The sequence below is a fragment of the Bidens hawaiensis genome, unplaced genomic scaffold (genome assembly GCF_021521415.1).
Source record: "Bidens hawaiensis isolate Kalapana, Puna unplaced genomic scaffold, B.hawaiensis_p1.1 tig00053238_1, whole genome shotgun sequence".
Lineage (NCBI taxonomy): Eukaryota > Viridiplantae > Streptophyta > Magnoliopsida > Asterales > Asteraceae > Bidens > Bidens hawaiensis.
In genome coordinates, this window is record NW_027499591.1 from 629 (window position 1) to 72,717 (window position 72,089).

The 72,089-nt window shown below is 38.1% G+C and overlaps 3 protein-coding genes and 2 pseudogenes across 4 annotated transcripts; 2 read left to right on the forward strand and 3 right to left on the reverse strand.

Annotated features, from left to right (window-relative positions):
* Positions 1 to 844: 844 nt before the first annotated feature.
* On the reverse strand, positions 845 to 2,422 carry LOC143600037 (subtilisin-like protease SBT5.3 pseudogene; annotated as a pseudogene). Its single transcript, XR_013147406.1, has 3 exons — positions 2,060 to 2,422; positions 1,892 to 1,989; positions 845 to 1,376 (listed from the first exon to the last, which is right to left on the reverse strand). The product of XR_013147406.1 is annotated as a subtilisin-like protease SBT5.3 pseudogene (transcript).
* A 3,540-nt stretch (positions 2,423 to 5,962) lies between these two features.
* On the forward strand, positions 5,963 to 6,549 carry LOC143600035 (putative amino acid permease 7 pseudogene; annotated as a pseudogene).
* Positions 6,550 to 7,886: 1,337 nt separating this feature from the next.
* LOC143600036 (NEDD8-activating enzyme E1 catalytic subunit-like) lies at positions 7,887 to 11,189 on the forward strand. The gene is made up of 9 exons (XM_077077839.1): positions 7,887 to 7,952; positions 8,064 to 8,165; positions 8,270 to 8,636; positions 8,712 to 8,944; positions 9,017 to 9,079; positions 9,152 to 9,208; positions 10,298 to 10,419; positions 10,500 to 10,617; positions 10,711 to 11,189. The coding sequence occupies exons 2-9, from the start codon at positions 8,067 to 8,069 to the stop codon at positions 10,777 to 10,779; spliced, it is 1,128 nt and encodes a 375-aa protein (XP_076933954.1). The 5' UTR covers positions 7,887 to 7,952; positions 8,064 to 8,066; the 3' UTR covers positions 10,780 to 11,189.
* A 3,830-nt stretch (positions 11,190 to 15,019) lies between these two features.
* On the reverse strand, positions 15,020 to 19,869 carry LOC143600033 (THO complex subunit 3). Its single transcript, XM_077077837.1, has 11 exons — positions 19,795 to 19,869; positions 19,609 to 19,704; positions 17,797 to 17,926; positions 17,618 to 17,709; positions 17,456 to 17,524; positions 16,161 to 16,218; positions 15,959 to 16,058; positions 15,778 to 15,864; positions 15,600 to 15,678; positions 15,366 to 15,498; positions 15,020 to 15,253 (listed from the first exon to the last, which is right to left on the reverse strand). The coding sequence occupies exons 1-11, from the start codon at positions 19,855 to 19,857 to the stop codon at positions 15,219 to 15,221; spliced, it is 942 nt and encodes a 313-aa protein (XP_076933952.1). The 5' UTR covers positions 19,858 to 19,869; the 3' UTR covers positions 15,020 to 15,218.
* Positions 19,870 to 21,291: 1,422 nt separating this feature from the next.
* Positions 21,292 to 25,993, reverse strand: LOC143600034 (actin-related protein 8-like). Its single transcript, XM_077077838.1, has 12 exons — positions 25,619 to 25,993; positions 24,414 to 24,490; positions 24,133 to 24,203; positions 23,978 to 24,057; positions 23,783 to 23,844; positions 23,597 to 23,694; positions 23,411 to 23,489; positions 23,183 to 23,325; positions 22,682 to 22,830; positions 22,469 to 22,602; positions 21,479 to 21,597; positions 21,292 to 21,403 (listed from the first exon to the last, which is right to left on the reverse strand). The coding sequence occupies exons 1-12, from the start codon at positions 25,966 to 25,968 to the stop codon at positions 21,320 to 21,322; spliced, it is 1,446 nt and encodes a 481-aa protein (XP_076933953.1). The 5' UTR covers positions 25,969 to 25,993; the 3' UTR covers positions 21,292 to 21,319.
* Between the last annotated feature and the right edge of the window lie 46,096 nt (positions 25,994 to 72,089).

A 72,089-nucleotide genomic window follows, 5' to 3' on the forward strand; every position in this document is an offset into this window, starting at 1 on the left:
TAAAATAAAGAGAATGATAAAGCTACAAATTCCAAAATAGATGACAAATTACAAAGTCTAAGTTTGCATGATTAAAATAATACAAACAATAAAGCTACAAATTAAAACATACAATAATTTACAAAGTCTAAGTTTGCATGAATAAAAAAAATACTTGTATCACTTTGTTAGAAAAAATAAAGAATTTTAACCGGAAAGAATAATGAACTACAACTAATCAAGTTATGAATGAGATCGGTACTGGTATCGAAAATCCCGATCCAAAAAAAGCAACTTTTTGATACCGGTACCGAATATTCGGTTCGGTATTGAAGGTAAAATTCAAAAAATACCGGTACCTTACCGAAACTCAAAACATTGGTCCCGATTCGGTACCGACAGTATCAAATCGGTACCAGGTTCGGTTAACGTAGCAATCGGTACCAATACTGAATTTGCTCATTCCTAAATCAAGTTATTAATAAGAATGCGATACATAAATTTCCACATCATGTACAAACAAAAGGCAAAATGGGTCGTGTACTAAGCTTTTGCTCTTATTAATTTAATGAATGTTGACTTGAATGACCAACTGAAAGCTTTGAGTTTGGTTTTTATTTTCTAATAATCTGATTTTCTTATATGTAATTGCACCATCTGCTCATTACAGATTAATGTTAGTGATATTTATTTGTTCGGTTTTGACTCATGTTTGGTAACAATTAAATCAATTATTGATCAAAAATTAAGTCAACCGCTGTGACCCAATAATATTTTGTATTTAAAAAGTTAGTTTTAATCACTAAGTTTACAGGATACACATAGCAAACGATTTTCAAATTAGTTGGACGGATTTCACCAAAACCAAACGGCTTTCAATAATTTAAAAAAAAAAAACTATTTTCGGTTTTTGGTTCAATTTGAGCCATAAACCGACCCGAACTGACTCATACACACCTTAAGAATCTCGGGGGTGATGATGGTAGGTCCCTTGGATGAGAAAGCAGCCATGAATGGAGCTGGTTTTATGTCCAACTGAGTTGAAGGTTGTGTGATGTAAGCCATTGGATTCATGTTAAACTCATAAAATGTATTTGTATTTTTGTAACATAACAAAAATAATACATGAACAATGTGTGATGGAAAGGTTACGTGGTCAAATTGAGATAATGATCAACAGCAAGACCATCAGTGTAAGTGATGCGTGTTGCAGGAATGACATGAGGATCTGCAATTATCTCATTCCCCGAAGCATCATCGTTGGCGAGAACCATTCCAACTGCACTGGCTAATGCAGCTTGTTGACCTTTGTCCACTCTGGCAATATCGCCCCAAAGCCATACCAATATTTTGCCTTTCGCCTTTGCAGGTCCAGTGATCCCGCTTTACGAAGCTGCCTGCATTACAAATTATAAAACTAACCTTTAGCTGATGAGCATAACATGACTACATGAGTCTAGGGGTGTTAAATAGGTCATGCTCACAGGTAGGCGGAGTGACATGAACTTGAACACGGCACGAGTTTTTGTGGTTGACACAAACATCGCCCGTATAACCTGAAATGTTATTTTATTACACACTAATACTCTGGGATAAAAAATTTACAGCCAAATAAACATATAAGAGTGTTAAAAGGGTTGTGTTTGCGGGCTTGGGGATCCATCTTGACATAAACCAAAAAATTTAAAACGAACCTGAAGAGGACCCAAACCTGTATATCGTGCCAGACATAAAAATTAACATGTTAAACAGGTCAGCCCGAGAACCCACCAGGCTGATCCAAAAACGACTCATTTAGCTAAACCTGTTAGCGAATTTTTACTGAAACTGACCCAAACCCCCGAATCACGTGTCGTGTTATAAAGACATAAACTCAAACCCTAACCATGACTCGCTAACTTGAAATCCTTACGCGTCTTTAGCATCTACATTGGCTGCTTTGGCTTCAACAGAGCTTATAACCAGAAATAATTTGTTTTTCGGCAATGCTGTAGTAGAAAGACTTTCACCCTGAAAGTAAAGTTTGTTTGTTACAAATAATAAGTTATAAGTTTTAAAAGTTTTTAGTTGTAGCACTGACCTTTAACCTTATATTATTGGCCAAAACCACATAGCTAGTAAATTGTCGGTCCTTCGTGCTCGCTCCATTCATGATCTGCCAAGTGGCAACATTGGAAACTGTAGCATCACCGGGCCCCGAGTTTCCAACAGAGCAAACCACATCAATCCCATGTTTAACCGCGTGAAACGAGCCAATGGCAACACTATTATTAAAAAATGGGACCGCATCACCACCAAGAGACACGGACAACACATCTACACCATCATGAATCGCCATATCAAATGCAGCTAAAATATCAACATCAAAACACTCGCTTCCTAATAAGCTACCACGAGTAGACGCATTTCCATGTTCTACAGCTTGAACAAAACAAAAGATCATGGTTCCTATTCAATCATGTTTCCTCCTAAACTGGTTTATAACCCGAACTGGCTTGGGCCAAGTTGGTCTTCACCCGTTGCTAACTAAAATGCTGCGTGTATAAGCTGAACTGGTTTCAGCTCATTAACTAATGTGTACACCTCTATGCGAAACACTAACCAACCTTTTTAAAGAACTATATATAACATTTTGGTGCTACTTGTTATACGATTCGACGAATAATTCTTAAAGAGAGTTAGCATCTTAATCAATAAATACTTCACTTCTTGGTATATCTAAAAATGGGTTTATAATTGGATATGTGGTATATACAAACATGAATAATAAAAGGTTTGGTTTCAGTTTGTCGTGGAAATATGTTATAAATAACAAACATTCATACAAAAAAAGGCTCTACAAGATATAACATGAATTATATGTCATCCTTATCATAGTAATTGATCTAAATAGTTGGCTCAAATATGCATTTATTAAAATGTTGGTTCAAATATATTTATTAGTAACCCAAACTGAGCCAAGCCAAACCAGCTTCTTATGCAAATAATGTTGACTTTAGAAAGTCAAACCTGATTGTTATGGCCATCGCAATAAAAAACTTATGGCAATCCATGATTCATCTCTCTATCTGTACGAACCGAACCGAACCAAAACTGAAAAAAAAAAATAACTGAAATGCAATAAAAAAAATGAAACTGAATTACCAAACAAAAAACTGGAAAACTAAAACCAAACTGTAACCAAGAATCATTAAATTAAAAAAAAACGAACCAAAAAACTAAACAAAACCAAAAAGAAACTAAAAACCGGAACCAAACCGAAGGGTTTCTAAAAGTTAAACAGATATTTGGCAAATTATTTTGTTTGAGCCCAAACTGAGCCAAGCCAAACCAGCTTGTAATGCAAATAATGTTGACTTTAGAAAGTCAAACCTGATTGTTATGGCCATCGCAATAAAAAAACTTATGACAATCCATGATTCATCTCTCTATCTGTACGAACCGAACCGAACCAAAACTGAAAAAAAAAACAAAATATAACTGAAATGCAATAAAAAATGAAACCGAATTACCGAAACAAAAAACTGGAAAAACTAAAACAAACTGTAACCAAAAATCATTAAACTAATAAAAACTGAACCAAAAACTAAACAAAACTAAAAAGAAACAAAAAACCGGAACCAAACCGAACGGTTTCTAAAAGTTAAACAGATAGTTCGCAAATTATTTTGTTTGAGCCCAAACTGAGCCAAGCCAAACCAGCTTGTTATTCAAATAATGTTGACTTTAGAAAGTCAAACCTGATTGTTGTGGGCATCGCAATAAAAAACTTATGACAATCTGGCCCGGACTTTACTTTAATATTAATATATATAACACAATACATATGGCTGAGAAAAGAACAAGTATGAACAGGTAAGCCTGTAAACAAACTGAGTGTTCAGTGAACCATTCGGCGGGAAGTTCGTTTATGTTTGTTCATCTAATAAACAAACGAACATGAACACAACCTTTTGTTCATTTAGTTAAACATACAAACATGAATACGTCTTGTTCGTTCATTTTGCGTTCGCTTATGTCCGTTCGTTTTGCATTTATTAAAATGTTGGTTCAAATATATTTATTACTAACATTAATTTAGAATCAATTTGAATTTAGTGTTTGAAAAACCTTTATTTGGACTATTGGATGTAATGATCATGGTATTTTATACTTTAACTTGGGAATACGTTTACTTTTGGTAAGTGTTCATTCATGTTCATAAACCGTTGAATGTTAACAAACGAACACGTACCGTTCGATTTCTTACCAAAAGAAACATAAACAACAAATCATGTTCGTTTAAGCGGTCGTTTGTTCAGTTAAGTTAACGTAAGAACACGAGTGGATGTGCTAAAAAAACTAACCTTGTTTCCCAGTGTCCCAACTCCTCATTGTTAATGCTTTTAGCACATGTTAGAGCTGCATCATGCGTTCCATAGGTGATAAATCCATAATCTTTTCTTCGGGTTGCAGGAAAATTATGTGCAAGTTCAATTTTTTCCACTTTCCCGTATTTCTTGAGTAGATCCCGCACTCGAACCACATCCCAAGAAGCAGGCAAGCCCGTCCAGAAAAACAGCTTCACCTGGTCAAAACAAGGTCAACATCTTCAATGTATAAAATATGGCATCCTCAAGTGAAACAGAAGAAACAATATCATGATAGCCAAAACAACAAACGGAAAGCAGTGTAAACAAACAAGCAGGCCATGTGAGACAAGTTTAAAGTCGAGATGAACCCCAAAATATACCTAGCCAATTATCTCATCTCGAGGAAATTTAGGACCTTTCATAGAATCACAATAACCCCACACTAAAGGTAATTAATTGCCAAAATAGGATTGAATACTGGTATTAGGACCTTTCATAGAATCACAAAATTGACAGGGAAACAAAATGTTAAAAGCACACACACCAGTCCACAAATAAAACGGTTTGATCCAAGAACCAAAATAAGAAAGCTTGTATCTAATCTAATTCGATTTCGCCAGCATGATATTCAAGTTTTGGTATAAATAAACGGCCAGCAACAGTTACGAATCGAAATTGAATAAAGAAACACAATATAAAATTTACCAAAATATTTGTTTTTTTGACCCTTTAACAATAAACTACAACCCCGAGAATTGACCCGTATGTATGAAAATCTAGGCAAACAGAACATAGTATCATACCTTCATACAATATGAAGCAACTCTACAAGGTCTATCCGTGTCTTCCCCAATATTCTTTGAAGTTAATGAAATTGATAAAAGTAAAAAAGATGGAAATTATGAACCCTAATTTAAGCACCAATAACTTTAGTTGGTTCAGCAGGCACCTCATCAGCAGGCCTTTCAATCTTCACACCAGCATCCTCATAGTAATCTCCATGAAACTAAACGTTCAAAACATATACAAACACAATTAATATGAAAATTCAAACAACCCAAATAATGTAACCAAATATCAATCATAATAACCAAATTAGACACAAAAAACTTTCATCATTTCATCATTGTTGTTAAATATTAAATATAAACCTAACAAAAACTTCATACCTGTTTGATTTGGCTAGACTGTGCATAGCAGATCCTCTTCACCTGATTAGCACGCTTCTTGGTGAAACCGATGCAAAACATTCTCAAGGTGCAGTTATCGGTGGTCTTAACATCAACATGTGCTTCAATCAATGGCTATCTATATTACTTAAAAATCCAGTGAGCAAGAGCGAGAGAGAGAGCCACGTTCAAATTGCCAACAGATGAGTGAAACGATCAAATAAAAGGATGTTAAGACACAATTGAAGGAGCAATTAAAGTTCGCCTGAGATTTATCTGTGTAACTGACCGATTGAATGGATGAAAGCGTCGGCCGGTGAGGGAGGATTTAATATTACGGCGTCTTGAAGGGTTGCCTGTACGTGTTAAGCTAAGAACATGTGTATAAAACCTCAAAAGTAGCTTTGATTGCTTCAAATAACAACATATTAAAGTTGTAAGTTGTAAATTATAGTAATCTTTATGAATTACGTTTTGTGTTGCCAGATATACAGTCAGACGCTGTTTGCAATAGTGGAAAGATGGTATGCAGAAAAATTCCCAGAAAGCACGTTCGCAAAAGACTCTCGAAGCATGAAGGTGTCGTTACTGCCCGAGTTTAGACTAAATCCGCTTCGGTTATGTTTTAGAACAGCATATGTGGTTTTGACAATGGCAGTTGGGATGTTATTCCCTTACTTCAATGAAGTTGTGGCGTTTGCTGGATCAGTGATATTTTGGCCCCTGACCATATACTTCCCTGTGGAGATGTACTTTGTGCAGAAGAAAGTTGTACCTTGGTCCGGAAAATGGATTGTACTTCGTATATATACCATTTTTTGCCTGTTTGTAATCATTTTTACTTTGGCTGGTTCTATTGAAGGACTCATTGCCAAAAGATTTGCCTAGTAAATCATTGTTTCTCTTGTGTCAATAGTTTTGTGTAATAATTTTCTAGGGTGCAGTAGGGCATATGCTTTCTTTGTATGTCAATTCTAAAATGTAAATTATTCTAGTTTATGTAATTTTTGTTTTTTTAACTTTTTATGTCACAGGATGCATTTGAATGAATATGAGTTATTCAAAATGGTTATTATAATTTATAATCGGTTTTATGAAATGCGTAAAGTAAAAGTTTGATAAATTTCACACAGTATATCGTGTTGTGTTGGGTTTCGGGCCAACCTGTTAAATGTTTATTCGCAAAACTTGTGACATCATGATGGAGATATCATCATTGTCATTGGAAAACAAATTCGGCATTTGGATTTGCAGAAGACAAAAGTGAAAGGAGAACTAGAAAAGGTCGAGCAAAGATGGCATCAAATGAAGCTTCAAGAATCAGCTCTGATGAGGATACTAAATTTTGTTGGCTTTATTTTCAAGGCAATCTAATCAATGATAGTTGTAACTTGCAAAATATAGCACCGATTTGGCTCGTCGGAGTTAGAGGGTCTCTTATATGATGTGAGAATAAGCTACTGGGTTTGAGAGAGTAAGAAGAATGTAAAGGATTTAATGAATATATTATGAATACCTCATTTCAGTTGTCACGCAAGTGTAGTTATACCTAGCGTGCTATGTCAGACTCTTTGTGGTCTCCTTTCGGACTAGTCACTATCATAGTTTGTTATGAATGGTTTAATTGAAGAATATTTACTACACATGTCGTTAGCATATGGAATCGAGTTAGTTAGTCGAATTAAAGTGGTTATAAATTACTAACCACGGTGTTGAATGACTGAAATAAATCGATAGACACGGAAGCCTTACTTAACTTATTTAATATGAAAAATAATAAATTAAAGCTTAAAAAGGATAAAGCAAGTGAAAAAAAAAACTTGTTTCGTGAGGGAAAAGTTTAAATTTTTTTTGGACAATTTCATAAAATAGTAACTCAACTTTAAAAAGTGTTTCAATTAGGTCACTCAACTTTCATATTTTATTAAATTAAATGTTTTAACATATTTTTTTAACGTTTTTATTTTTTGTTTCACATAGGAAATCATCTTATCTTTTTTTTTATGTTGACGTTGAGTGGCGACGTGAATTTTATTTTTATTTTTGAATTTTAATATAATTAACGTTTTTAAATTTTTATAAATATAAAAACAAATATTGCAAATTCCGACCCCCACATCTTATCCTCTATTTCTTTTCTTAACAAACAAAAAAACCAGTGAGACTCGATTTGAAGATTTAGTGACCCGAATTGAGAAAAATATGCATGAGTGACCTAATTGAAACACTTTTGAAAGTCGGTTACTATTCTGTGAGATATATATATTTTTTTTATATAAATTGAGTTGCTATTGATATAAATGGAAAGAAAAACACCGACTAATAAATAAATAAATAAATAAAAGAGAAAGAATAAAGAAATAAATAAAATTAAGACTTGTTATATCTTGCCCTAGTTCCTTTGAAGGTGAAGAAGCAATTTGATTTGAGGGTGGTGGTCCGACGACTCCAGGTATGTATTTATTTACATTTTGTTTTAGTTTCAGTTTCGGATATCCCCTAAATTACTTAATACTTAGTTGTTGAATCGTCGTTTTGATCTCATTAAGCGTAAAAACCCAAGCCAATGGCAGCAGCTAGCAGTAGCAGTCGAACCAGAGACCTTGATAAGCTTCTCCTCAGGCCAGGTCATCTCGTCGGCCCCACCTTCGAACCAGGCACACAAGTAATTATTATTATTTTTATAACTATTATTATTTTATTTAAACAAACTTAGTGTAGGAAAGAATGAATGAATAATACTAATTATTATTGTTTGTGAATACTAAGTTGAGGGATGATCTTGGAGAGTATGCGCGTATACTGGTTGTCGGTGCTGGCGGATTAGGCTGTGAGCTTCTCAAAGACCTCGCACTCTCCGGTTTCCGCAACCTTGAGGTTATTGACATGGACACTATTGAACTTTCCAACCTCAATAGACAGTTCCTGTTCAGGCCTGAGGATGTTGGCCAACCCAAAGCACAAGTCGCTGCGAAACGCGTCATGGAAAGAGTTAGCGGTGTAAATATCGTCCCGCATTTTTGCCGAATTGAGGACAAGGAGCTTGATTTCTACAGTGATTTCAGTATTATTGTGCTTGGTCTTGATTCCATTGAGGCTAGAAGTTACATCAATGCCGTTGCGTGTGGCTTTCTAGGTAATTTAGAAGTTTATGTTTTAGTAGTTTAAGATAGATATTAGATACAAAGCCAAATGATCATGTGTTACGCAGAGTATGATTCTAACGATGAGCCTGTGGAAGAAACTGTGAAGCCTATGGTAGACGGTGGTACTGAAGGTTTCAAGGGTCACACACGTGTTATTTTACCCGGGACGACTCCCTGCTTTGATTGCACCATATGGCTTTTTCCTCCGCAAGTCAAGTTTCCTTTATGCACTCTAGCAGAAACTCCGAGAACTGCAGCCCATTGCATTGAGTATGCACATTTAATTAAATGGGACGAGGTAAATTTTCTTATCATCGAGCTTTATTGTGCTTTGTTTGTTTGTTCTATAAACATTGATACTGTTTGGCAGGTGCATAGTGGAAAATCCTTTGATCCTGATAATCCTGAACATATGCAGTGGGTCTATTTAGAGGTAACGAGTAGTGTTTTCTTTTCTTGTCTTTCTTTTAACTTATGAACCTCTTTAACGAATGCTTGTTGACAGGCTGTAAAGAGAGCAGAGCTTTTTGGCATTCCAGGAGCCACGTATTCTTTGACACAGGTGTGTTTGCTGGTTACTCTTAAAGCACATGGAAATTTTCATTTGAAAACTGTCCAAAGTACTTGAAGCAAGATTGTGCATTTCAGTATTTGCTTTTGTGTTCCTATCAATTTTAAAACACGCCTGTTGATGGTTGCTCTTAGTTTTATGTCAGCTATCTTGTACAAGAGTTTTTAGGCCATTGAAATTCATTGGAGTTATATGCTGTCTTGTCATTCTTTAAATGACTGGTATGATGAAAATTTGATGAACGACCTGCTCGGCTGCTCTGATACCAATGATATGGTTTACAGATATCACTGAATGATGCGTGCACACTTTAGAGAGAGATTAGGCGAAAGATTGTTCTCATTATTACTTTCAGTTGTTGAGGTGTTCTAATGAGAAACATGGTATGGTATTACAATTCACTAGAGCAGATATTAGTGATGGTCCAGCTCTCTTTCCCGTCTTCAATTATACACTTATATTATGTTTAATAAATACTAGACATGGTCCGGTTATCAGTTTTGGGTTATAATGTGTTCCTATCAAAACATTTTGGGTTAAGTTGGGCCATAAGGATTTTTCTTTGGGTCTTTATGAGCTGAAGTAATGTTTATGTGTCTTCGTTTTACATTATTTGTTAAATTTAGCAAGTGGTTGAATTGGTTTTATCTGCCAACGAGAATAGCAATATATGAGGGCTGAATATAGTGGGTCAAAGTATATGGCAAAACATGATTGGGTATAGATAGATAATCAGGGCTGCAGTTGTATTGCTACCGTGTTGAAGTCAAAGAGTAGATAGTAATAGGGCAGATTTGCTAATTAATAATCAGTGCTGTTTATGTGCTGTTGGCTGAATTCTTATGTGTCAAATTGTGCTGATCTCTCTTTATGCTCTGATCATGGAGGTTTATACAGATTTGATTAGTTGCTGTGAGTTAGATGTTCTTTTTGTGGTGTTTTAGATTTTAAAAGTATTGGTTAGGACGGCGAGTTATCTGAAAGGCATGATACTAATTGAGTTAATGTATCGTAGATGAGCCTTTTTGATGGTGGTTTCATGTCAGATTGGCCGTCCTTGATTAATTGTTTTTGTTACAGGGTGTGGTGAAGAATATTGTACCAGCTATAGCTTCTACAAATGCGATAATATCAGCTGCATGCGCTCTGGAAGCTTTGAAGATTGCATCTGGATGCAGTAAAACATTATCAAATTATTTGACGTACGCCCCCCTTCTTACTTGTTATGGTTTGATGGTTGGTTGATTTATATTTACTAGTTTGTGATGTGATATTATTGTAGGTATAATGGTGTTGAAGGTCTCCATACTAAAGTCACAGAGTTTGTAAGGGATAAAGACTGTCTTGTTTGTGGTCCTGGCATCTTTATGGAACTCGACACTTCACTCACCTTAAAAGAGGTCACTTTATTTCTTCACTTGAACATGTTATGTCAAAACTCAAATATGATGTTTGGATATACTAGATTAATATTATTGATTTTGCATTACCAGTTTATTAATCAACTCGAAGAGCATCCTAAACTACTGATGTCAGGAGCAAGTGTGAGAGTAGGGGGATAGAATCTTTACATGGCTGCACCTCCGTTACTGGAGGAAATGACGAGGTCAAACCTAGGATTAACGTTGTATGAGTTGATGGATAAATCTCCATCCGGTGTTGTTCATGTCACTGGAACGGCTGGCAAAGGTGACAAAACGCAATCCTGCTTGAGAAAACTGCGTGTTGCCTTCAAGGCTGTTGGAATCACAGATACCAACATGGCTGCTGCATAAACAGTCAAACCAATGTTTCTTCAAATAGATGATGTTTTTCTGTCCCAAGATTTTCTTGAAACATATGCCATCTCTTGTATTGGGGTACTGGCCTTATTGTCAAGGTTTTTTTTAACGTTTTAGAGTAAATCGAGGCCGTTGTACACGTGGTATTGATTATGGATGGTGGTTTGATATGAATGGCTAAATCCTATCATGTCTATTTTCTCTCTTTTGATTATATCTAATTAATACTTTTTTTATAACCCAATTTTCTTATTGGCTCCTTTTATATTTCATATTTCATATAAACATCCAAACGATTTACAATGAAGTGACAGGTGACAAGCTGCGTCGCAACCCCCTTTTGGATAGCAAACCCAATCCGACTAAAAACAAAGTTTTGATTCTTATGGGCTGATACGTTACTATACACAACTTTCTGAACTCTATTCAAAAGGTCCACGACATCCAGAGCTAAGAAACCAAAAGTGTCAAAGGCGAAGGGGATAAACACGTGTTGATTCTTCAAATAAGCTCTCTTGTGTTTAGCAACCTTGCCCGATGCCGCCTTCAATGCTGCCTGGCCTGCTACAAATCCAGTGTCCCTAATCCCAACAAGAGGGGACACTCCTGTGAGGTCGACACAAGCGTGTTTTCCCCATACCCACCCAAAAACAAGTATATCGGCCGGTCGTAATGTTGATCTTCCTTCTTGAGGATCCGTAAGAAAGTTTACGGGGCTTCCCTTTTAGCCGAAATTCCGGCTCGTTTGAGAACATCGCATAGAACATCCCTCACCAAATCATGCCTGTACTTAAACCCAGGCAACTCTTTGCAGTGAACCGCATGCTCGCCAAAAGAATCCAAACAAACCTTACGGCAAACCGGGCACGGCTCATCTACCGGAAACAAAGGGATCATTAACCGATACTTCAGGATGGCCCGGTACTCCAAAGCCGACATATGTTGGCCCAATCCTTCAATAGGGAGAACACTTAAGAAATCTTGAGCCCGAGGAGCCCGAAGACACTCAAACACCGCTTTCTGACGAGGGGATGAATCAAACTTCATTTCCAAACTCTTGATGATTCCATTATAAAGGGCACTCGCCAAAGCATGTTGGGCTTTAGGGGGGGTGTCTTTATTAGAGAAATCGCTAATGTCAAAATCGGGAAGTGAAATGTGCAACCGATCTATCGCACTCCCATAATCGGAGTCAAACCCATCAATACCACAACCTCGAAGAATGTGGTCTTGTAATTCCCAAGATTGCGCCCTCGAGGCCACAAACGCATAAGTAGAAACGTCTGAAGCTGAACATAAACCCAAACCTCCAAAACGAGTCGGAAGTGATGCCAACCTCCATTGAAAATCTCCAAAGAAGGGACCACCACAAACCACGATGTCCTCAATCGCCCCCCGAAGGCCATTGTCAAACACAGAAACTGCTTCCCCTACATACACAGGTTGGCATGTTCTGAGACCAAACAACAACTTTCCAACTCCCATACATGAGCGGAGCAAAAGGAGCTCGCATTGAGGGTCCCGCAAATGCGGGAGATAGCTCATCAACTCCACAGCTCGCGAAGCCCTTTTCATAGCAAGTTAACTGATGAACCTGACATCCCGGCTAACGGCTCCCCCAAGGAGTTTCACACCTAACACCGGTCTTCCAATCTCACAGGGAAACACCCCCTCCTGCACCTTAACCCCATTGCACGACGGCCAAAATACTTCGGTTTTCTTAATATTAAGTTCAAGGCCCAGGCGGGGACCCTCCGACCTGATAATATTTAAAGCTTTGGCAACCTCTTTAGAGTCCCCAATAATTGTACCATCATCTAGGTACCAAGCATGAAAGAGAAGCTTACAGGAACTCTGGACTAGATGAATAAGTGGGTGCAGAACTAAGGCGAAAAGAAGAGGTCCCAAAGGGTCTCCCTGCTGAACCCCAGTGTTGGACCAAATGTGGTCATCCCCCACATATAGCCTGGCCGGTTGCCCATATAAAAAGTTCACCCATAAGGAAATAGATGGACATCGGGCCCAAACCTCATTCAGAAGGACAGTCCTATCCATCAAGTTGAAGGCATTACAAAAATCAATAGTAAGCATAGCCAATGACCCATCAAAATGGAACTTACTTAAAAACCTGTTCGTGCTATGAAGAACGGCCTCTGCACCAGTAGGGACTCCCACCCCAAACTGAAAGTCGCACAGGTATTTAGTAATGTCCTTCCCAACACCTCTCATAGCCACCTTAGAGATCAATCTTCTCCAAATGGCACCTACGGCAATGGGTCTAATCCCATTGTCCGGTTTGAGCAACGGTGTGAGAGGAGCCGACGCAATGAACTCTGCCAAAACCCTTGGGCATCTCCCCCCCAAACATAAATTAACCATCGCAGTAGTAGCCTTTAGTAACCCAACAGCGATCGGCGACCCCTCTCCACAAAATGCATCCAAAATATGTTGTGCCCTCAATCCATCTCGTCCGCATGACGTCCCTTTAGGGAAGGATTTAATGCATCCAAGCACATAATCTTCATCAACAACAAGAGGAGGCTCAGAAAGCAATGAAGCAGGCATAACCGGCGGGGGCAAATTGGGATGCTTAGCCACTAACGCTTTCAAAGTGTCACTGCCGAAAGGTGCAACCCCTGAAGAGCATAATACTTTAATGGCGGCAGTAAAATGCCCGTCCGCCACTTTTCGTAAACATTGTTTCACATTGGCGCATACCGCAACATCATCGTGCTTAGCGAGAGGCTCCCCATGACTCGAGTTCACCCCTATAGGTGTGGCAAAAAGGGATAAAATAAGCGCATCAAAACCATCCTTAGCACCCCAACTTGCTAGTGCTTGTTGAATACTCTGATATTGCAAAGACTTTCTATTACCCGGACCTGCGCTCCTGACGTTTAGAAGGTCTGAAAACACGCAGCGTGCACCGCGGTAACAAGAAAAGTTTCACCCATGCCTCAACAGAGTCTGGCATAGCAACCACCTTACCCAGAGCCGCAGTTAACGCTTGAGCAAATGCCATACGACAACTATGAGGGATGCTTTTATTTAATACTTAAAAGTAATTATACTGTTATCTTTGTTATTATTAATCCAAATTTAAAACCTGGGGACAAAACATGTAAAGCCAAATCCTTGAGAGATTTTGTTAGGACTGAATGTTTAACTCATTTCTAAAACAGATCAGGCTTGAGTGGAATCATCGAATATTGTATGCATTCATAGTTTACAAAGGATACTTGATGCATAATATTGACGATAGAAGAGCATGCATCCGAGTGTAATTACTTATAAGTTGTATTAACTTTGACCCAGGTTTGTTTTTGTGATTAAATGATACTTCTATCTATGCTGTTGTGGTTTTGTTTATTCTGCATATGGAGATTTGACTCTTGGGAATCTGTTGACCAGGTTCAGGTTTTATGAACCATATTGGCTCGTTGACTTTGGCAATGCGTGCATTGTTCTCCATTTAGGTTTTTTGTGTCATGGAAATGTGTCAGTCGCTATTTAAGATGACAATTTTAGCTATTTGAAATTTGTAATCCGCTATGTTTAGACGAGTAGATTTGAGTTGTCTATTAACTGCTGACGTCATTATCTTAGATATTGACTTCAACTAAGACAAAAAAGTTGCCATACTGGTATGATCTATTACAACTTCAAGATGCAGAAGTCACCATCTTAAACAACTAACCCATTTCACAAACACAAGGACGCTATCTTAAATAAATAAATAAATAAAAAGCTTGATAAGTTCTACGTCATACCACAACTACCACGGAAACAAGTAGATGCGACGCTCAAATAATCAGGGGAAGATCCGTTGGTAATTTGTAAAAGATATTCAAAAGTGAATATATAAATGTGACAAATTCAATAGTCTCATGTTTAGTTACAGCAAGCAGACGAACTCAAACATAGATGAAACTTCAACTGTTTCTGTCACAGATCCATGGTCAAATGCCAAAACATAAATGATCATGCATTTATTTCCATTATTCAACAAGCATTACAAGTTATAAAAACTAAAAAAAAAAACAAACAAACAAAAACATTAGCTTACAAGTTTGAGAAGAAAAGGAAGATGATGAGAAAAGCCATCTATAACCCAATGAGTTTTCTGGTAACAGGTTCTCACAGAAAAAAAAAAGTCTATTACAACATTAATAACAGATAAATTAAAGTACACCTAGAGAAGTCATGTTGTAATACTGAAATTATGCACTGTCAAAGCCAAATATCCTGAAAACACCTGCAAAACAAAAGTCACATTTTGTCAATAGAAATAAAAAAATGGGCATTATTTTAAAAATTATTAGGGTGCCAAATATGATTCTCAAAAGTTATATTAATTAGTTAATTACCTTCATCAGTCTGATACTTATTTTTGTCATCACCAGCATATGCAAGCAAATTAAACTTTGGATTCCATTCCACACTGTTCATAGCCGCCCGACACGGGATTTGATGAACTGAACGCCCCGTTTGTACATTTGACTGTTAAATCAAAAGGCATCAAGGTTTTACATAATTATATTATTGTTGTTATCATTATTATAATAATCGTTCAATGAAATTTAAATGCGAGAAAAGCATACTATGTCAATGAACAAGTCTTCACTAGCGGAAGCAATATATTCGCCCGTGTGATTAAAGCTTATGGTCCTAACTGGCCATCTGAAAAAAAATAATAACAATAATTTCATTATGTATCAAAATCTAACATTATATCCAGATTATTGCACTCTTATCGAGTTATCGTATGAAACGACTTACTCTAGTTTAGTGAACGTACGCACACACAGCATTTCTGAAATATCCCAAAGGCTGACTAATGAATCAGCACTTCCAACAGCAAAATATCTGGCACAACACAAAAACTTCTTTAACGTTTTTAATAATATATATATATATATATATATATATATATATAATGTGTTTAATAAATTAAACACACCTTCCTAACGGGTCGATTGCAATGCAATAACAACCAGCAGTATGAGCCGTCAAGGTGTCAACTGCTTTAAGAGACGGGTATGCAAGTACTTCAACGGTACCTACATAATATATCAAGAAACAAGCGTATTATATATGCTGATTATTATTATTTTTTAAAATAAAGCTGGGAAGTATGATTATTAATATTCAAGGATCCTCACCGTTTCCGGTAGTCAAGAAGAACATATCACCAGTCATGTTCCATGCAATCTCATTTACCTGACAAACAAACCAGTGAAGCAAACACAATACAACATACCCCTACAAACTTGTGAAATACGAGACATACTCAACCCAAACTTAAAATATCATATATGCTCTTAAAAACTAGCTAAATATCACATTACCATTTTCGTTAATAGCAATTATAGAAATGACCATTTTATCCTTAATCTGCTAAAATTTTAAAAATTCATATACACTAACTTACCCATTTTAAACTAAAAATTTTATATTTATCCATCAACAATATTTTTTCTCAAATTATGAGATTTACTCATTTCTATAACAAGTTACTTTAATCTATATACCCCTACAAATTTGTAAAATATCATATATATACCCAACCCAAACTTCAAATATCATATATGCCCATAAAAACTAGTTAAAATATCATATTTACCCATTTCATTAGTAACGATTCAAGAAATGATTAATTTTATATTTACCTGCCAACAATACTTTTTCTTAAAACACAAAATTTACTCATGTTATTAAAGCAAATTATTTTAACCTTCTTACTTCTTTTTCAAATTTCTTTTACAACCAATGCCGGCAGAAGAATAATAAACTTAGGGGGTGTTTGGCCTAGCTTTTATTTTTTTGCTTATGCTTATATTATAAAGTAGCTTATAGCTTATTTTCTATTATTTGATAAGCTCTTTTTAAGTGTTTGGATTAGCTTATATTCAACAAGTTAATTATGTGTCCTAATAAGTTGTTAAATCCACAATTTTTTAATTTGTGTTGCTTCAATAATTACTAATTCATCACCAATTGAGGGCAAATAAGTAACTTACAACCTTATACAAATAAACTTCTTTAAATAAGCTAAAACACCATCTTCACATAAGCTTCTTCAAATGAGCTTATATAAGCTCATAAGCATAAGCTTAAAAAGCTAAACCACACACTAAGTGGAGCTTATTTTGTAAAAAAAGCTAGGCCAAACACCCCCTTAATCTTGATATAAACTAAACTAGGTTAAAAAAATCATATATTTGATAGGGGTAAAATGGTCATAAACTAAGTATTCATTAAAATTTGACACATATAGTATTTTAAGTTCGGAGGGGGGGGGGGGGCATATATGATATTTCACTAGGTTTGTAGAAGTATATATGAAATTCTCCTTATTTTTCAAAAGGTAGGTAACACACAAATAGTCAAATATTACAAATTTGCCATTGATAAATAAAATCATAAAGAGTGATACTTGTTTAAATGTAAATTATACCTCATAGTTGAATTTGCGCTTATGAATGAGCTTGAATTTTCTAACATCCAGTATTGTCAGTTCATCATCCTATAAAATATAATAACACTAAAATTAACTGGAACTAAACACATGTAAAATTTAAGTAATTAATAATAATCATAAATAGAAAGCAAAATGTACCCTGTTCCCAACAGCTACATGAGTCCCATCCGGTTTATAGGTGATATTAATATTCTCCCCACTAAGTTCTGCTTGCTGTGAACATTTTCCACCTGTAATATTATCAACACTTAAGTTTTCATATATTAAGGTTACTTTCAATCAAAGATTTGATATTCAGAAACAAAGTGTCTACGTACTGCGAATATCCCATAATCGAACGGTTTTGTCTCCTGATGCAGTGGCAACCAAATCAGCATGTTTCGGGTCCCAACATAATTGATCCACACTATCGGTATGACCCTTTAGCTCAAGATCTTTAGCCTTGCTCTGCAAACAAAAACTTTATTCAATACACAGCATCCAGATGGATTATAATAAGTTATAATGTAGAATTTGAATTTTCTATGGATTCCAATTATGTATGATCCATTAAAAACATATTATACACTTGGTATTAGAAGGCCGATGCGCAAAGTGCGTGCATCACATATGCGAGATGTTTGTTAGTAGAAACGTACTAAAAAGTTATTTATAGATAATATCACGTTTAATTACTAATATAAAAAAAATTCACATCATACTTGATCAGATTTGCTCATTCGATAGTCTAATGTGTTCAAATGCTTAAACTTATTGTCAACCGATGGTCAGATTTGTTCAACTAAATTTGAAAAACTCGACATTGCAATCTATGGTCTAATTTGTTCAAATACCGGTTAACTGCATAAGGCGCCGCATGATGTGACTTGCACATTTTAAAAAAACAAGATTATATAACGCTTGGCTAAGGACATACAACCGACAAAATATTCAGACACAACTGGCATGTCACACGGGTCATACGGCATGCAAAAAATAGTCATATGGGTCATTTGAGATGGTGTTTGCCAAATCATATGACCCATATGATGTGTTTGTCTGAAACAAAAATGACCAATTTGACCACTAACAAAGTTAGAGCATCCACAATAAGGAGTTACAAAAACACCCAAAAACATACCTAGTCAGCTTCCACGTCATAAAAACACAATTCTTCAAAAACACTCAAATCTCACCCAATAAGGAATCCTAAAAACATTGCCACATCATCACCATCTTTTACCTTTAACAAAATTATTATTTTTCTTTTTATCCACTACCCAACCCCCCACCCGGGCCCACCATCTGCAAAAGGACCCACTCCAACTCATTTTTTCTAGTTCTTGATGAAGAACTTCTTTAAAAAACGTTTCCTAAAAATGACTCCCACAATAGAGAAAAACGAATTACGTGTAAATATTCCAAAAAAACAAGCTCTAAAAACGCCTTATTGTGAATGCTCTAAATATGACCATTTTCCGCCCACCTGTATGATGTGACAGCCTCTGACGGCCCATATGAGGATGTGACAGACACGTTGGTGTATAGATATTGGGTTGTTAGCATGACCCTCATACTAATTGTTAGTATTTTAGTGTAAGTGGATTAACTGGGCGATCAATGTAATCATAATAAACATTGAGCAAGTTCGGGATGTGCGGAGCGCACGCTTGCTTTAGTCTACTATGGTGTTAGGGGCGAAGCCCCTGACGAACGGGGGTCCAGGGGCAGCGCCCCTAGTTATGGAGTTCTAAAGGCGGCAGGGTCCAAGGTGCAAAGCCCCTGGCTGGGGTTAATCATAAGTATTGTTTGGAGTTAATTTATTAACAAATTTTAGATTGTGAATAGATAACTGCTTATAACTGCTTGAAGCAGTTATCTAACTTAGAAACTGCCCTGGTGATAATATATCTTTCATGTTTTGATTGGAGTTCATCTTCCTCACAAACTCCATACGAAATTCTTGTCTCAATTTAGAGTTTTATCTGATTAAAGTGTTTGGAGAACAACTAAAATAACTTTTGACTCTCTAAATAATCCAGGTTGCTATTTTGAAATCCCCAACACTAGTTAGGTATATAAATAAGGTAAGTGATTGGTTGTGGCATTATAACAAACAGTTAGTGTGCAAGTGCAACAAGTAGACTTACATGACCATGGGGCTCGATATGCCATACGCGAGCTGTTTGATCAACAGAACCCGAAGCAAGCTTTGTACCAGTGCAGTTCCACGCTACAGAATGCACCTGTTTAATTCAGCTCAAATATTAATGCACAACACAAACTAGGGTTTGTAATCGTAATAAGGAGAGAGAGAGTGATGGATATGAAGGCACCTTCTTCTTGTGGCCTTGATACTCTCTACTCTGAAGGTTTTTGAATGGAATTGTGTCTCCCATTAATATTATCGCTACTGCTGATTCGTCTCTTTCTTTCTTTCTACGAACCTGTTACCAACCACAAAGCTTATAAAAGTTCCTGAACCAAATTGTCATTTTGTTATTTTTTGGGGGTTCATATGGTAAAAACTATGAAACTATAATTTAATTAATTAATTAATTAATTAATTACATTTTTGACGAGGGATGTGATAGTTGGGTCGGTTCGGTTATAAAGGCTTAACCATAACAATAGCTGAATGATTGGTTAATCATAGGTCGGTTTCGGTTAATGGTCCAATGCAGTTTTTATGTTTTTTCTTCATTTGTTAATATTTAATATTTGTTGGGTTATGAAAACCCGGCCTCAATTTTCGAAGCTCACGTATGTTGATTCCAAAATGGTTATGGTGTTACAAGTTATGCTATAGAAACTTGTATCATAAATTTAAATGTTTGAACAAGGAAATACAATTTGGAAAAAACGCAAACATACAAGGTTTGGTTCGGTTTTGGGTAATGTCAATTAGCGAAGACACATTAACTGTAAACATAACCGAAAGGTCGGTTAATCATATTCACTTAACCATGATCGTTAGGTTTATTCAGTTATGGTTATTTTTTTGATTAATGGGATTTATCACTATTTTATTTTTATATAATTTTATTACTGACAAATTAGAAATATAAAAACACAAAAGTTCGTAGATTAATTGATTATTCTATTACATAATAAAATGATAAACAAGTCATATATAGAATCTTTTATTCACTAGTTTTCATCTTCATTACAACCCACCTAGTAAAACCATTCACAAATTCCTTCCAAGGTCACATTCCATTATCACTCATTTCGTTTGTGATGTCCACACAAAATCATCAATTTTCGGCGAGTTTATTCGTACCAATTGCTTTTAAGAGGTGTTCTTTTGCTCTTAAATGAGCCTGCAATATATGTGTATTTCGAATCAATATCACATAAGCAGCTAGATATCTATGACAAAAGTGTGGAAACTTTGGTTCACTAAATTCCTAGTTTTGATTTACAGCTTTTACGCGCGAATGCCATTTTTATCTGGTTTTGATCATGCATGTGTATAAAATATAAACATTTTGTTAACTCCGAATTTTGTTTGAAGAATGTCAAAACACAAACAGAACTCTGAATCTAGCACATGAACACCATCGACCGGATGAGCAGCAAACATACATAACAAATCATACAAGCTACTCCCATTGTTGGTGTCATAGCATTTAAACTCAAAACTACTTTACTCTTAATAATTAATAAAGCTAACAATAACAATTAAAACAATATAAGAAATCCACATTCTATATTTGCCATGTTATTATGTCAATGCAATTCAACACTTACAAAGCCACATCATTTTTATTCTATTTATTTATTTATTTATAAAAACTACTATTACTATTATTTTTATTTATTTATAAACTTTACTATTATCCTTGAATCTCGACTTCATCATACAAGGTTTCTTCGGTCACTTCGGGCCTTGGACCGAAACTCCTTTTTGGTGAGGCACCATGAGTTTGGGAAAGTGCTCAACTGCAACCAAGCCAAAAGCATGTTATGTTTTTTGTAGTTTTCCCTATGATAAACCAAAGGCTAATGATGACTTACATTGCTGATGAGTTTTGCCCCATACCAAGCGGAATCTGCACCGTAAGGGGGTGGAAGAACTTTTATTCCATCGGCTACGGAAGGGGAAAGAAGGCCATGTAGTTCCTTCTCTAATCTTTCTATGGTTGGAAAAAACAACAATTAAAGAAGAAAATAATCACCGGCAATCGATTTAGTTAACATAGGGAAATGTTCTGATTTCTGAAGACTGTCATAATATTGAAATCAGTCAATCACATGGTACAATAACAAACAATGAGCCAAGTGGCGTAAGAAGTAGTGGTGTAAACATGCTAAGCCGCTAGTGAGCTACTCAAGATCGGTTCACTAGAAGATCGAATAGAGCTTACAATAAACCAACTCGAGCTTAAATGAGCCCGAGCTTAAAGTTGAAGCGTATTTAACAAATGAGCTCAAGTCCGAGCTTGACTAGGCTCACAAGCCTAAACAAGCCTATTAATTATATAACTATATTGTATGTATAGACGATAGTTATGATGAAAACAACTAGATAATGTATACTATGTTGTATCATGTATGCATAAAATTATAGCTGCTTTTTAAAATAATTTGACTGAAAAAGTGAAAATTTTTTTTTTTTAAATTAATTGTTAGGGTATAAAGTTAAAAACATTTTAATTTAAATAAAAAAGTTACATAAAATATTAAAAATATAAATAAATATTGTAGATATAATTATGGTAAAAATAAGTAAATAATATATATATATTATGTACATATATAATAACAATTATAATTTACAAATATATATAACATAACTTTATACATGTAGATATAAGTTAATTAATAATAATAAACGAGTCGAGCTTGAGCTTGAAAATTACTCGCAAGCCTATCTCAAGCTTTAGATGTAGAGCTCAAGCTACTTAAATTAACAAGCCAAACCCGAGCTTACACGAGCTCGGGATCGGGTCGTCTCCTTTACACCCCTTGTAAAAAGGTAATTTTGGTGATACTTGATTATTATACCTGCTAATCCTGGTAAGCATGCGGTTCCTCCAGATAAGACAATGGTCTTGGACCAGCTTTCATCGGTAGTCAACTCAGCCGCGTGACAATGGTCAATACAAAGTGCCACTGCCTGATGCAAACCCATTGCACGCCTGTACACAAAAACGGATTATATCTCATAATAAATATAAATATTACAGAAAGTCAAAGTCAAAGGTTACATATACATACATTCCTGCAATACGTGGCTGGAATAAAATCTCTCCTGTTTGAAACCGTTCCCGTGCAAGTGTAAACCAACCTGCAGCTGCCACCTCATATGATGCTTCTGTATCTTTGCATAATTCGGCTTCATAGTCGAGAGCAACATAACACAGATTCTGCATGGGTTGAAAATGATGATGTGTCAACTTTTGACCATGTTGACTTTTCATGAAGTGGTGCTGACATGTGGACTTTTGACCATGTCAACTTTTGAATAATAAAAAAAAGATTGTTTTAGCTTTTGTCCATGTTGACTTTTCGTGATGTGACTTCTAACCATGTTGACTTTTTACAAATTGTCGTTAACTTTTGACCATGTTGACTTTTAGTGAAGTAGTGTTGACATGGAGTTTGAAAAAAGGTTGGTTTTTATTTACCTTAGCTAAAAAATTTTAGAACTTCTAATGGTTTTCCCTGACCTAAAATAAACTGCTTACTTTTTTGCCAATTTAAGTTATTTGTTAATACCTCTTTCAGTGACCTCACTGTGTATAATGAATCAAAATGCAGATTTCTCTGCTGCATTTGCTCCCTAAGATATCCTGTAAGCTTTAAAGCTCCAACTCCCACAGCTTCCACACCCACTTTGCGCATTATCTTACCATGTAAAACTGGAAATACAAATTGCAGCATGCGTTAAATTATAATTCAAATTTGGTCAAACATAACATTATCTGATCAACAGAATCGGCATACTTGGGACAACAGATGTTTGATGAAAACCTATGTTAACAATTCCTGATGTTCTTTTTGCTGCAAACAAGGCTAACGTTGCCTGTAGCATGGTTGAGATACAACAATAGGCGAGTAAGAAACAATATAAAAATTATTTTTTTTATTATTATATTTTGAAATTATAAGTTAATAAGTGGTTAGTCAAACCTGACTGACTGCACAAACAGAAGGAACATTCATGCCAAATAATGCCGAGTGTATTGCTTCTTTAAGCTGTCTTCTTGCAGCTTTAGCAGCTTCTGTATCTATACAAATTTAAGGAAGAATTATATCAATTTATATAACTCAAAAAAAAGAAAAAAAAAAGAAATGAACGGATTATAAGAAGCATACCATCATATTGGCATAATGGAACTGAGACAATAATTGACTGGGTGGATGGTTTCACTTGCATCCTGCATATTATTTCATTTATATGGTCAAGAAAACTAAAGATTCAAATATGATGAAAACATTTTCTTCATTATATAACACACTATTTTTTTAACCGTTTGATATAACAAATTATTGTCTCATTTAATGCAATACCTGTTATAAATTGTTGCAAAGAAGTGACGAAGTCTAGAGTACATTGGAGTCTCGATATTACCAAATTCGTACATGTAAAACTAATCTCTCAGAACCTTAAATAATAAAGTTAATATATTGTCCCAAAAAAATTAGTTATTAAAACTGTCATGTACCAAGAACGTTGCTGATCGTCCAGATGGAGAATCAAACTTGCTCCAACCAAATTTACAATAGCCAGAACCACCTTTGTAAGAATCAAAACAAAAACTGTTCAATTATATCTATTTAATTAATCAATTATTAAACCTCCAAACACAATAGAAACAAGAAAAAATAATTTAAAACAGCATACAACCACTTTCATGAGCATATGAGGTACCATCATATTCAATATTCTAAAACAATTTAAATTTGATATGAAAGTATTTAATTTGATACATAAACGATTACATACCATCAACAATTATAGCTCCAGGAACATGTGTTCGTAATCCATAGATATTCATAAATGATTGCATTTGGGAACATATTCTACAATCATAGATTAAGATTGTTAGGCACATCCAATGATAATTAAATAATTGTACAATCATTACCAAACCCTGACAATGGAGTACAGTACAAAGGAAACATAATCAAACATATCTTCTGGTAGTTATATAACAATAAACCTAACTAATATATTCTCTCTAATAATTCTTTCATCCCAATACTCATGTCTAGTGCTTTAAGGAAACTACAAAACTAATTCTACCGATTGCACTCATAAAGCTAACTCACCAAATCAAATTGAATATGATCTGTAGGCCTGTAAATGAGCCTAGCGAAGTTCGCTTATATAATAAGTGAACAAATATGAATAAAATTTTTTGTTCATTTAATAAGACAAACGAAACATGTTTCATTTGTTTATTTGCATTCGTTTATGTTTGTTCGTATATGTCAGTTTAAGTCCGTTCGTTTAACTCATTGGCAATGTAACTTTACACAATTAAGATGCGCTCCATGCAGTCGATATCACCGATATATCAGTTATCGGTCCCTTGGTAAAATATCGGTCCTAATCTCGATCATGATATTATTGGCGATATTGACTGATATTTGTCCAATATATCGCCGATTTTCCCGATATCAGATTTTTAAGTCTTAATTGTCAATTTCTGGCGTTTAATGAGTCTTTATATCAGTTTCAACTTGCTACAATGTATTGTAAGTTGCAAAAGGTTAATTTGTTAATGGTAGGATAGTATAATGAATTTCTATATAAATTCTGCATGATATTAAAATACAGATATCCCACGGAAATCTCACCGCGATAACCGATATTCGGTCCTTGACCAATATCCTATACTTTTCCACATAGGACGTGCATTTTAAATTTTTGAATGAATTGTGTACTTACTGTTTTATTAGTGTTTGTTTGTGTTCCTTTAAGTGTGTTCATTTATGTCCGTTTGTGTGTCATTTAAATTTGTTCATTTATGTTTGTTCAACAATGTTCATTTATGTTCTTTCACGTCCGTGTCCGTGAACTGTTCGTTTAGATTTTTAACGAAATACATGTCCAATTAACTGCCCGTTCTTGACAGGCCTAATAATTTATATTTATAATATATTCACAACCAAATAACCTAGTAATAATTAAAACAAGAAGCATACTGAAGAGGAAAACCAGATCGCAAATTAACTTCCGAGAAGAATATAGTCTCCCACGGCACCTGCTGATTCTGCAGGTAATGCATCCACAACTTATTATCAGACACAATTAACCTCCAGAGCTTACAAACCGCGGTGAGTCGAGCGACGTCGTTTGGCTGAAGCAGCTTCACGATCTGCATAAACACATCGAGAGGTATCCGATCGAACTCTCCAGTAGAGGACGAGCACATCATAATCTGATCGGATAAGGCTGCGTGAGAAATCGAATAACTACTCAAATTTGGAGTGTTTTTGTTTGAGTTTGTGCGGTTAGACACCGATTCCCAGACTTTTTTTAACAGATTCGACATATTATTATTAATTAAAGTAGAATTATTGTAAAACTGATTGTGATGAGATGTGTGAGTGAATGAATGATGGTAACGGTGGTCAAATATGGTGGGTGGTGGTAGTAATTAGTGAAGGAAGGACTGAGGTGTCGAGGTGGGATGAAGATGGCCGTTTGATTTGATTGTGGTGGGTCCTACCATTTGTTATTCTGTGCTATCTTATGTTTATTTATTTGTATTTCTCACTTTTGAGTTTTCACCCTTTTAGTTTCATTTGTTTAATGAAATTGATAATAGGCTATCGATCATCCTATAAGTTTAGTTCTTAATTCAATTTGATGTTTTATTTTTCTTATTGTTACTTTATGTATGTATGTATATTGTTTTGGACAAAAATCTGCTAAGGATCAAGTATTCAAATCTGTTATGTAAGGTAAGATGCTAACTCGATAATGACAAGTGCGTAATTGTAATATTGGTGAACACAAAGGTTTGATCACGAGGGAAAAAGCCATTAACCAAGATAGTCTTACTTCGGTCAAAACTTATCAAGGTAATCTTTGGTAAAATAACTCCAGTCAAGTATTAATAAGATAATCTTTGGTCGGATTACTTTAGCAATGATCAACAAGGTAACCTTTGGTCGACGAGTATATGATTATCGTGATCTCCGGCACAAAAAACCCCGGACGGTGAAAACTATCACCGTCAAGTTTATTAATGACAAAAAAGGGTTACAATGGTGGAGTTTATGATCAAAGAGTACAAAATATCTAAGTGTGTGTGTATATGAACTGCTAGAGAGAGTTCTTGAGAGAGTTTCTGAATGTGTGCAGCCGTCAATGAGTGTATCTATGTGTGTCCCCTAATATTGATCATAAACTCAATATAAATAATAAAAGAAAATAACAACTAGCTCTTATTTTTAAGGAACTACTCCACTAGTTGCTCCCATAACTTTGACCACGTGCATAAAGAAGTCTTGTAGCGAAAGTTTAGGCAGACTTGGTCATACAGCCGTTATACATAGCTCTGGAACTCTTCGGGAGGATAACTGATCCAGACAACTCTTCAAGGATAACATATCCTCAGTACTCAGTTACTTGTGACTCAACAAGAAGTCCTATATATCCGCCACTTCTCCCACTAACTTAGTCTTCAGCTTTGACCACGTGCTGCAGGTGCCATGTAGCGAAATATTAGGTAGACCACGTCCTATAGCCGTTATACCTATCAAATATTAACCTACACATGAGAAACAATCATTAGTAATACCAATTGCTTGAGGATCCTTGATCCTGACAGAATCTGGAACACATTCTAAGGATAACTGATCCAGAAATATGCCAAGATAACGTATCCACAGTGTCAAATTTCCGTGACCTAACAATTGCCCCCAAAATGGCGGTTGTGATAATATCGCAGCTGTCATTTTGCCTTTGAATTCAGACTTCTTGCAAAAACATATGAGATTTGACAAGCTAGATATAATTATCATATATATATATATATATATATATATATATATATATATATATAGTTTACTTTGAGAACTTCCTTTCAAGCTATATATCCAAAACTTCTTATTCTTCCTGCAAATCATGAACAGCTAGTAACACCTGTTTAACCCGGGTGGACGGTTCATCTTTCATATGGTGAAATCCGGGTTAAGGGTTTTGGGTAAGTCCAGGTGACTTATGATTAATAATTGAAAACTTTTGACTATTCGGTTGTTATTGTGAAAGTTTGTTTGATATAGCTTTAGCTTTATTGAAAGTTTTGAAAAATAATCTTAAGTAAAAGATTTTCAGGATAAAATATCCTTGCAAAATTAATTTAAAGATCTTAAATCCTTAAGTAAAAGGGTCTACAAAGATCTTAGCCAAATAAATGTAAATTGACAAGTAGAAATCATACCATAAGGTCTAATTAGACATAAGTTACCATAAGTAATGATCCCTCTGTGATCCTGCTAGAAGCAATTTAAGGATTTTGAATCCATAACTCTTGATCTTCACAATGAACTTAGAAAATCTGTTGCAAACAACTTATAATATTAACTGGGATTAAACCCATTAAGCTGGGGACAAGCCCATAAAATAACCTGGGGACAAGCCCGTGCAACTGGGGACAAGCCCGTGTAATTGGTGTTAAACTGACGACATGGCCCTTGAGAAGAGGTGAAAACCCCTTAAACCTTAGGATTAAACTGGCGACAAGGCCCTTGAGAAGAGGTGAAAACCCCTTAAACCTTAGGAAATGGTACGTCTACCATAATTCGTAGGATCCTCCATATAGCCGGAAACAACGAAATTGTCAGCCACTAAACGTGTACTGGTCCCGCTGCCCCGGACTATACATCGGATAGCGTGCGCAACTGGCGATCGTGAGAAAGGTGAAAACCTTTAAACCGTAGGGGATATGACCATCGGGGGTCATATCCAAACGTGGGCTAGGCCAAGAGAAATAAGATAATACCTCAAATGCAAGGAGAGGTGGCCAACCTCTTGAACATCAAATGATTCATTATAATCCTGCATGGTTATTCAAAACTTGGAAAAAAATAAAGTGTTAAGAATATATTATCCTTAAATTAACAGTAATAATTCAAAAAGAATAATTGATCAGAAAGATGTTACCGAATCAAGGATCCTAGATCCTTTTTTGGATAATATATCCTCTCAGGATAATGAATCCTGATCAGAAAAAATATTTCTTGAGATGGATGGCATTCCATGCTCTTGGTAACCTATTGCCTTCCACTGTGAGCAAATGATATGCCCCCTTTCCTGCTTCCGACTCAATTTGATAAGGTCCATCCCATTTGGGCGCTAGCTTCCCATCAGCCGGATTTGTTATGTTTTGGAAGGCTTTCCTTAACACTAGATCTCCTTCTTGAAATCTTCTGATTCTGATATTTTTGTTGTATGCCCCAGCTACCCTTTGTTGATAAGCTGCCATTCTGATCTTTGCTAGGTCTCTGAGTTCTTCTATAGTATCCAAGTCTTCAAGAAGTATTTCTTCATTGGCTTCAGGATCACGGATGCTCGTTCTCGCAGTAGGAACCACCATTTCTGTGGGAATTATTGCTTCTGATCCAAACACCAATGAGAAGGGTGTTTGGCCTGTTGCATTTTTAGGCGTAGTCCTGTCAGCCCAAAGAACATAAGGAAGTTCTTCAGCCCATTTTCCCTTCTTGGATCCTAGCTTTTTCTTTAGATTGTTAATGATGATCTTGTTGCTAGACTCTGCTTGGCCATTGGCTTGAGGATGAACCGGAGTGGAAGTAATCATTTTAATGCCCCAATTGTCATAAAAGTTAGTGGTTCTATTCCCAATAAACTGGGAACCATTGTTACAAACAATTTCAGCAGGAATACCAAATCTAGTTATAATATTTCGTTCAATAAAAGATATTACTTCCCTTTTCTCGGACTTGCACGAATGCTTCTGCTTCAATCCATTTGGATAAGTAGTCAGTCATAGCAAGCATAAAGACTTTTCCACCGGGTGCTTTTGGTAGCTTGCCTACAATATCCATACCCCATTTCATGAAAGGCCATGGGAGGATATAGGATATAAAGGCTCCGCCGGCTGATGAAGGATGTTTGCGTGTATTTGACAAGCATCATATTTCCTTGAATATTCCATTGCATCCTTCTTCATCGTTGGCCAGAAGTATCCGGTTCTAAGTATTCTAGAAAATAATGCTCTTCCACCTGTGTGATTGCCGCAATCTCCTTCATGAAAATCCTTGAGTACTTCTTTGATCTCAGGATCCTCAATGCACCTCAAGTATGGATCTGCAAGAGATTTTATGTATAGCATATCATCTAATAAAATATATTGAGATACCTTGAGTCTGAAGGATTTTGGATTCTCCGTAGTTGGGATCTCTCCAGTCTGAATGTACTTTTTGATCGAGAGGATCCAGGATCCTTGATAGTCCGAGGATAATGGATCCCAAAGTACAATCTGCTTATCACTTGTTATTTCCCCAACTTCTTGCTCTCCCATTGCTGGCGAGAGTATGTGAATAATTGGGATCTTCGTATTTTCTGGCATTTTTAGGGATGAGGCTAAATTTTCTAAGGCGTCTGCCCCAACATTTTCCTCTCTTGGTACCTGTACTATACTAAACACTTCAAAGGATTTTGCTAATTCCTTCATAATTTCTAAATATTTGATCATATTTTCACCTTTTACGGTATAAGAACCGTTAAAGTGGTTAGTAATGAGCAAAGAATCCATGTAAACTTGAAGATACCTGATCCTCATACTTTTGGCTAAAAGTAAACCCGCTATGAGTGCTTCGTATTCTGCTTCGTTGTTGGTAGCTTGGAATGCACATGCAATGGACTGGGGTATTATGTCCCCCTGTGGCGATTTCATTAGGATCCCCAATCCTGTTCCTCTTACATTGGAAGCACCAACGGTGAAGAGTATCCAAGGATCCTTGGTCTTTTCTAGTTGTTGGACCTCCAAGTCAGCTTCTTTTTGTAGATCACTAGTGAAATCAGCCACAAAGTTCGTCAGTGCTTGAGACTTGATTGCTGTTCTTGGCTCATATTGGATATCATATGCACTTAATTTTACAGCCCACTTGGCCATTCTACCTGATAACTCTGGTTTTCTAAGAACATTCTTCACAGGATAATTAGTTCTCAAAATAATAGGATGAGTTTCAAAATAATGTCTTAATTTAGTAGAAGCCATAATAATTGCAAGAATTAACTTTTCTAAATGAGAATACCTGGCTTCCGCATCTAGAAGACTTTTACTTACATAGTAAATGGGATGCTGTTCACCTTCATGATCCTTCACCAAGACGACACTTACTGCGTTTCCTGAGACGGCTAAATACAGGTATAAGGATTCTCCATCCACAGGCTTCATTAAGGCTGGAGCTGAGGATAAGTAATCCTTCAAGGCTGTAAGCGCAGCCTCATGCCTTTCCGTCCATTCAAACTTTTTTATTCTTCCTAAGAATGTCGTAGAAGTCCTTGCATTTCTTGGAGGATCTTGAGATGAACCTATTGAGGGCAGCTATTCTTCATGTGAGCCTTTGGACATCCTTTGTGTTTGCAAGAGATTTCAGGTTGAGGATGGCTTCAATTTGTTCAGGGCTCGCTTCAATTCCTCGTTTGGTTACCATATATCCCAGAAATTTTCCGGCCTTAACACCAAAGTGGCATTTTGACGGATTTAATTTCATGTTATATTGGCCGAGGATGTTGAATGCTTCATTGAGGTCTCTAAGGTGATCCTCAGCTTTCTTTGATTTCACCACCATATCATCTATGTAGACCTCCATAGTCTTACCCAACTGATCCTTGAACATCATGTTGACTAATCTTTGTTATGTTTCCCCTGCATTTCTTAGTCCAAACGGCATAGCAGTATAACAGTATATGCTGGTAGGAGTCATGAATGCTGTATCCTCTTGATCAGATGGTTCCATTTGAATTTGTTGAAATCCAGAGGAAGCATCCATAAAGGTAAGCATTTCATGTCCTGCCGTTGCATCCACCATGGAATCTATATGTGGTAATGGGAAAGGATCCTTGGGGCATGCCTTTTTTAAATCAGTGAAATCGCCACACACCCTCCACTTTCCATTATTTTTTGAAACAACAACCACATTAGCTAGCCATCGAGGATACTGAACCTCTCTGATCATACCGGCCTTAAGAAGTTTTTCAACTTCTTCTTGTATGATCTTGTTCTTCTCAGGAGCGAATTTCCTTCGCTTCTGATGGATGGGTTTAACAGATAAATCAAGGCCGAGTTTATGAGTGATTACCTCTTTTGAAATACCTGTCATGTCCGAGTGCTTGAAGGCAAAAGTAGATCTTCTTTACCCTAAGAAGGATATTATATCCTCCTCAATCTTACTAGGGATACTGGATCCTAATAACACCTTTATTTCTGGATCTTCGGGGTCCAATGATACTTCTTTAAGGTCTTTCTCCCGAGCTTCCAGCACGTCCCTTGGATATTGCGGTAATTGTTATGCTATGGTTGGCTTGGCTGTTGGCTTCATTGACGATGAATAATAATTCTTGGCCCCCGCTTGGTCACCTACTATCTTTACAACTCCCCAAGGAGTAGGTAGCTTGATGCACTGGTGATAAGTTGAGGCTACGGCCTTCATTCCATGGAGCCACGACTTACCTAAAATAACATTGCAACAGGAAAGGTTATCTATAACACAAAATTTTTGGTAAAAATTTAACCCTTCGATATATATTGGGAGGTTGATGTCCCCCATTGTCTTCTTGGTTTCGCCACTGAAATCGACTAGCACCGAAGTTCTAGGAATGATTTCTGAATCCGGGATGTTCATCTTCTTAAGGACATCATGTTGGATAATGTTGACCGAGCTGCCACCGTCTACTAGGATCCTGCGTACATAATGGTTAGAGATAAATAAAGTAATAATCAAACCGTCGTGATGAGGATCCTGATTGTTCATTTTGTCTTCATCATTAAAAAAGATTCTCTTGTCTGTTGTTAAGGTGGTTGACACTATTGGTCGATCTCTGCTATCCATCTTTATCTCTTTAGCGAGTTTTTTTGCTGTAGAGAAAGAAGATCCACATATGTTAGAACCTCCGGAGATGAAATTGATCGTCTGCATATCCAGCTTGTCCCGATGAGGATCCTGGATCCTTGAATTGAAAAAGATTCTCTGATCAGTCACTCGAGTAGTGGGGATGAGTGACCTTCTCTCGTCGTCCATTTCAAATTCTGTTACGGGATCTTCTCTTATGGCACAAGAATCTTGAAATAATTCGTAGTCTCTGGAGACAAAGTTGATCACATGAGCATCTGGTGGTGGTGGTGTTGCTTTTTGTGGAAGGTCTTCAGGATCTTGGATTTCTTCCTTCACAAGAGTTATTTAAAGTGACCCTTGCTCAGGAGGTAACCAATTTCCCTCATTAAGCCGATGCATTCGTCTGTTGCGTGGCCAAAATCTTCGTGGAAAGCGCACCACTTAGACTTGTCCTTGAAGCCGACAACCTTTTCATTCTTTCGTGGCCACCTCGCTTTTTCTCCCAAATCCTTCATGGCACAGATCAAGCCATGAGTGTCCACAGAGAAACAATAATCGGAGATGCAAGGATAGTCTTCATCGTCATCTCCCTCTTCCACTGCCCGTACGTTATGATTGTTGAATTTGGCATACGGCTTCAAATTGTTATTCCTGTTCCAGGATACTTTATTCTTCTTGGGGGTTGGTTGTTTTGCTTGTCCAACAAGACGATCCTGGATCCTTTTGTCTTCTTCCAACCGGATGTATCTTAATGCCCTATTTCTGACTTCGTCTAATGTCCTGCATGGAGTCATCACTAAATCATCATAAAAGGGGGAGCTCTTCTGAATTCCCATCTTGAATGCTTCAACAACAGTAGTCATGTCAAGATTTGGGATTTCTAGAGCTTCCTTGCCGAATTTGGTGACGAAATCCCTAAGGGATTCATCACTAGGTTGGCAACACGATATAAATCACTGGTTAACCTCTCAAATTTCCGACTACAGGAAAATTGAGTGTTAAATAAGTTAACTAAGTGAGAGAAAGAAGTAATTGAAAAAGGAGAAAAACTTAGCAGCCATTTTAGAGCGGCTCCCGTTAGTGTGGATCCAAAGCCCTTGCATAGGCAAGCTTCTTTGAGTCTCTCCGAAATAGGATTGATCTCCATCCTTTCCCTATACTGTGCTACATGTTCTTCAGGATCAGTGGTCCCGTCGTAAGTCTTCATATTTGGAGTCTGGAACCGCTTCGGGATTTCAGCATCACGCGGAGCAAATTTGGATACTTTGTGGCTTCCCTCAGGTATCTCGGGGATTGGTCTTATGACCCCGGGAACACTGGATATCATATCCTTGAGCTTCTGCAGCTCCTTGGCCATAGCTTGGTTGATACCTGCATCCTGCATGGAACCACGGTTAGCATATAAGGATAAAGGATCGTACAAGTTACCTCTTTGCTGAGTGAAGGTTGGCATCTCGGATGAGTAGATGGGATAGGAGGAGTCTGCGATAAGAGTTGGTCCTCCAGAGGCTATAGTCTGCATGGGGATTATGTCTCCTTCATGGACTTCGAAGGACCGTGATATTGGACGCCTGAGGATCCTTGATTCGAAAAGAAGGATCCTTGATTCGGGATGAAGGATCCTTGATGTTGGGTACCATAGGATCCTTGTGAAAGGATGACTGATCCTTGCCGATAATATGAGGATCCTTGAGTCTGCTGACCCATGGACCACTGTTGAAGGATAGATGATCCTGGATGAAATAGCGAGGATCCTTGAGTCTGTTTACCCATGGACCCCTGTTGAAGGATAGATGATCCTGGCTGAAATAGCGAGGATCCTTGAGTCTGTTGACCCATGGACCCCTGTTGAAGGATAGATGATCCTGGCTGAAATAGCGAGGATCCTTGAGTCTGTTGACCCATGGACCCCTGTTGAAGGATAGATGTTTCTTGTGATAACTGAGCCATGGGGTCTGGACTGGTGAAATCCAGCATCCTTGGCATCAGGGGGGTGAGATCCTCTGCTGGCCTCTTGTTCTTCTTGAGATCTTCTATCTCACGGAGGATCCTCTTGTTGGTCTTGTTCTGTTGCTCCATATATGCTTTAACCTGCGAAAACATAGATGAAACATCACTGTTAGTATTAACCACCAGCGCAGCAGCAGCGGTTTTCGAGCTCTGGAAGGCTGGCAGCTGTGTCTTGCTTCCAGCAGTAGCAGGCCGTTGCGTTCCCGTGATTGGCGGAGGCATCGGTAGCAAAGTCCTTGAAGAGAGATGAACCGTAGCCGGCATGGTTGATGAAGTAGAGGTTGATTGAGAGGCCATTGATAGTGATATGGGTATGAAAAAGTTGAGAATGATAGGAATAATATGGATTACAGCACCAATCGCCCCACGGTGGGCGCCAAATTGTTTTGGACAAAAATCTGCTAAGGATCAAGTATCTAAATCTGTTATGTGAGGTAAGGTGCTAACTCGATAATGACAAGTGCGTAATTGTAATATTGGTGAACACAAAGGTTTGATCACGAGGGAAAAACCCTTAACCAAGATAGTCTTACTTCGGTCAAAACTTATCAAGGTAATCTTTGGTAAAATAACTCCGGTCAAGGATTAATAAGATAATCTTTGGTCGGATTACTTTAGTCAATGATCAACAAGGTACCTTTGGTCGACGAGTATATGATTATCGTGATCTCCGGAACAAAAAACCCCCGGACGGTGAAAACTATCACCGTCAAGTTTTTTAATGACAAAAAAGGGTTACAATGGTGGAGTTTATGATCAAAGAGTACAAAATATCTAAGTGTGTGTGTATGAACTGCTAGAGAGAGTTCTTGAGAGAGTTTCTGAATGTGTGCAGCCGTCAATGAGTTTATCTATGTGTGTCCCCTAATATTGATCATAAACTCAACATAAATAATAAAAGAAAATAACAACTAGCTCCTATTTTTAAGGAACTACTCCACTAGCTGCTCCCATAACTTTGACCACGTGCATAAAGAAGTCTTGTAGCGAAAGTTTAGGTAGACTTGGTCATACATCCGTTATACATAGCTCTGGAACTCTTCGGGAGGATAACTGATCCAGACAACTCTTCAAGGATAACATATCCTCAGTACTCAGTTACTTGTGACTCAACAAGAAGTCCTATAAATCCGCCACTTCTCCCACTAACTTAGTCTTCAGCTTTGACCACGTGCTGCAGGTGCCATGTAGCGAAATATTAGGTAGACCACGTCCTATAGCCGTTATACCTATCAAATATTAACCTACACATGAGAAACAATCGTTAGTAATACCAATTGCTTGAGGACCCTTGATCCTGACAGAATCTGGAACACATTCTAAGGATAACTGATCCAGAAATATGCCAAGATAACGTATCCACAGTGTCAAATTTCCGTTCCCTAACATATGTCATAAGTTCAAAGATGATAGATGATGAGTTTACTTTGCCTTGGCAATAGAAAACTAAACAGGTTCTGTTTTCTTTTCTTGTTTTTGTATTCATGTTGTTTATATAACTATACTATTAGATCAATTGAGTTTATGTACACTTGCCCTTTTCATATTGGTCATTTCCTATTGTTTTCAAATATAACAACTGTTTTGGTCAAAAATCTGATAAGGATTAAGTAACCAAATTCGTTTGGTGAGGTTTAGTGCTAAGTTAACAAATGTGATATTGAGTCGGATGCAAACACAAACACAAGGATTTTGTTACGAGGAAAAGCTCTTGATCTTGTTCAGATCGCCGGCACAAAAACCCCGGGTGATGACAAAACCCCCTGGTGATGACAATTGTTTATCACCACTTTATTAATGTAAAAATCGGATTACAAAGGTAGAGTTTATGATCAAAGATTACAAGTATCTAAGTGTGTGCATGAACTTTTTAGATAGTTCGTGAGAGAGTATCAGCCGTCAATCAGAGAATGTGTTTGCGTACGAGAATGTGTGTGACCTACTTTGATCATAACTCGATTTATAACAAAAAATATCTACTAACAAGAAGCTCCTACAAATCCGCCATCTTCCCTCTATCTTCAACCACGACTTTTGACCACGTGCTTGACGAGTCTAATAGCGAGATTTCAGGTGGAATAAGTCTTGTAGCCGTTGTACTTATTAAATAACAACCTACACACAAGAAACAATTGTTAATAATACCAATTACTAAGGATCCTTGATCCTGACACAGCTCCAGAACCCTTCAGAAGGATAACTGATCCAGATTCGTCATCAAGAATAACATATCCTCATTACTTATTTATTTGTGGCTCAACAATTTCCCCCAATTTGGCGGTTGATGATAAATTCACAGCTGTCAAATTGCATTCAAATTTCCAAAAGCTGCAAAAAGATTAGGTGAAAAGACACAAATAGGGATTAAATAAAAAATAAATAATTAACTTAGGGATCAAAGATAAAACCCGGATCCCTTTATATTCTCTCCATTCCAGAAGCTTCTCATATTCAATCCTATATATTTCAGGTAATCATCTATCCCTTTCTTCCTTTTATATTCAGTGTCGGTCAATGTCAACCGATAGTTGCTTTTCAAACTCGTCCAACCATATGGTCGGAGATATGAAAAGTCAAGGGTTACTACAAAACCCTCCTCTGAAACTTGCAAATTCATGGACCCCGAGATTGACCAAATAGCATCCTCTTTTCCTTCTAATACCGTATTCAGACCTTACGATTCCTCAACCCCAAGCGACATATCCTCAAGATATGGGTCTGTTTTTCCAGCCCGTCCTTTCCTGCTTGGTTATTCGTACCCATTCCCAGAGTTTACCCAGAGATTCTTCACCCTTACCGGCATTAGCAACATCCAGGATATGCCGATGATATGGCGAGCATTACTGACTTTCGAAGAAATTATAGCCGACCATGATCTTGAGTTCGGACTCTCTGAACTGTCATACATATACTCTTTGTACACCCACGGTTCCACTCGCTTCCTCCTCAAATACAAGCCTAACCATCCAATTCCGCTTGACAAAGTCACACAAAACGATTTTCATTGGAAGAATTAGTTTTTCTTTGTCAAGCGTGATTCAATCCCAAACGGAAATACCCTTCCTACTAAGTGGATTAGGCGGGGTAGGGTTTCTGTATTTATTGTTGTTCACTGATTAAGGTTGAAATACTGATTTGCTTCTTTCTTTTGTGCAGTCGAGAACTTCATCTGGCCAAGCTTCCAGGAACCAAAGAGAGAGTAGCTGCATTCCTCGCATTGAGCCCAACAATCCAGACTTTCAAGATCAGGATCCTTGATACTGATTCAGAAGCTGAACAGTCAGACATTTCACCTCAAAGTAATACGTCAAGTAAGTATAATCATAAAGATAAGTATATTGATTTTGTAATGAAAAACTTATCTGTTTTTTATGTTTTGAAGGTATGCTTAAGTCTGCCAACAAGCCTGCCGCCCAATTTTCTCTGGAAGATATAGACCACTTGATCTCTTTAAAGATGGTTAAGAAGGAATCCTCAAAGTCTGCTGGCCATACTCCTAGCCCTCACATTGTGACCACCAGAGCTAAGGCTCAGTCCGGGAAGAAAAGGAAGCTACTAGACTCTCAAGCCGAAGTCCAGGACGTTGAGAAGCAGCTTCAAGAAGTGGTCACACAGGTAAGGATCCTTTATTCTTCTCGTCAGCCTTGTTATATTGTTGTTGATCTCACGTCTGTGGCTTATAGGGCATCCAAGGCTTCCATTCCTACTACGGGTCAATCATCAAGGAGCTCGAGGACACTTTGACCGGAATGAGGACTCTTGCCGCTGCCAAAGACAAGCTGGTCGCTAAGCTTACAAAGGAGAAGAAGCAAGCCGACTCCCAAGTTCATGCCATGGAATTGAAGATGAAAGATGGGATCAAGGCAGCAACTGATGAAGCAAAAATGTCTGCAGCAAAGTTAATTCTGCAGGCAAGGATCCAGTTTGTGGCTGAGGCAAATGATCATTCCTTTGATAGGGCTAATTGGGAAGTGGATGAATGGAAGAAGTCTCTGGCTAGGTTGGGAGTGGTAGAGGAAGAGGAAGATGTTGGTGAAGAAGACAAGGCTACAGAGGACGGTGAAGCTGGAACTAGCGATGTGAGGGATGCATGTGACAAAGATGAAGGAAAGGAGGTAGCAACCGATGGGGATGCTATGGAAACGGGAAATGAAGGATGATAAAGACAAGGCCAGAGCCCACTTTTTTATTTTTATTTTTTTGATGTTTTCAGAATATTTGGTTGTGTACTTTAAGATAATAGTAATCTAGGGTAAATGATCTATGATCCTTAAGACAATTATCAGGGGTAGCAAAGGTGGAGGGATCCTCTGTTTGTGGGGAAGAAGCCTTTGATGCCCCTGACTTTTATTTTCCTGCACTTAGTTAAACTGTTAGTAACAACTTACTTTAACCCGGATGGATGGTCCATGTTTAATTGGTGAAGTCCAGATTAGCTTTTGGTAATTTTAAGTAAGTTTTAATAAATAATATCTTTTGACTATTTATGTGTTATCATCTGTTATTCTTAAAATAAGTTTAACATAGTTTTAGCTTTATTGAGAATTTTAAGAAATATCTTTGAGTAAAATGTTTTAGGATAGAATATCCTTGCAAAAATAAACTGAGGATCTTAAATCCTTAAATAATAGAGTTTACAAAGATCTTAACCAAATAAATGTAAATTGATAAGTAGAAATCATACCCTAAGGTCTAATTAGACCTAAGTTACCATAAGTATTGGTCCTTCCGTGATCTGTGTAAAAATAGTTTAAGGATCTTGAATCCCTATGTGTTGATCCTTTTGTGATCCTCGTAATTGCATTTATGATATCTGTTGAAAATAACTTATAAAATCAATTGGGATTAAACCCAACAAACTGGGGACAAGCCCACAAAATAAACTGGGGCCTAGCTTATGCAACTAGGGACGAGCCCGTGTAACTGGGGACAAGCCCGTACTGGTGTTAAACTGGGGACAAGCCCAAACTGGGGACTGGCCCAAGAATACGGATGTTAACGGGGATTTGCCCAAACGTTAGTGACGTGAAAATGCCAAAACCTTAGCTAACATGAAAATTTTAGAAACCGTTGTCTTAAGATAACATGAAAATGTTATAACCGGCGGTATGGTAAGTCTACCATAAATCCTAGGATCCTCTATATAGCCGAAGACAACGAAATTGTCAGCCACGAAAAGTGTACTGGTCCCGCTGCCCCGGACTGTACGTTGGATAACGTGCGCTCCATGCGAGAGTGTAGAAACACTAATTTATAAGAAATGTGAAAACCTTTAAACCTTGGAAGATATGACCATCGGGGATCATACCTTAATCTTCGGCTAAGCCAAAGGAAACAATAGTGTACCTTAAGCTTGAGAGAGAGGTGGCCAACCTCTTAGACATGGAACATCTTATTGAAACCTGCATTGTTATTTAAAGTTTGGAAAAGACAAACGTTAAGAATATATTATCCTTAAATTAATACAAATTTCAAATGAATAAGTAATCAAATAGATATTACCAATTTAGGATCCTTGATCCCTGATAGATGCTTGAATTTCCAAGGATACCGGATCCTGACTTAGATAAAGTACTTCTTGAGATGGATAGCATTCCATGTTCTTGGTAACATGTTGCCTTCCATAATGAGCAAATGATATGCCCCTTTTCCAGCTTCTGACTCAATCAAATAGGGACCTTCCTGTTTTGGATAAAAATCAGCTAAGGATAATGTATCCAAATCTGTCAAGTGAGGTATAGTGCTAACACGATAAAAGCGAATGTATAACCGGAATCTTGGTGAACACAATGATTTGATCACGAGGGAAAAAAACCTTAATTACGATAATCTTACTTCGGTCAAAAACTAACAATGTAATCTTTGGTCGAATTGCTTCGGTCAAGGATTAACAATGTAATCTTTGGTCGGATGGTACGTGATTATAGTAATCTCCGGCACAAAAAACCCTCGGACGGTGAAAACTATCACCGTCAAGTTTATTAATGGTAAAAGGTGATTACAAACGTTGTGGAGTTTATGATCGATGTTACAAAGTAAGCTAGTGAATAGAGAGAATATTTGGTTCTGCTCTAGTATGTGTGAGAGTACATGTATCATTCTAATCGATCATAACTCGATTATATATAGAAAATACAAATAACAAGAACTCCTAATAATCCGCAAGTCCTCCACTAGCCACTCCCATGACTTTGACCACGTGCCATAGAAGTCCAGTAGTGAGATAAGCGGAAGAATAAGTCTGAGAGCCGTTGTTGATATTTAAACATCAATCTTCACATGAAATTGTCCATTACTAGCTATGTTCAATAAGGATCCTGGATCCATATTCCAGCTGGAGAATACTCCATGAGGATAACTGATGTCAGCACGTCTTAAAATTGTTATACCTGTCTAACACATCACCATACTAAACGCAATCATTAATAAACAAATAATACCAAGGATCGTCGATCCTTTATAACCTGATATATATCTCAAGGATAATCTATCCATAAGATAGTTAAGGATTAAGGATCCTCATCATAAAATTCATGCCCTAACAATTCCCCCAAAATGGCGGGTGATAGTGGAACACAGCTGTCATTTTGAAATTCAAACTTACTGCGAAAACTGATAGATGGGACGGTTTTGCCAGAAATATTTACCATTTAGCCCCCAAGATAATAATAACCGTCTATATATTCCGCCCTGTATCTTTGATTATAACCACACCTCTAGCCCACGCATCAGGTATCCTTCTTACTTCTTTCTTATTTTCTTTAACCATGTCTACTGCTTCGTCTTTTTCTTCTCCGTCTCAGTCTCCCTCTAAACCTTCCGATCAAACCTCCGATGACTCCGAGTTATCGGAAATGGAACCCCAATGCCTCTTAGCCAACCCGTCTGCCGAAATTTGCAAACTCACGGATCCAGAGGTTGATGATTTCCGCTCACTGTTCCCTCCGAAAACCCTATTCCGATCTTACGAATCCAGCGTCCGCTGCGACGTATATTCCAAGGTCTTGGTCTCCTTTTCCGACGACTCCATTTCTGATCTGCTACAAATATCCGTTTCCTTATTTTACTCAAAGCTTCTTTGATTCCACCGGCATATCCTATATACAGACTATGCATATGGTTTGGAGGGTTCTCAGCACTATCGAGAGAATCATAGAAGAGCAAGAGATGAACGTCGGTCTTCCAGAGTTATCACACTTGTACACCCTCACTACCCACGGTCCTGCCCGCTTTATCTTCAAACCCAAGCCTCGACAACCTCACCCGATATTAAAAGTCACTTTAAATGATTCCCTGTGGAGGAATCAGTTTTTCTTTGTAAAACGTGACTCTATACCAGGTGGAATCGATCTTCCTTCAAAGTGGGTTAGAAAGGGTAGGATCCTGGATCCTTAAGAAATAGCAGGATCCTTGATGCTTTAACTTGAATTCTGAATTTTCCTTTTTGTTTGCAGTTGACAACTTTGCTTCTTTGGGCAAGTTACCTGGCACAGAAGAAAAGACAAAACGGTTCCTAGCACTGGATACCGAGATTAGGACCTTTCAAGCTCGTTTTATTGAAGGTTTTTGTGATATCTCCTCGGGTTCAAGCATGTCAAGTAAGTTAATAATTTTAATATAAATAAGATTAGGATAAGAAAACTTATCTGTTATCTTTTTTCCTTTTCAGGCTCCAAGAAATCCCAGAAGTCAGCCGGCAAGTTCTCCCTGGAAGATATTGACTGTATGGTCACCTCCCATGTTGTCAAGAAGGAGGCTTCGAAGTCAGGTACTAGTTTCTGAGCCCAAGACTACAACAACCAGGGCTAAGTCCGCGGCTTCCAAGAGAAAAAGATCCTCTGATGCTGAGACCCATTATGACATTGTCCTCTCTGTAAGTATCCTGTATCCTGACACTTTGAGTTGTAGGGTCCAATATCCTTCTAATTTTGATTACTTTGTTGTGTGTAGGCCGCCATGAGTGCTTTCAAAGAGCACTATGAAAAGATTATCGGCCAAATGAGCGACAAGATGTCGGGGTTAGGGAAAGCCGTGGTTGCCAAAGATAAGGCCATAATCCAGCTCTCCAAGGAGAAAAAACAGTTGGAGGATCAGCTATCCTTAGCCAAAGCCCAACGTCAAGAGGCAGTGGAGCAGGCTACAGATGAGGCCAAAGTGTGGGCTGCCAGGTCGGTATTCCAAGCACGGATCAAGATCGCGAAGGAGGCCGGTGATCCCGCTTTTGACAAGTCGACCTGGGATGTGGAGAAGTGGAAGACTGCCCTTGACGATCTTGGTGGTGAGGATGACGAGGAGATGGCTGAAAACACCGAGGCTGGGACTAGTGGCGTCAAAGAGGCGGTTGAAGCTGGCAAAGGAGATGGTGTTGCCGAGGGTGAAGATGCAGCTTAGGTGGGCGATGAAGGATATAGAAGACAAGGCCCGAGCCCACTTTTTATTTTGTGTTGATGTTTTTCTGAACAATTACTTTGGTCTGTAATAAACAATAGTAAGTAGGATGAAGGATCCATGATCCTTAAGACAATTTGCGGGGGTGACAAAGGTGGAGGGATCCTCTGTTTGTGGGGATGAAGCCTTTATTGTCCCTATTTGTTAATGTTCCTGCACTTATGAACTGTTAGTAGTACGCACTTAACTCGGATGGATGGTCCATCTTTTGCATGGTGAAGTCCGGGTTAAGAATTTTGAATAAGTCCTGGTGGCTTATTTTAATTAATATAAATCTTTTGACTATTTGCCTGTTATTTACTCTTAAAAGTTTGTTAGATATAACTTTTTAGCACTATTGATAGTTTTGAAAAATAATCTTAAGTAAAAGATTTTTAGGATAAAAGATCCTTATGAAAATTGCTTAGGATAGAATATCCTTAAAGAACAAATAGTAGGATAAGATATCCTTAAGTTGATAAAAGTTGTACAATAGAATATCCTTAAAGGACAAATTTTAGGATAAAGTATCCTTAAAAATAGGTAAAAAATTTTAGTAATAAAACAACTTTAAAGGAACAACCCTCTAAACTGAAATATCAAAAATTATTGCAACTAATATAATACAAACTCATTAACAGAAACCATACCAGCAGGTCTAGGTCGACCTATGTTACCGTAGGTAATGACACTTCTGTGATCCTAGTAGAAGCAATTTAAGGATGTTGGATCCTTAGAATTTTGATCTTCACAAAGAATTTAGAAAATCTGTTGCAAATAATTCATAGTGTTATCTGGGATTAAACCCATTAAGCTGGGGACAAGCCCAAATAATAAACTTGAGACAAGCCCGTGCAACTGGGGACAAGCCCGTGTAATCTGGGGACAAGCCCGTGAATTGGGGACAAGCCTAAAACTGGGGGCAAGCCCAAATACGGATGTTAACTGGGGACTCGCCCAAACCGGGATTTAGCCCAAACGTGAGTGACGTGAAAACGCCAAAACCTTAGCTAACATGAAGATGTTAGAAACCTTTGTCTTGAGATAACGTGAACACGTTATAAACCGGTGGTATGGTACGTCTACCATAAATCGTAGGATCTCCCATATAGCCGAAAGCAACGAAATTGTCAGCCACTAAGCGTGTACTGTTCCCACTGCCCCGGACTATATGTTGGATAACGTGCGCTCCAGGCGAGAGTGTAGAAACTTTATTTATAAGAAAGGTGAAAACCTTTAAACCTTAGAGGACATGGCCATCGGGGGTCATATCCAAACGTAGGCTAAGCCAAGAGAAATAGGATAGTACCTCGAATGTAAAGGATAGGTGGCCAACCTCTAGAGCATCAAGTATATTATTACAATCATGCATTGTTGCTCAAAACTTGGAAAAGATAAAATTTTAAGGATACATTATCCTTAAATTAACAATAAGAATTCAAAAAGAATAACTGATCAGATAGATGTTACCGATTTCGGGATCCTAGATCCTTTAAGGATAATATATCCTCTCAGGATATTGAATCCTGATCAGAAAAAACACTTTTTAAGGTGTATAGCATTCCATGCTCTTGGTAATCTGCTGCCCTCCATTGTGAGCAAATGATATGCCCCCTTTCCTACCTCCGACTCAATCTGATAAGGTCCTTCCCATTTGGGTGCTAACTTTCCATCAGCCGGATTGGTAGTATTTTGGAAGGCTTTCCTCAAAACTAAATCTCCTTCTTGAAATCTTCTTATTCTTATATTCTTGTTGTATGCCCCAACTACCCTTTGTTGATAAGCTGCCATTCTGATTTTGGCTAGGTCTCTGAGTTCTTCTACAGTATCCAAGTCTTCAAGAAGGATTTCTTCATTGGCTTCAAGATCACGGATGCTTGTTCTTGCTGTAGGAACTACCATCTCTGTTGGGATTACTGCCTCTGAGCCAAATACCAACGAAAAGGGTGTTTGGCCTGTTGCGTTCTTGGGTGTTGTCCTATCGGCCCAAAGAATATATGGTAGTTCCTCGGCCCATTTTCCCTCTTGGATCCTAATTTCTTCTTCAGATTATTGATGATAATTTTGTTGCTAGACTCTGCTTGACCATTAGCTTGAGGATGTACTGGAGTAGAAGTTATCATCTTGATTCCCCAACTGTCAGAAAAGTTAGTGGTTCTTTTCCCGATAAAATGGGAACCATTGTCACAAACAATTTCTGAGGGAATACCAAATCTAGTAATAATATTTCTTTTAATGAAAGATATCACCTCTATTTCATGTACTTGAACAAAAGCTTCTGCTTCTATCCATTTTGAAAACTAGTCCGTCATTGCAAGCATGAGTACTCTTCTTCTTGGTGCCTTAGGTAGTTTGCCTACGATATCCATACCCCATTTCATGAAAGGCCACGAAGAGGATATAGGATACATAGGTTCTGCTGGCTGGTGGAGGATGTTTGCATATCTTTGACAAGCATCACATTTCTTTGAATATTCCATTGCATCTCTCTTCATTGTTGGCCAGAAGTATCATGTTATCAGAATCCTGGAAAACAGGGCTCTACCTCCGGTGTGATTACCACAGTCACCTTCATGAAAATCTTTGAGCACCTCTTGGATTTCAGGATCCTCGATGCACCTCAAGTATGGACCTGCAAAAGATTTCCTGTATAGCATATCATCTAATAAAATGTATTGTGATACCTTGAGTTTGAAGGATTTGGGATTCTCTGTTGTTGGAATCTCTCCTGTTTGGATGTGCTTCTTGATCGGAAGGATCCATGATTCTCGGTTATTTGAGGATAATGGATCCCAGAGTACAATTTCTTTGTCATTTGTTATTTCCCCAACTTCGTGTTCTCCTATTGCTGGTGATAGAACATGAATGATTGGAATCTTCGTATCTTCTGGAATTTTCAAGGATGAGGCTAAATTTGCCAAAGTGTCTGCCCCGGTATTTTCTTCTCTTGGTACCTGTATAAGGCTAACTAATTCGAAGGATTTTGCTAATTCCTTCACAACATCTAGGTACCTGATTAGTTTTTCTCCTTTAACAGCATAAGAGCCGTTAAAGTGGTTAGCAATTAATAATGAATCTATATATACTTGAAGATACCTGATCCTAATGTACTTAGCTAACTGCAAACCTGCGATCAAAGCCTCATATTCTGCTTCATTGTTGGTCGCTTGAAAATCACAGGCTATAGACTAGGGTAATATTCCCCCTGTGGCGATTTCTGTAGGATCCCCAATCCTGTTCCTCTTACATTAGAAGCACCGTCAGTGAAGAGTATCCAAGGATCCTTAGTCTTTTCTAGTTGTTGGGCCTCCAAGTCGGCTTCTTTTTGTAGGTCACTAGTGAAATCAGCCACAAAGTCTGCGAGTGCTTGTGACTTGATTGTTGTTCTTGGCTCGTATTTGATATCATATGCACTTAGTTTCACAACCCATTTGGCCATCCTACCTGATAACTCTGGTTTTCTAAGAACATTCTTCACAGGATAATTAGTTCTCAAAATAATATGGTGAGTTTCAAAATAATGTCTCAATTTAGTAGAAGCCATATTGAGTGCAAGAATTAACTTTTCTAAATGAGAATACCTGGCTTCCGCATCTAGAAGACTTTTACTTACATAGTAAACGGGATGTTGTTCACCTTCATGATCCTTTACCAAGACGGCACTTACTGCATTTTTTGAGACGACTAAATACATATATAAGGATTCTCCATCCACAGGCTTCATTAGATCTGGAGCTGAGGATAAGTAATCCTTCAAGGCTGTAAGCGCAGCCTCATGTTTTTCCGTCCATTCAAACTTCTTATTCTTCCTAAGGATGTCATAGAAGTCCTTACACTTCTCGGAGGATCTTAAGATGAACCTATTGAGAGCAGTTATTCTTCCTGTGAGCCTTTGGACATCCTTTGCGTTTGCAGGAGATTTCAAATTGAGGATGGCTTCAATCTGCTCGGGGCTTGCTTCAATTCCTCTTTTAGTCATCATATATCCCAGAAACTTTCCAGCCTTAACACCAAAGTGGTATTTTGACGGATTCAATTTCATGTTATATTGGTCAAGGATATTGTATGCTTCCTCGAGGTCTTTAAGGTGATCCTCAGCTTTCTTTGATTTTACCACCATATAGTCTATGTATACTTCCATAGTCTTGCCCAACTGATCCTTGAACATCATGTTGACTAGTCTTTGGTACGTTAACCCTGCATTTCTTAGTCCAAACGGCATAGCAGTATAACAGTATATGCCGGTAGGAGTCATGAATGTTGTATCCTCTTTATCAGATGGTTCCATCTGAATTTGTTGAAATCTAGAGGAAGCATCCATAAAGGTAAGCATTTCATGTCCTGCCGTTGCATCCACCATGGAATCTATATGTGGTAACGGGAAAGGATCCTTGGGGCATGCCTTGTTTAAATCGGTAAAATCAACACACACCCTCCACTTTCCATTCTTTTTTGAAACAACGACCACATTAGCTAGCCATCTAGGATATTGAACCTCTCTGATCATACCGGCCTTAAGAAGTTTTCCAACTTCTTCTTGTATGATCTTGTTCCTCTCAGGAGCAAATTTTCTTCGCTTATGATGGACGGGTTTAACTGATAAATCAAGGCCTAGTTTATGAGTGATTACCTCTTTTGAAATACCTGTCATATTTGAGTGCTTGAAGGTAAAGGTAGATCTTCTTCGCCCTAAGAAGGATACTAAATCCTCCTCAATCTTACTGGGAATACTGGATCCTAGGAACACCTTTATCTCTGGATCCTCGGGGTCCAATGATACTTCTTTAAGGTCTTTCTCCCGAGCTTCCAGCACGTCCCTAGGATGTTGCTGTAGTTGCTAAGCTATAGTTTGCTTGGCTGTTGGCTTCATTGATGAAGAATAATAGTTCTTGGCCTACGCTTGGTCACCAACTATCTTCACAACTCCCCAAGGAGTAGGTAACTTGATGCATTGGTGATAAGTTGAGGCCACTGCCTTTGTTCCATGCAGCCAGGGCCTACCTAAAATAACATTGCAACAAGAAAGGTTATCAATAACACAAAATTTCTGGTATGAATTTAACCCTTAGATATAAATTGGGAGGTTGATGTCCCCCAATGTCTTTTTGGTTTCTCCACTAAAACCGACTAGCACTGATGTTCTAGGGATGATCTCTGAATCTGGTATGTTCATCTTCTTGAGAACATCATGTTGGATAATGTTGACCGAGCTCCCACCGTCAACTAGGATCCTGCGTACGTAAAGATTAGCGATAAATAAATTAATAATCAAACTGTCGTGATGAGGATCCTGGATGTTTAGCTTGTCTTCCTCATCGAATAAGATTCTTTTTTCTGTTGTTAAGGTGGTTGATACTATTGGTCGGTCTCCGTTATCCATCTTGACCTCTTTGGCAAGTCTTCTTGATGCAGAGAAAGAAGTTCCACATATGTCTGAACTTCTAGAGATGAAATTGATCGTTTGCATATCCAGTTCATCCTGGTGAGGATCATGGATCCTCGAGTTGAAGAAGATTCTCTGATTAGTCACTCGAGTAGTGGGAATGAGCGGTCTTCTTTCATCGTCCAACTCGAATTGCTCTGCGGGATCTTCTTCTACAACACAATGATCTCGAAATATTTCGCAGTCTCTGGAGACAAAGTTGATCACATGAGCATCTGGTGGTGGTGGTGTTGCTTTCTGTGGAAGATCTTTATGATCCTGGATCTTGGATTTCTTCCTTCCCAACAGTTCTTTCAAGTGACCTTTGCTCAGAAGGTATCCAATTTCCCTCCTCAAGCCAATGCACTCATCTGTCATGTGGCCAAAATCTTCATGAAAGGCACACCACTTAGATTTGTCTTTGAAGGTAGTTGTCTTCTCATTCTTTCGGGGCCACCTTGCCTTTTCTCCCAGATCCTTCATGGCACAGATTAAGCCATGAGTATCCACGGAAAAACAGTAGTCGGAGATGCATGGATAGTCTTCATCATCATCTGCGTCTTCGACTGATCGTACGTTCTGGTTGTTGAACTTGTTACACGGCTTTGTGTTGTTGTTCTTGAACGAGAATCCTTGCTTCTTGTCGGAGGATTCTTGTTTTGTTTGATTCCCCAGACGATCCTGGATCCTCTTATCATCTTCTAACCGTATAAATCTGAGCGCTCTGTTCCTTACTTCATCTAGAGACCTGCAAGGAGTCATCACAAGATCATCATAAAAGGGGGAGCCCCTCTGAAGTCCCATCTTGAAGGCCTCAACAGCTGTAGTCATGTCAGGATTAGGGATTTCCAAGGCTTCCCTACCAAATCTCGTAACAAAGTCCCTAAGGGATTCATCACTAGGTTGGATAACTCGGTATAAGTCACTAGTTAACTTCTCAAATTTCCTGCTACAGGAAAATTGGTTGTTAAACAAGTTAACTAAATGAGAAAAAGAAGTAATTGAAAAGAGAGGAAGACTTAGGTGCTGTTTGTTTTTGCAGACATAAACTGTCTGTAAGCTGATTTCATCTGTTTTTATGTCTGCAGCTGAAGATGTGGTCTGAAGCTCTGTAAGCTGAAAAAATAAGACTGTTTGTTTTTATAAGTTGATACTGTCTGCATAAACTGAAAATATGTAAATTATCAAACTTATCTCACTGGATAGAAGTTATTTAACATTCAAGTTACATAAAATTATAATATTAAAAACAAGTTTAAAAAACACATAACATAAAATAAACTCAAAGCACATTGTTTTGCATTAATTGTTGTGCTATTTGATCTCGAAGTTGACTCATGAATTCACGATCCGCTGCACTTCCATGTCGAGCTTCTCCTTTTCACCATTATCTTGTGCATCTTCATCTCCATCTTGAAAACGTACATTTGGGTGATCATATTCATCAAAAAGGTCATCGCTTAAACCCTCTTTCCGTATAAAATTGTGAAGTGCAAAACATGCAATCGTAATATTTCGTTGTGTAACCAACGAGAAAGGCGCCATTTTTTTTAATATTGGAAAACGTGCCTTTAATACCCCATAAGAACGTTCAATAACATTTCTAAGTTTTGCATGTGCGTGGTTGAACTTTTCTTTTTCGGTCAATGCACGATTTCTTCGAAAATCTCCAAGCCAGTTCCTCACATTTCGATATGGTGCCATAAATCCACGAGTGTGTGCATACGCATCATCACATAGATAATATTTATCTAAAAAAGACGATGCATGCATCAAAACTATATATGTAATATAAGAAATAAAGTTGAGATTGTAATATATATACCCGGAGGAGGTAGTGGAAATGGTGCATTAGCATTTGTTAAAGATTCAGACAATATTCTAGAATCATGTGCTACTCCTTCCCATCCGGCCACCAGAAAGGTAAATACCATATTGAAGTCACAAATGGCCAAAACATTTTGATAGCACTCGCCTTTTCCTCTTCCTCTATACAAATGTTGTTTATGAACAGGGACAATGGCATGTATCAAAGTTCCATCAAGTGCACCAATCGCTCCCTATATAGAATTTAATCGTTAATAATATACATGGAAAGAGATCACAATAGGACTTTTAGGACGTACCTTAAAAACTCTTCGTAATCTTTTATTACGTCTTGGAGTATCTGGATTAGATGTTGGTACTATAACCTCTTTAGCAAACTCCATCATTGTTGCCAACACTTCATGGAAATACTTATGAATTGTTTGTTTCGAGTGTTGAAATCTACGTTTAATAACGGAAAACCGTTGATTGTGACCGAGCATCATCCTAAACATAGCCATTTTTTCTTCAACGGAGATGTGTTTGCTATCTTTTAACCAACCTTTCACTCTAAAATGTGTGCAAAGTCGAACAAATGAATCACGTGACATACGAAGGAGTTCAATGCTTTGTTGATTGTTCCCACGCAACAGCTCTAAAGTAAAATGGTGTCCAGACATAACCGAAGTGTTATCTCTTTTTCTTTTGTGATTTCTCGGCCAAAAGTATCGAAGATATAAGAACATCACAATGAGGAGCAATAACTTTTGATTATAATCCATGATAAACCTGTCGAATAAGAGCAAAATGTTTATGTTGAAAATTGAATATAAGAAAGGCCTAATTGCAAACATAATAGTTCAAAGTAGTACAATAATTGTTCAAAATACAAAGCAAATAAAGGTTCATATAATACGAATCACATACTACAAATCACACCAAAAGACAAATACCGACTGACCAATGTCATCCACTACAAATACCGACATACTACAAATCACACCAAAAGACAAATACCGACTGACCAATGTCATCCACTACAAATACCGACATACTACAAATCACTCTCCCTACTTAAACATTCCTAATGTCGTCCCGGTCATCTTAATCCACCCTTTCAACACCTCAGGGTCTGATGGCAATGTCATCCACGCTTGTCTCATTTGTATCGACTGACCAAAAATGTTAAATGCTGCCAAAAACAAGGGATCTATAGGCTCTAAGCCAACTAATTTCAACTTATCATAACATTCGTCAGTTGATGGCCCTGTGCTTTTCACCATATGCTTGAGTGCTTGTTGCATATCTTTCGCTAAATCATCTAGGGTAATGGTGGTTTTAGAGGTTTTGGCTTTTTTGTTACGCCTAGCTTCATTATGATTAGAAGTTTGACCCTTATTATTGGAAGGAACTTCATCATCATTTTGAAAGCTTTGTTCATGAGAGTCTCCATCATCATCTTCCGGATTACAAAAGCTACCATCTTGTATCTGAAGTGTTTGGACATGTGGGGATGATGAAACTCCAGATGTTTGAGTAGATGTCCATTGATTACCACCTGTAGCACTAAGCCCTTCGAACAAAGCTATGTGAAGGTCAAGATGAGGCAACGGGCGTGTTTTTAATGACATTGCCCTCGGGTGACCCTGCGCCAAATTAATATGGACTATAATTTATACTTTTCACTCTAAAATATAACACAATACTAAAAACATAAAGAAATATACACCTTCTTAAAATCTTCCCATTCCTGAGGCGTTAAAGTGAACATGTTTGTTTCTGGGTTGTAAAGATTTCCAGTCTTGTTTCGCAAATAACACCATCCTACATATTTTGATTTCATGGTATCAAAAGCATTTCTAATTTGCTTTTGACTCAAATCCATGTGAAATTGTTCCTTGAGTTTCTTTCCTAATATAACCCAAGACTCTCTGCGCAAGCTTTGTCCATTTCTACCTACCCACCCAATTTCTTCAAGACATGTTTCTAATAAACATTTAATTGCGTCATCCGTCCATTGTTGTCGACCATCATTAGTTTCCATCTACAATTATATATATTCTTAACAATCATTTGTTCACAATACTCAAATAGCATAACAAAAACAATCATGGGTTCACAATACTCAAATACCATAACAAAAACAAATGGCTTAACAAAAACAAATCAAAGGTGGTTTGGGTCAAATACCATAAACCGACACACTCTTTTTTCTTAAAATGTATTTTCCTAAAGACGAAAGTTTATGGACCAAAATAAAAGAAATCATTTATATATGTTGACTTCTCTGAAAACTACTACCAATCTTGCCATATATCTCTGAAAACTACTACCAATTTCATAAATCTTCAACAACTCTCAAACAAAAACAACCAGACAATCAAACTCTAAAATACACACTTATAGCACATCTGGTACACTAGAATCTATCTACTGATTACAACAATCATAAAGACTAAAACTGGAAAACAAACGGATTCAAGAATCAAAACCCTAAATTAACAGAAGATGAACAAAATTGATGTTTGAGAGAGAAACTGAACGGATTGTATGAATCACGATAAAACTTCTCGACTCTTTCAATTTATATAAGCAGACCAAATCAACCCAAAACACAACCACCAGAACGAGGTGGTCGAACGGCGGTGGTCGAACGGTTTAATGATGAAGCAGCGGGGGGTCGACGGAGGTGGTCGAACGGTGGTTATGGCGGCGGTATGGCGACCGAACCAAGGGAGAGAGCAGGAGGCGGTATGGCGGTGGTTATGGCGACCGGAACCAAGGGAGAGAGGAAGAGAAGGAGTGTACCTGGAGGAGCAGAGGCGGGTGGCGATGGCTGCCGGCGAGTGGAGGAGCGACGGAGGCGGTGGCTAGGGTTGGAAGGGCTGGACGACCGGTTGTGGAGGATGAAGACGTTTGAAGCATGTTTCAATAGCTTTTGTTTTAAGAAGTTTTAAGATGTTTGCAGATCTTATTCTTTTAAAAAAACAAACTGTCTTCACAGCTGATTGTCTGCGCGCCTGCAGACATTACTCTCCTGAAGATGTTTGAAGCAAAAACAAACATCACCTTAGCAGCCATTTTAACGCAGATCCGATCAGTGTGGATCCAAAGCCTTTGCACATGCAAGCTTCTTTGAGTCTCTCCGAAATAGGATTGATCTCCATCCTTTCTCTATATTGTGCCACATGTTCTTCAGGATCAGTGGTCCCGTCGTAAGTCTTCATATTCGGAGTTTGGAACCGCTTTGGGATTCAGCATCACAGATAGGTGGAGCAAATATGGATAACTTGTGGCTTCCCTCAGGTATCTTAGGGATTGGTCGTATGACCCCGGGAACACTGGATATCATATCCTTGAGCTTCTGTAGCTTCTTGGCCATAGCTTGGTTGATACCTGCATCCTGCATGGAACCACGGTTAGCATCTAAGAATAAAGGATCATACAAGTTACCTCTTTGCTGGGTGAAGGTTGGAATCTCGGATGAGTATCTGGGATAGGAAGAGTCAGCGACAGGAGTAGGACCACCCGACGCGATAGTCTGCATGGGAATGAAATCCCTTCATGGACTTCGGAGGATCGTTGATGCTGGATTCCTGAGGATCCTTGATTCTGAAAGAAGGATCCTTGAGGTTGGGAATTATAGGATCCCTGAATATATAACCCAGAGGATCCTGGTGGAATGATGGACGGTCCTTGCTGGAATAATGAGGATCCTTGAGCCTGATGACCCATGGACCCCTGTTGAAGGATAGATGATCCTGACTAAAATAGTGAGGATCCTTGAGCCTGTTGACCCATGGACCTCTGTTGAAGGATGGATGATCCTGGCTGAAATAGTGAGGATCCTTGAGCCTGTTGACCCATGGACCCCTGTTGAAGGATGGATGATCCTGGCTGAAATAGTGAGGATCCTTGAGCCTGTTGACCCATGGACCCCTGTTGAAGGATGGATGATCCTGGCTGAAATAGTGAGGATCCTTGAGCCTGTTGACCCATGGACCCCTGTTGAAGGATGGATGATCCTGGCTGAAATAGTAAGGATCCTTGCGAGAACTGAGCCATGGATCCTGGACTGGCGAAATCCAGCATCCTGGGCATAAGAGGATTTGATCCTCCGCTGGCCTCTTAGTCATCTTTAGATCTTCTATCTCACGAAGGATCCTTTGGTTGGTCTTGTTCTGCTGCTCTATGTATGCTTTAACCTGTGAAAACATAGATGAAACATCATTGTTAGTATTAACCACCGGGGCAACAACAGAGGTTTTAGAGCTCTGGAAGACTGGTAGTTGCGTCTTGCTTTCAGCAGCAGCAGTCCGTTGTGCTCCCGTGATTGGCGGAGGCATCGGTGGCAAAGTCCTTGATGAGAGAGGAACCGATGTTGGCATGGTTGATGAAGCAGAGGTTGACTGAGAGGTCATTGATAGTGATATGGGTATGAAAAAATCGAAAATTGAAAGGAATAATATGGATTATAGCACCAATTGGCCCACGGTGGGTGCCAAATTGTTTTGGATAAAAATCATCTAATGATAATGTATCCAAATCTGTCAAGTGAGGTATAGTGCTAACACGATAAAAGAAAATGTATAACCGAAATCTTGGTGAACACAATGATTTGATCACGAGGGAAAAATCCCTTAATTACGATAATCTTACTTCGGTCGAAAACTGACAATGTTATCTTTGGTCGAATTGCTTCGGTCAAGGATTAACAATGTAATCTTTGGTCGGATGGTACGTGATTATAGTAATCTCCGGCACAAAAAACCCCGGACGGTGAAAACTATCACCGTCATGTTTATTAATGGTAAAAGGTGATTAGAAGTGTTGTGGAGTTTATGATCGATGTTACAAAGTAAGCTAGTGAATAGAGAGAATATTTGGTTCTGCTCTAGTATGTGTGAGAGTACATGTGTCATTCTAATCGATCATAACTCGATTATATATAGAAAATACAAATAACAAGAACTCCTAATAATCCGCAAGTCCTCCACTAGCCACTCCCATGACTTTGACCACGTGCCATAGAAGTCCAGTAGCGAGATAAGCGGAAGAATAAGTCTAAGAGCCGTTTTTGATATTTAAACATCAGTCTTCACATGAAATCATCCATTACTAGCTATGTTCAATAAGGATCCTGGATCCATATTCCAGCTGGAGAATACTCCATGAGGATAATTGATGTCAGCACGTCTTAAAATTGTTATACCTGTCTAACACATCACCATACTAAACGCAATCATTAATAAACAAATAATACCGAGGATCGTCGATCCTTTATAACCTGATATATATCTCAAGGATAATCTATCCATAAGATAGTTAAGGATTAAGGATCCTCAGCATAAAATTCATGCCCTAACACTTCCCACTTGGGTGCTAGCTTTCCGTCTGCCGGATTGGTTGTGTTTTGGAAGGCTTTCCTCAATACCAGATCTCCTTCTTGAAATTTTCTGATCCTTATAATTTTGTTGTATGCCCCAGCTACCCTTTGTTGATAGGTTGCCATTCTGATTTTAGCTAGATCTCTCAGCTCTTCAACAGTGCCCAAGTCTTCGAGAAGGATTTTGTTATTGGCTTAAGGATCACAGGTGCTCGTTCTGGCTGCAGGAACCACCATCTCGGTAGTGATTACAGCCTCTGAGCCAAACACTAATGAGAAAGGTGTTTGACCTGTTGCGTTTTTGGGTGTTGTCCTGTCAGCCCAAAGAACATATGGTAGTTCTTCAGCCCATTTACCCTTCTTGGCTCCCAACGTTTTCTTTAAATTGTTGATTTTGATCTTGTTACTTGATTCTGCCTAGCTATTAGCTTGAGGATGAACTGGAGTAGAGGTATTCATCTGTCACACCCCGACTAGGTAGTTGCGGAAGCGTAATACGGGAATGTAACAGATAACACTGGTATCAACCACATTGTTTATAAAGAAATTCAACAAACTAATTTACATCATATTACATTGGTAGGTACTAAGTTTACAAACTAGATGAAAATCACATAACCAGTTCACGGGCTTATTATTCACTACTACGTATTTGCATCTATTCACAGCTATTCAACTTTCCTTCTAACACCAAGCACGTAAGCAAATCATTCCAACTTCGGCTTACCTGAAAAGCATGTTAAAACGGGTCAACTACGTCTAGTTGGTGAGTTTCAAGTTTCACGAGTATCAACGAAATCAGTATACGAGTTCGTAAAGTTTACAGTGTGTATGTATACATGTATGTGTATGATGTATTATACTAAGCCACAAGTGAAACCGAAACGAGCTAAAACACATGGCCACCCCTGCCCATGCACTCCCGTTGGCATTTAACAGCCACTTTGCCCCAAGTATGTACTATGTCTAACACCACATAGCAGTATGTAATAAGTTTAAATGACAATGTGCAACTGGGTTAACATGTTCCGGCATACCCCACCGGCCCTGTCAGTTGGGTTTGTCAAACCGATAGTACTATCCACACGTCACCGGCACGAAGTTAATCACTTGTGTTTGTGGGGACTTTCAAGTGTTAGTACTTAGATAATTCACATCATCACACGTTTTCAAGTATATAAGTATATGCAAACATGCTTTCTACCCCAAAAGTTCGTAAAACAGTTTAGAAAGTGGGGTCGTTAAACTCACCTTATCGTAGTTTGAGCAGGTAATATACGTCAATAAGTGTTATGCCTCGATTATAACTCGTATCCTATAATCGGTATCGTACTGTTAATACTAGTACAATGTTTAAACCAAATTGGGCTGTATTACTAGTCTGGTTATAGCTGTTAGGCCCAGAACATGACCATAGTCTTAGATTGTGACGTTGTATACTATGAAATGATTAAAACTGGATTTGGCTCAGTTTCACCGTTTCCCGAGCCTAGCCAAGTTGATCGTTTACGCGTTTCGGGAATAGGTAAGATCATAAAAACTTAAGTAAATATATTGATTGTTAAAATGATTTGATTTATGAAAGCATCTTGAGGTTTCGGTATCTGGGTTGATCGCAAGGTTCGTTTCCGTTTTCACACGGGTTTGATTATACAAAACGCGTACAATCCACCCGAATTGTCCGGAATTCTCGTAAAAAGTTCGTTTTTATCAATTTCATTCAAAAATACGATATTTGACTACTTTTGACATTTTGACAGTCCGTTAAACACAAAACTGCCGGTTTCGTTAAAACTATTATAGTTTAAATCTTTGATTAATCATAACTAATTATGTACTCATATATAAATTATGGAAATTTTTGTAAAAATAAATTAAATTATGGAGAATTTTATAAAAATATTTTCAGAAATTTTATGATTAGTTATCCATTTATAAAAATTCATTTAATGTGTTATAATTAAGTAATAAATAGCCCGTTTATACCAAACGACATCCGAAAAATCCGAAAATTTTTCCAAGTGGTCTCAATATCAGTACATATACCCTGAAAAATCTCCAGAATCTAACTCTTTGGTCAAGATGCCTTTTTGCGCGTTTTTCGGCTATTAAAACTCGGTTAAAACACAATTGCACAAAAAATACTTAGACATCTCCAAAGGTTCTCAAACTTTACCAGTGATCTTAATATAGCATTTATGGGTTCCAAACAAAATTTCATAATATTTCATGAAGTTTACCTATTTTTCCCGAATAAACGCCAATAAACGGTAATAAATTTGCCAAATATTCTACGTTTATCGAAAAATTACCAAATTTGAACAGGAACTCATTTAAATGATCCATAATGTCCCTAAAAATTTTCACAAGCTTACAACAAGCAAGTCACAACCTAATACTAAACAGCCCCTAAACGAGTGTTACGGGTTTACCTTGTCGGTTTTCGATGAGTTTTGCTAGCTTAAACGACTTCCCGGGTCTCGGGTTGCAAACTCAGTGTATCTACATATCATATAACATCAAACCAATCATAAATCATCCATGTAACAGCCTTGATAATTAGGGTTTCGGTTTTGGGTTCAAACCGAACTTTCAAACCGTAAAAACGTTGTATTCATGTTCTAATCCGCGTTTTTGACCAAAAAAGTATATGTTCCTGGTTTGTAAACATGTTTAACATCAAAACATGATTTTACTTGATTTTTATGGTTTTTGGATGGTTAAACATGTTTAAAACTAATCAAGGATTAATTTTTCATGGTTAAACTATGTTAATCATGGTTAAAATCAATGTAAAAATCAATATTTACCTTAGGGTTTTGATGAAGCTTGATGAAGAAGAGTATGTTCTGCTGATTTCTGGAATTTTTTTTTTATAAATATCTTCTTAATATTTACATATATAATATATTGTAAAGGGGTGGGCCTTCCCCCTTAGTTGCGGCCGCAAGCATATAAGGCCCATTGGGCCTCCTTTTTGGCCCAATGGTGCCTCGGTATTCGTGCCATACGTAAACGTCGGTCCAAAATTTAATTCGGGTTCGGTTTTTTTTGCAAGAAAACTAGTTCGAGTGCGAAAACCAGCGCGAAAACGAGTGTTTTTCAGCTTCTTTTTGTAAAATAAGAAAAACGTACTGACTCGTTGTAAAATTCCAAAATATTTTCACGGATTGCTTAGAACATGTCATATAAGTGTTTTATAAATCTTTTTCGGCTTAACGGATGCTACAATGCTCGTTTTGATATTAACGATTGCGTTTAAGCTTATAGCGTATCGATAAACGAAACCTTTTTCGTTTAAAGAGTTTTAAACGTACTGGGGCCTAAATATCAATATGTTAGCCTCTATAATATATATATAACTCGTATATGACCCCTCAGTATATATACGGGTCATAATTAGTATCGGTCGGTTACTCGTTTAAGCACTACGAATTAACTGATTTATCGTTTACTTGTTACGTAGTGAATATAGTATACCTCGTTTTGTCACGAATGTCACATCATCTTGATGCCACAGATGTCACAAAAGTTAGTGGTTCTTTTCCCGATAAACTGGGAACCATTGTCACAAACAATTTCAGAAGGGATACCAAATCTAGTTATAATATTTCGTTTAATGAAGGATATAACTTCCCTTTCATGGACTTTCACGAATGCTTCTGTTTCAATTCATTTAGAGAAGTAATCTGTCATGGCAAGCATAAAGACCTTTTCGCCTGGTGCTTTTGGTAGCTTGCCTACGATATCCATTCCCCATTTCATGAAAGGCCATGAAGAGGATATATGATACATAGGTTCTGCTGGCTGGTGAAGGATGTTTCCATATCTTTGGCAAGCATCACACTTCTTTGAGTATTACATTGCATCCCTCTTCATTGTTGGCCAGAAGTATCCTGGAGAATAATGCTCTTCCCCCCAGTAGGAGTCATGAATGTTGTATCCCCCTGATCAGATGGTTCCATCTGAATTTGTTGAAATCCAGAGGAAGCATCCATGAAGGCAAGCATCTCATGTCTTGTCGTTGCACCCACCATGGAGTTTATATGTGGTAATGGGAAAGGATCCTTGGGGCATGCCTTATTTAAATCAGTAAAATCGACACACACCCTCCACTTTCCATTCTTTTTTAAAACAACAACCACATTAGCCAGCCATCGAGGATATTTAACCTATCTGATCATACCGGCCTTAAGAAGTTTTTCAACTTCGTCTTGTATGATCGCGTTCCTCTCAGGAGCGAATTTCCTTCGCTTCTGATGGGCAGGTTTAAGAGATAAATCAAGGCCCAACTTGTGAGTAATTACCTCCTTAGAAATACCTGTCATGTCTGAATGCTTGAAGACGGATGTGGATTTTCTTCGCTTTAGGAAGGATATTATATCCTCCTCGATCCCATTAAGGTTACTGGATTCTAGGAGCACCTTCACGTCTGGGTCTTCAAGATATAAAGATACTTCTTTATGTCTCGCTCCCTAGCTTCCAACACATCCCTATGATGTTGCTGTGGTTGTTATGCTATTGTCTGTTTAGCCGTTGGCTTCAAGGATGAAGAATAATAATTTTGGCTTCCACCTGGTCACCATCTATCCTTACTACTCCCCAAGGAGTCGGTAGTTTGATACATTGATGGTACGTGGAGGCCACAGCCTTCATCCCATGTATCCAAGGCCTGCCAAGAATAACGTTGCAACAAGAAAGATTGTCAATAACACAAAATTTTTTGTAAGAGTTTAACCCTTCGATGTATATTGGGAGTTTGATGTCCCCCAATGTATTCTTGGTTCGCCACTGAAACCAACTAGTACCGACATTCTCGGGATGATTTTCGAGTCTGGGATGTTCATTTTCTGCAGTACGTCATCCTGGATGATGTTGACCGAGCTTCCACCGTCCATTAGGATCCTGCGTACATAATGGTTAGCAATAAACAAGGTTACAATCAAACCGTCATTTTGAGGATCCTGGATGCTTGTGTTATTTTCTTCATCAAATAAGATCCTTTTGTCAGTCATCAACGTAGTGGATATGACTGGTCATTCTTTGTTCTCCAATTTGGTTTATTTGACGAGTCTTTTTGCTGCAGAGTACGAAGTACCGCATATATCTGAGCCACCGGAGATGAAATTGATTAATTGTGTGTCTGGTGGGGTCGGAGTTGCTTTTTGTGGGACCTCTTCAGGATCCTGGATCCTGGACTTCTTTCTTCCCAAGAGCTCTTTGAAAGGGCCCTTGCTTTGGAGATATCCAATCTCCCTCCTTAAGCCAATACAATCGTCAGTCTGATGGCCGAAATCCTAGTGGAATGCACACCACTTGGATTTGTCTTTGAAGGATGTTGTTTTTTCATTCCTCCGAGGCCACATGCCTTCTCACCTAGATCCTTCATGTCACAAATTAAACCATGAGTATCTACTAAGAAGCAATATTCTGAGATGCTCGGGTAATATTCATTGTCATCATCTCCTTCTTCGACAGCTTGGACATTCTGATTGTTAAAATTGGAGTAGGGCCTCATGTTTTTGTTCTTGAATGAGAATCCTTGTTTCTTGTCGGGAGTTTCTTGCTTCGGTTGAACCCCTAATCGTTTTTGGATCCTCTTGTCATCCTCTAGCCTTATGAATCTGAGCTCCCTATTTCTGACTTCATCTAGAGTCCTGCATGGAGTCATCACAAGATCATCATAAAAGGGAGAGCCCCTTTGAAGTCCCATCTTGAAGGCCTCAACAGCCGTAGCCATATCAAGATTAGGGATTTCAAGGGCTTCCCTGCCAAACCTTGTAACAAAATCCCTAAGGGATTCAGCATAAGGCTAGACACCTCGGTATAAATCACTAGTTAACTTTTCAAATTTCCTACTACAAGAAAACTGACTGTTGAACAAGTTAACTAAATGCGAAAACGAAGTAACAGAAAAGGGAGGAAGACTTAGCAGCCATTTAAGTGATAATTCTGTTAGTGTGGATCCAAAACCCTTGCATAGACAAGCCTCCTTGAGTTTTTCAGGAATTAGATTTATCTCCATCCTCTCCCTGTATTGAGTCACATTCTCTTCGGGATCAGTTGTTCCATCATACACCTTCATATTGGGGGTCTGAAATCGCTTTGGGATTTCAGCATCACAAATAGGTGGAGAAAATCTGGACAACTTGTGGCTCCCTTATGGTATTTCAGGTATCGGTTGGACCACCTCTGGCACGCTGGATATCATATCCTTAAGCTTCTGCAATTCCTTAGCCATAGCTTGGTTGATTCCTGCACCCTGCATAAGACCAAGATTAGCATATAAGGATATTTAGTTATAGGTGTTACCTTTTTGTTGCGTGAGTGTTGGCATCCTAGAAGAATAGCTGAGGTAGGAAGCGTCTGCTACGGGAGTCGGTCCACTAGAAGCAATGGTCTGCATAGGAATAATGTCTCCTTCATTGTAACACCCCGGCTTACGGCCCAGGCGTGTGACCAACAGTTGGTACTGGTTTTGTAAATGTATCAGAGTTAGCGGAAGTCTTTAAAAAGTATTAATATATTTTGAAATATTAATTTATTTATAAAACGTTATTTATAATAAAATATTAATATATCTTTTGAAACATTTTATTTATAAATCTTTATTTTGTAATAATATTCAATTTATTTGAAAAGCTTTCCAGATAATAAATATCCATGTGTTTTATTTATAAATCTCATTTTATTTTACAAATCATATTGTCTATAATCTTTTAATAACTAAAACAATGAGCCATCTCTACCTTACGAACATCCTGGAACATCCTAAAATTTATAATGTTGAATAAAGAAAGTTACGTTTAGTGATTTCGCGCTATTAATTAATTAATATCGAGTAAAGAACGGATCATGGATTTAGATTAATTGAGATGGGTTAAATGAGAATGGGCCTTAGGTCCATGGGCTTTAAGGGATATAAATATCCCCTAAACCAACCTAAAACCCTAAACTCTCATTTCATTTTCATTATAATCTCTACACACTCCAAACACACACACCATAAACGAGCAAGATCCGAGAGAGAGTAAACGTTAGTTGGTATTAGATCTTATTACACGAGATCTAGAGTGCACAAACAAGCTAACCAAGATCGAACGAGCGCTAAAGGTATGTTCTTGACCTTTAAAGTTTACGTTTTATTGAACGTTTAGCCTTTTGAATGTCCTTAAGCTTAAAGATCCAAGCTTTATAGTATATACGGGATATATATACGACCGAAAATGGTTAGGGAACGTTAGTGGGTGATGTCGAACCATAACAAGGGTATTAAAATCGCCAAAACGCTTGATAAAAACCAAACCCGTAGCTGAACTGGGCAACTTCGCCTGCAAAAGCTTAACTTCGCCTTCAAAGCTTAACTTCGCCTTCAAAGCTTAACTTCGCCTAATTGATAACTTCGCCTACGGCCAAGTTCGCCTAGCTGGTAACTTCGCCTAAGGCCAAGTTCGCCTAATTGATAACTTCGCCTATGGCCAAGTTCGCCTAACTGATAACTTCGCCTAAGGCCAAGTTCGCCTAACTGATAACTTCGCCTAAGGCCAAGTTCGCCTAACTGATAACTTCGCCTAAGGCCAAGTTAGCCTAACTGATAACTTCGCCTAAAGCTAAGTTCGCTTAAGGTTTAACTTCGCCTAAAGTTAAGTTCGCTTAGAAAATAAATTAAAAACCTAATGGAAAATGTGTTAAGACAGTTAATGTAAATAAAATTTTTCGACCCCAGCTCGACCCCAGCCAGGGGCTCTGCCCCTTGGACCCTGCTAGGGGCTGCCGCCCCTAGACCCCGCTGCCAGGGGCGCGGCCCCCGGACCCCCGTTCGTTGTGGGTCGTATAAAGATAGAAATACAACATGAGTAGTAGTAGTTAATTGATACGTATACTTGTTATACAGTCAGCCGTGCACAACTGAAGAAAGGGATAACTATTAACGGAGAGTGTAACAGGATTCAGGTGAGTTTCTAGCCCCATTTATGTGTTATGTTTTCGGGGCTGTGTGCATACTCGATATGTTTGTTAATACACTTATCCTAAGAGATAAGTGTATAACTTATGTGAATGATGTGATATGTATGAATGATGGCTTGACGGTATGTGAACGATCTTCGGATATTGCACGTACTGTCAGGTTGTAACGCTAAGTATAAGGTAATTATGATATGTATGCTTATGTGTATGAATGTGATAAAGTTAATAAAAGAAGGAAATGATGGTTGTATGGTTACGAAGAGGGTACCGAGCCCTAATAATACTCGAGGTATGATGTATGGTTGTATGGTAACGAAGAGGGAATTGAACCCTACTAATATTCGAGAACTAGGGAACCGAACCCTACTAATATTCGAGGAAAGAGGGTACCGAGCCCTAATAATACTCGAGGTATGATGTATGGTTGTATGGTAACGAAGAGGGAATCGAACCCTACTAATATTCGAGAACTAGGGAACTGAACCCTACTAATATTCGAGGAAAGAGGGTACCGAGCCCTAATAATACTCGAGGAAAGAGGGTACCGAGCCCTAATAATACTCGAGGAAGGAGGGTACAGAGCCCTAATAATACTCGAGGAAGGAGGGTACCGAGCCCTAATAATACTCGAGGAATGTAGGGCGTAATGCTCTTTATAACGTAAGATATGAAAGTAAGTTAATACAAAAGAAAGTATGAAAGTATGAAAGTATGAATGAAAGAATATAAGTTTATGTGTATTGTATAGTGTATGATTAACTATAACTCACTCAGCGTATCTGACTTTTAGTATGCACGCAGGTGAGTAGGATGAGGCAGCTCGCTTGAGGAGACACGTGGCACTGAATAAGAGGCTGGCATCGGAAGACTCAAGACGTTTAAGTTTAATGTTTCGTTTATTTTGAAAGACAAAATGATGTTTTAAGACAAGACGTGTTTTGTTATGAAATGTTTTATGAAAGCTTTTATATTCCGCAAATGTTTTAATTAACTCTGATATTTAGAACTGCGTTTATGAGTAAATCCAACACGAAAGTAGGGCTACTGGTAACAGGGCCTTACACATCCACTTCATGAATGACTCTAATTCTTGATGCTGTACTTTTCCTGAAATGTTAAAAAAATACGTCAGCGATATGCTAGTGAATACGCTGACGCTAATATCTCTTCTTTTTTACTTTATTACCCCTCAAGACTACGCCTTTCTCGGCCCATCGTGGCTTAGGAATAACAAAGTTAAAACAACACATTTATAAATTCGAGTCTCTACACTAGGTCACCTCAGCAAACACCGCAGCGTTCGACTTAGTTAAGTACCCGTATGTATACACATGGTCGTGCTTCCTGCAGGAAAGCGTCCTACGACCAGGCATGGTGCGATGTGCTCACCGCGTACTACCACATATGTAAGGATCCGGACACATATATACTACAGCCTGAGGGCTAGGCTTATACTCTTATTTATAACGGTTTTAGGAACACATAGTTCCTTGTAAATAATTTTCATATAACATGTTTTGACTCATTTGAAAACAAGTTTATATAAGTTTGGGGGCGTATTCACCTTTTCGATTTGGATAGGATTCAATAAAACATCCGAGGGTCTTTCCCGTTACTACCTCGCACCTATAGTACGAGTATAGCCTTTTCTTTTGGATCAGCTTCAATACACTGTCCGAGGGTCTTTCCCTCTTCTTTGTTATCTCGCACCTATAGTACGAGTATAACTTTTTGTTAGTCGGATATACAATCCGGATTAAGACCTCTAGTCTCTTTTGTAAAATCTTTACCTCGATTTTCATTTCTTTATGAACCTTTAGTTCAAAACATGTTTTCTTTATTTTAAACCTTTAGTTTAAAATATTATTTATTTCCTTCCTTTTTCAAGTTAAAACTCTTTCTTTTTAACTTATTTCTTTCACAAGATAAACCTCTAGTTTAACTTGTTTTCTTTTCTTAAACTTTAGGTTTCTTCTTTATTAAGAAACGTATCATTTTCTTTTCTTATTACTTAAGAATAATAACTTAAATAATATCATTAACCATAACTATTTTCTACTTTATCTTTTTCTTTTATTTTATAATATGTTTGAACCTATAGTCTAAATCATATATCTCTTATTCTCATATTCGGACCTTTAGTCCATCTACGTTTTCAAAACGTATACTTATATATATATATATATATATATATATATATATATATATATATATATATATATATACCTCAACTAGTTTATATTCATAATACAAACAATGTATATATATATATATATTCATTCATTACTTATTTAAATTATCTTTAAATAATACTTTTATCTTTATTTATTAATAAAGATTCTTTTCATTTATTAGTTTATTCTTTTTCATTTTATTATTATTTAAAATCTATTTAAATAATACTTATTCTTTATTTATAATAAAGATTTTTATTTTTATCTTTCTTTTTATATAATTTCCTTGCTTTATTATCGAGGTATTGATTATACCCTTGACTAGGGTCTAAGCCTTTATTATTTTATTAATATTTTATTCGGGCATTATGCCTACCTTATTTGGCTTATTAATTTCTAAACTCACGGGCATCACTTCGACGTTGGCATGTATATCGAGAGTCTTGATCAGCACCTCCTTGGCACGCAAATCGAGGCACACTGGTCTTCAAGTCTCATCGGCACGCATTTCGAGGCAGGATTTCGGGTCGTCTCGGGTCGGTACGTACTTCGAGGCGTAACGTCGGGTCGGCACTTTGGCATATCGTCGGTTTTTGACACGAATTACGAGGTATAATGTTGGGTTTTTGGCACGGAAAACGAGGAGGTCGGTACACGTTTATCGATGTGATTTTAGAGAGAGAGTGTGTGTGTGTATTCTAGAGAGAGAAAGATGTGTGAGAGTTTGTGTGTGAAAAATGAAGCACCCATGGCCGCTATTTATAGACTTTTTCTCGTGACCCATCACGATACGCGATGGTCTCTTAAACATGCCATCGCGTATCGCGATGTAGGCATGATGAGTCACGGGTAGGTTTGCCACATGGCGGACGCGGTGCCACGTGGTGACACGTGGCGGTCTTTGTGCCACGTGGTGACACGTGGCTAGACACGTGTCACCATGTCATACCTTTACGCCACGTGGCAGGAGCATGGTGCCACCACGTGACACGTGGCGGGACACGTGTCACGTTGTCCGACCACGTCATCGCGTATCGCAATGACGTTGGGTTTTGGTCCATCATGTATTACCGTCTTCCCATTTCTTGGGTTTTGAAAACATACCCATCGCGATACGCGATGGGCTTGTTTCTGTAATGTCGCGTATCGCGACCAGACAGAAAACCAGAATTTATATTTTAAGTCCTTGTACTATTAAAACTTGGTATTTTTATCCCGTTATTTTCGTGATGTTACATTCATGGACCTCTGAGGATCGTTGGTGTTGAATTCCTAAGGATCCTTGATTCTGAAAGAAGGATCCTTGAGGTTGGGAATTTGTTGGTGCATGATGTCAGTAGTTCAGTGTCTAGTATCTGTAATCGGGTCGTTTGGATTTGAGTTTGTATGTAAGCGAAGTTGCTAACAAGTTCGCTGATATAGGCGAACTTGTTAGTCAAGCGAAGTTAGGGACAACTTCGCCTGAACATACCAGGCGAAGTTGTCGTGATTATATAAACTAGGTTACGGCTTAGAATATAAATGGATTAACAATTTGTGTATTCGAGTCAGAGAGTTTTGTATCCGATGATCATAGTATCACGTGTTTACGGTTGGAATACAACGTGTGTTTGGTTATCGTGTCGTGTGTTAGCTCGTATTGTTTTCTATACTCGTAACGTCTTACGTAGGGATTCCGCACCAGCGTAGTACGCGATATCTCGTGTAGATCCGGCTGGGAACCTACAATTGGTATCAAAGCTCTTGCTCGATTGTGTGGTTCGGGATTATCACGCGGGTATAGAAATCGTTCCGTTCGACTATTCGCGGGACGAGTTTTCTGAGCTTTTGTGCTATACTCTCCTCCTACAATCTTAAACAACCCATAACACCTTCACAAACCTCGAAAAACCCAGAAATCTAATATGCAGAAACTTCGTGTTCATCAGGCGAAGTTGCCGTCACTGTTAGTAGGGTTTCGGCGAAGATATAAGGTTAAGCGAAGTTATCCACAACTTCGCCTACCTCTTCAAGTTCGCTTACCTCAAGCGAAGTTACCCACAACTTCACCTACCTCCCAAGTTCGCTCAACTTAAGCGAAGTTATTCTCAAGTTCGCCAATCCGGCGAATTTAGGAAAGTGAGCGAAGTTACAAATTCACGCGAAGTTAAGTCTTAAGCGAAGTTATCCACAACTTCGCCTACAGTGCTGTTTGAAAATAAAATTTTTGATTTTCGGATTTCTTTAAGTTTTGAGAAAGATGTCTTCGATAAACATTACTGAACTGGTAAAGATGGAAGTAGAAGCGGGGTTCAGCTACAAAGGCACCTAAGATGCTGAAGAAAACTGATTATGTAGCGTGGAAAGATCGTTTTGAACAATATGTCAAGTATCAAGACGCCAAGATGTGGGTGTGTATACAAGATGGTTACATTCCACCTACTGCTGAGTATGAAGGTCGTGATCAGATCAAGAAATACAAAGAGATGGAAGAAGAGGAGAAGAAAATGTATGAGGCAGAAGGCAAAGCTCATGCAGCAATTACAATGGCTCTTTAATCAAGAGATACTTCACACCTTCCGAAAGTATAAAACTGCTAGAGAGCTTTGGGAAGCACTTGAGAACCGGTTTGAGGGCAATGTGGGAATTCGTGCCTCGAAAATTAAACTTCTAAAAACCCAATTCTCAGTCTTCAAGTATCTGAAAAATGAATCATTTGATGATATCATCACTAGATATTATCATCTGATGACTGAACTCAGCAACTATTCAATTGCTTACAAAGAAGATGAGATAGTTGAAAAGCTTCTTGATGCTCTCCCACCGAAATGGGAGATGTATACTGTGTTGATGAGAGAAGATAAAGACTTTGCTGACTGTGACCTGGAGACAGCAGTTAACAAGCTAAGAACGTTTGAACTGAACATGGTACGAAAGGAGACACCTACCGATCAGGTTCAAGATCCGGGTATGTATGGTGCAAAGATTAACTCAGGATCAAGTTCGAAAACGAAATCATCTGCTTATTACTCTAAGGGAGAGTCAGGCGCGAACTCAACACACGAAGGACATGTATCTCTCAACATGAACGGTGATGTGTGCTATGTAGCTGGAGGGTCAAATGCTTCTCAACCTCAAGCGACCAAGAGTAGTTATTCCCCAAGTGTTTCAAACAACAACTACTCGAAGATGCCCATGAGTGTCAAATCTGCTGAACAGCAGTTTGCTCTCTATGCATCTTTTATTGCTTCGTATGAGAACTACATTCAGTGTAAGATCGTTGATCCTGCAGTTTTGGATGAAGACTATGACCAGATCGATGCTGATGATCTGGAGGAGATGGATCTGCAGTGGCAGATGGCTATGATTGTCAGAAGGGTGAAGAGGTTCATGAAGAAGACTGGCAGGAAGTTTGTCGGAGAGATGCCAGGGTTTGATAAGTCGAAGGTTCGCTGTTACAACTGTCAGCAGAATGGCCACTTTGCAAAAGAATGCAAAAATGAACGTGTAGAACGCAGTCAAAACAGATCTACACAGCAGAGTGGTAGTGGTAATGACTATAGAGCCATGATTTCCAGACAGAACGAGGAGTATAACTGGAATCTGCATGTTGAAAAAGTATTTGAACAGGCCAACTTGGCAAACATCGAAAATGCAGATAGTGAGAAGAGAACTGGCAAAAGTGAAGCGTACATGGCAGATGTAGCAGACCAGCTCTCCGAGGTAAGTACCGAACTCCCTAGTACTAAGTGTGAATAGCTGTCTGAACAACTGACAACTCTAACTGATCAGTTTGTTAGTTTGGATGCGCAATATAAAACTTTAAAAGAAGATCATCATTTCACTAAAGCTAGAGAAAATAGTTACAAAGTAAAAATTAAAGCTAGTGAAACAGATATTAAAAGTCTTAAAGCAAAGCTTGCTGAAAAAATTAAAGTGATTGATCTTAGCTATGAAGTTCTAGAAGAGAAAACCAAACTAATAGCTGAAAGGGAAAAACAGATAGCTGATCACCAGGTAAAAGTGGTGGAACTTAACAGGAAACTTGAACAATTCAGAAATTCCTCCGCTATACTTGATCACCTCGTTAGTGATCAAGGTTCCCCAAAAAGGGGAGGAATTGGTTATCATGAAGTTCCACCACCTTTCAATCATAATTACACTTATGACCCTAGTAATCAGAAATCTGTCGATGTTGACTATGGTCAGACAGTTCCGGTTAAAGTAACGATTAAAGAACCAGAATTTAGTAAGCCTGTTGCAAGTGTTAAGATTTCTGCTCCGAGTCCTGTCTCATCTAACTCGGACAAGCCTTCTGAGTCGAGTGAGACAAAACAAGATGAAGTGTTACCAAAAAGTGAAGAAAAAAATAAAACACCTGAAAAGAAGTCTCCACTAAACCCGTATGTCCCACCATATGTGAGACAAACGGGCAGTAATACAGCCTCAACATCTAAGACAACTTTTGATAAGAAAGTTGAAAGCAGGTGTTGTTTTAGATGTAATCAACAAGGACATCTTGTTGCTGATTGCCCTCTGAAGCAGTGATTCAGAGGTGTGAGGCCTTCGAGAACTGAGAATAGAACTGACGATAATGTTAAAACTGAAAACCCATCAAAATTCAGAAATTGGTCTAATTCAGGTTTTCAAAGAAAAGGATCTCAGTTTTTCACTGCTAACAACCAAACCATAACTAATAATTCATTTAATTCAAGAAGGTTTGGATGGCCTCATAGTCAATCAACAAGAAGGTATCCTGTTAGGACTCACAGAAATCATTATAATACTAACTTTGGACAGCCAAGGTACGGAATGTATCGACCCAAGACCAATCGGTCTTGGGTCCCCAGATTTTAATCATCTGCTTTAATCGTGCAGGAACAGTTGAACAGGGCTGCCAACAATCAATGGGTTGTGGATAGCGGCTGTTCCCGGCACATGACGGGTAACAAGAATTTGTTACACGACTTGAAACATGTTCAAGGAGGAAGGGTGAGTTTCGCAGGAGAGAGCGGTGGAAGGATTACAGGAATAGGGACGGTGTCGAATGGAAAGATGGCTTTGGAGAAAGTAAACTTTGTTGAAGAACTGAAGCACAATCTGCTGAGTGTTTCGCAGATTTGTGACAAAGACTACACCGTACATTTTACAAAGAATGAAGCGATTGTGTTGTATCCTGGTTTTAAGATACCAGAAGATTGGATTGTTATGAAGGCTCCAAGAGTGAAGAATACGTATATCATGGATATGAGATCGACTGAGATGGCCACAGAAGAATCGTGTCTTCTGTCAAAAGCGACTGAATCTGAGTCCGAGTTGTGGCATAGGAGAATGGGGCACATTCATCTTCGGAAAATGAACTACCTTGTCAAAAATGGGCTTGTGCTGGGTGTTCCCTTGAAGAATTTCAACTTTGAAGACAAATGTTTATCATGCAAAAAGGGAAAGCAACACAAGAAATCCCATCACACCAAGAAGGTCAATTCAATTGTCAGTACCCTAGAATTACTTCACATGGATCTCTTCGGTCCCGTGAATGTAAGAAGTCTAGGAGGAACATCTTACTGCTTGGTGATCACTGATGATTTCTCTCGATACTCCTGGGTATATTTCCTGAAGTCAAAGGATGAAACAGTGCAGATGGTAAAGAATTTGATTACCAAGGTTGAGAATATCATGGGGAAACGGGTTAAATTCATCAGGAGTGACAATGGAACTGAGTTCAAGAACTATGAGATGGAGATCTTCTGCTTACAGAAGGGGATAGAACACCAATACAGCGCACCGTATACTCCGCAACAAAATGGAGTGGCTGAGAGGAAGAACAGAACTTTAATTGAAGGGGCCAGAACCATGCTGGCTGATTCGAAACTTCCCGTGGTGTTCTGGGCTGAAGCTGTTGCAACAGCCTGTTATATCCTTAATAGAGTGTTAACTGTTAAAAGATTAAATAAAACCTGTTATGAACTTATGCATGGGAGAAAGCCCAACTTGAGTGGTCTTGAACCATTCGGGTCCCCATGTTCGATATTAAAGACCAATTCTAAATTTGGTGAAGTAGCCGACGAAGGAATCTTAGTCGGATACGTTGTTGGGACTCCCAACAGACGGGTCTTTAATACATCGAACAGCAAGGTTGAGGTGGTGTGTAACACTGATATCACAAGTTACAAATCACCAAAACCAAGCTCGGGACCCGCTGGGGTTTTCGACTATGATAGACTCTTTAAATCTTTTAACATGCCTTATTTGGATTTTGCAGAAGTTGAGGAAAGAATTGCTACGAAGATGATATGCGATGAGGAAGACACTTTGGTGCAACGACCACAGTATGATGAATGTCAGCCTTCCTCGTCAAATGCTGTCAATACCCCTGCTGCCTCTACTGAAGAGGAATTCATCAATCCGTTTCAC

Excerpts from the sequence above, each read along its gene's own strand:
- LOC143600036 (XM_077077839.1), top strand. The coding sequence starts at position 8,067 with ATGGCAGCAGCTAGCAGTAGCAGTCGAACCAGAGACCTTGATAAGCTT. Across the intron at positions 8,166-8,269 it reads CCTTCGAACCAGGCACACAA|TTGAGGGATGATCTTGGAGA; the intron begins GTAATTATTATT and ends GTGAATACTAAG. Across the intron at positions 9,209-10,297 it reads CCACGTATTCTTTGACACAG|GGTGTGGTGAAGAATATTGT; the intron begins GTGTGTTTGCTG and ends TTTTTGTTACAG.
- LOC143600033 (XM_077077837.1), bottom strand. The coding sequence starts at position 19,857 with ATGGGAGACACAATTCCATTCAAAAACCTTCAGAGTAGAGAGTATCAA. Across the intron at positions 17,927-19,608 it reads ATATCGAGCCCCATGGTCAT|AGCAAGGCTAAAGATCTTGA; the intron begins GTAAGTCTACTT and ends TTTTGTTTGCAG. Across the intron at positions 17,710-17,796 it reads TCGATTATGGGATATTCGCA|GTGGAAAATGTTCACAGCAA; the intron begins GTACGTAGACAC and ends ATAATATTACAG.
- LOC143600034 (XM_077077838.1), bottom strand. The coding sequence starts at position 25,968 with ATGTCGAATCTGTTAAAAAAAGTCTGGGAATCGGTGTCTAACCGCACA. Across the intron at positions 23,490-23,596 it reads CTGTTTGTGCAGTCAGTCAG|GCAACGTTAGCCTTGTTTGC; the intron begins GTTTGACTAACC and ends ACCATGCTACAG. Across the intron at positions 21,598-22,468 it reads ATGCTTACCAGGATTAGCAG|AAAGATTAGAGAAGGAACTA; the intron begins GTATAATAATCA and ends TTCCAACCATAG.